General features: G+C 37.0%; 3 protein-coding genes across 4 annotated transcripts; 1 reads left to right on the top strand and 2 right to left on the bottom strand.

Annotated features, from left to right (window-relative positions):
• Positions 1-25,749: 25,749 nt before the first annotated feature.
• On the top strand, positions 25,750-43,069 carry nkpd1 (NTPase, KAP family P-loop domain containing 1). The gene is made up of 6 exons (XM_030161288.1): positions 25,750-26,285; positions 27,895-27,967; positions 29,031-29,147; positions 35,494-35,822; positions 39,382-40,836; positions 41,019-43,069. Exons 2-6 carry the CDS (start codon positions 27,949-27,951, stop codon positions 41,298-41,300), a joined length of 2,202 nt encoding a protein of 733 aa, XP_030017148.1. The 5' UTR covers positions 25,750-26,285; positions 27,895-27,948; the 3' UTR covers positions 41,301-43,069.
• LOC115437918 (LIM and senescent cell antigen-like-containing domain protein 1) lies at positions 42,410-49,772 on the bottom strand. Of its 2 annotated transcripts, none has more exons than XM_030161311.1 (10): positions 49,598-49,772; positions 48,432-48,588; positions 48,224-48,290; positions 46,500-46,620; positions 46,137-46,286; positions 45,849-45,999; positions 44,604-44,696; positions 44,370-44,418; positions 44,195-44,270; positions 42,410-43,984 (listed from the first exon to the last, which is right to left on the bottom strand). In XM_030161311.1, the coding sequence occupies exons 1-10, from the start codon at positions 49,624-49,626 to the stop codon at positions 43,849-43,851; spliced, it is 1,029 nt and encodes a 342-aa protein (XP_030017171.1). In that variant the 5' UTR covers positions 49,627-49,772; the 3' UTR covers positions 42,410-43,848. The 2 variants fall into 2 exon arrangements, with proteins under 2 accessions (XP_030017171.1, XP_030017181.1); XM_030161321.1 differs by having other exon boundaries at positions 42,410-43,396; positions 49,598-49,771.
• Positions 49,773-53,508: 3,736 nt separating this feature from the next.
• LOC115437908 (F-box/LRR-repeat protein 3-like) lies at positions 53,509-66,220 on the bottom strand. Its single transcript, XM_030161300.1, has 6 exons — positions 65,924-66,220; positions 62,353-62,557; positions 61,340-61,504; positions 59,678-59,800; positions 59,085-59,256; positions 53,509-56,715 (listed from the first exon to the last, which is right to left on the bottom strand). Exons 2-6 carry the CDS (start codon positions 62,554-62,556, stop codon positions 56,075-56,077), a joined length of 1,305 nt encoding a protein of 434 aa, XP_030017160.1. The 5' UTR covers position 62,557; positions 65,924-66,220; the 3' UTR covers positions 53,509-56,074.
• Positions 66,221-72,089: the final 5,869 nt, after the last annotated feature.

Below are 72,089 nucleotides of genomic sequence, written 5' to 3'. Positions count from 1 at the left end.
CTTGATTTTATACACCTGTGGCCATGGAAGTGATTGGAACACCTGATTCTGATTATTTGGATGGGTGAGCCAATACTTTTGGCAATATAGTGTATCTGCAGGGAGTGATGACTCCAAATGTGTGTTGCAATAAATAGTCTGAAGCAAACTGACTAACTGAATTGTGATTTTGTTTATTATCACATGATGTTTTTTTTTTTTTTTTTTTTTTTTTTAATGTTCTTTTTATTGGAATTAAGGTAAAAAATAAAAAGTGACAGTCATACGGGGGGAAAAAAAAGAATACTTTTGGATTTTCCACATAACATACTGTATATACAATTCCCACCCCATCCCACCCCCCACCCTACAAAGTCCTGGGTAGCGTATCCCAATCTGAGATTAAATGAATAAATAAAGAAATAAAAGCAATAATATTAGTCAGTATGACACTCATCAGGCATAAATAATTAAACAAAAGAAAAGGAGTGTGGAGTTGGACTACGAGACAGATCTGAGAGCAAACACATGATGTTTTAATAAATAGAATTTCGTTTATTAATTCTAATTATAAATTGATGAACAGGAGACAAAGCTGGTTCATATTTTTACTGTTAGTGTGATGGACTTTGTGGGTCGATGTCTCTCAGCTGCTACTGTTGAAGTCCAGACTTGTAAGTAAAAGAAAAATTCCTTTTTGAAGTCAGTACAAAAAAATTGTTTTAGGTCTTTAAGAGTTAAAAGCATCTTTTTCCTCTGAGTCGAACTTATTCAGATGTGATCAATGAATCAGTCTGTTCATTTTACTGGTTTGATCCATAAAATCCAGATCTGAAAATAAAAAAAAAACAAAAAAAACAAAAAACGGCTAAAACAAAACTTCCTTAAAAACTTTGAGATGAACCAGCGACAGAAAGTGGATGAAGAATATCCAGATGCTGATGGAGGAGATTCTGGATCAGATCCTGAGAGGTCACATTTCATTTGGTCAAAACGTGATCTGGATCTTCACAAATCTAGTGTTAAAGTGTTTCCTCATATTCACATCTTGTTCAATATATAAAAAGTTCAATGTTCAGTCCTGAAGGAACAGCTTTAGGAAAACCTCCAGAACATCAGAGGAGGAAGAATGAAGATGAAGCAGCTCCTCTGAACCATCATGAAAGTATTTAGTCATAAGTTAAATCATTTGCCTGATTAAGATGTGAATAGTTGGAAGAGCTGGAAGTTTGTTATGCAGATGAAACAGAAGACAAACAGAACCTTGTCTTCTCTTGTGTCTTACAGGTTCATCATCTAAAGCAGTGATTCCCAACTGGTGGGTCGCAACCCAAAAGTGGGTCACAAACCAATTTTCAGTGGGTCGCGGACCTTTTTCTCGGCAAAAAATAATGGTGAGAAACAAATTGTGTGCTTTATTTCATGTGGTGCCGAGAAACATCCATTCATACTCCTCAACAGTAGGCGGTGGTAGTGCGCTATAATGTGAATTAACACCACATATTTCACAGCATAAAAGAAGAAGACCCAAAAGACTATCTAAATCATGTCAAAACTCAGATATAAAACAACTACATCAGATATGGTTTTGTTTAATTCTTGCATTTTTAATTGAGTGCACTGTTTATTTTATTTTTTTGGTTAAAATGTAACTAATTTAGTGTTAAAAGGAATATTTCCATATTTAGCATCACCACCTCTTAGTCAGTATGGTTTATCATTAAACTTGTCTTCTGCGTTTTCATACTGTGATATTCTGTATTATCTCAGGTTCAAAACACATCATCTTTTCATCCAATACATTTGAGATGTTTAACTTTAATCAATTTGCGTCGCAGCTTGTCATTGACGGGTGGTAATGGGTCCCAAAGCCAGACCAGTTGAGAACCACTGATCTAAAGATTCCTGAGATGATGAGTCTGGGGGTGAAAGGTGGTATTTGGTAGATGATGGTAATATATGTTTTTTTTTTTTCTGATGTAAAGATGATTTGGAGGTAAGGAACATTTGAGTGCTTGTCTACTGTATATTGAGTCTTATATTAAATGTGTTTTATTGTTGTATTTATTATGGATGATTAGACTCATAATATGGTGAAAGGTAGATTCTGCTGTGAATACTGCAATACAGCACATATGTATGTTGTGTATATTTTGTTTTGTTTTGTTTTTTTGCTCTTTTTTTTACAACTTTATTTATTTATTTATTTATTTATTTATTTATCAGTTTATGTGTACTTTTAGAACTGACTTTTATTGTGTTTTCTGTATATTTTTAGTTTGGATGTATGGCTGTGATTTCTGTGATTTGTACTTCTATAGGGGTGGCTGTGGCTCAGTTTGTAGAGTGGGCCATCTAATGAACAAAGGGTCGGTGGTTTGACTTCGACTGTCCATATGTTGAAGTGTCCTTAGTGTGTGTGTGTGTGTGTGTGTGTGTATGTGTGAATGGATGAATATGAGGCCTTCTAAAGCGCTTTGGGCACTGTGAAGGTGTAGAAAATGCACTAGTCATCATTCTATAAGCATGTTTTACAATGAACTGAAATGCATTAATTACACAGGTTATTATCCCCCAATCCCACCCCCCTCCCTCTTCCAGTTGGTACCCACATAAATACAAAGAACATCCAATAACTAAAAGTAATAATGATAATAATACTAATAACAGTTATTGTTTTTGTTATGTATGTTTTTTGCTGGTGTTAATAAATACCTGTTTGTTCTGTCCTTAATTCTCTGTCTTAGGTCTCCTCTGTGAATCCAACCACTAAGGGTCATTCTTCCAAGGATAACCCCCCCATTCATTGCCCTTGATCTGTGCACAGCTTTTCAAGCACCAATTATCTGTGTCAGCGTGTTAATACAACCAGACAAATGACAGAAAAATCAAAAAGATCCAGAGCAGCACGTCGTCATATTTAACTGAGCCCTCAAAAAAGTCTTCGACATATTACAGCTGAGAACGGGACCGCAGGAGATAATATTTTTAGGGTGGAAGGGGACTCCCAGTCTGACTCAAACAATGTGATGAACAACCCAGGATTACAAGTAACGTCTCGCCTTCTGAGGCCACAGTTGGAGGCTGCAATGAGTCAGGACGTTTGGCTAAAGGGAGAGAAGCTTATGAGTGGGTTGCTGTCACCACAGATGGGTCAGTTCAGTGTGTTCAGCGCAGCCGGTTTATTTTTATGATATTTATGCGCAGTGTTTGGTAAGGTCCGGACAAGTGGTACTATCAAATGAGAGGGGATTTTATTGGGGATATGTGTTTTTCTACTGCTAGGCATGTTTCAATCAAATCAGTGGTGGACCGTGTCTATTGCTGTGCATTACAGGCATTACCAACTATGTTACACATTATTACGTTTCACAATAAAAGCTTTCACAGTAAAGGAACCTTAAAAGAAAGTGACGTAACTCAGCGGTATAAACATGTGATTTCATTTGAGTGAAATAGCTGCAAGTAACTTTGAATATAATTGACAGTTTGAGAAAGGGAATGTTGAAAACAAAATGAAAATACTGTTAATTTATGACAGATTTCAGTGAATTTAAATAGATTATATATGTTTGATATATTAGGTAACATTTTGTAGGTGGTTATAGTTACAAATGGGTTGTGGAGCTGTTGTTACTGGCTCACCAGCTGTCATGTGTTTTAACACATAGAGATATGATGTGCGAATTCATTTTCTATAACAAGATAGTAGAAGAGTGTTTGGAAGAGTTCATAAATGTTAACCGCTGTACAATGCAGAGGAGAGGTAAGATGAAAATAACAAAAGATGCAGAAAGGTTTGAAAAACAAAACAAGAGGAAAGTAAAAGGTAAAAGATTCAAGATCATCTAAATTATGTAAAATAAAGAGGACACGAACAACAAAACATGATCAAAATAACATAAGATGTTAAATATGAAACAAAGTGCAAAAGTATAAGATGAAAATGATACAAAAGAAGTGATGACAGAAACAAATTATATAAATAAAAGACTTTCAACTACATTGTCCATTGTAGGTGGAGGAGTATGAAAAGTGGAGTTATGACAGCAGTTCAAGGTGTGTTTTTCTAAATTTTAGATCCTGTGGAAATAATAGATTTCTACATTTAATTTCCATCAAGTAGAAAATGTTTGTGAGCCACAGTTCTATAACAACATTCCAAAATCCTTTTCAGAATAAATCACCCCTTAATGAAAAATAAATGAAATAAAAAATAAATAAAGTTGAAAACAATTTGCAACATAAACACGACAAAACAAGTGGTGCCAGGCACAACAAACCCCGCCCTTTGCACATATTGTAGTTTATTTTGGCATCGATCCAGCTGATGTCATCATGTCTATGAGTGTGACGATGTCAGCATATCAATTGTCTCTATATATGTGCCAAGTCTGAAGTAAATTGAAACAAAATTGATGTTTTTATAGACATATTAAAAAAAATTGCCCATTGTAAGTAAATGTGAAAAAAAAAAGATTTAAAAAATTCACAAAAAATTTGAACTTTGACCTCCTTTCCCAAAATGTAACCACATCTATTCTGGGTCACTGGCAATCTATAAGCCCAATTTGGTATGAATTCAACCAATAGTTTTGCTGCTACAGAGATGTGAAATTGTCGCCCAACATAAATAAACAGGGGGAATTTTTTTTTGTTTGTTTTTTCAAAAAAATTTGAACTTTGACCTTTTCCCAAAATGCAATCAAATCTATTCTGGGTCAATGGCAATCTATAAACTCTTTTTGGTATGAATTCAACCAATTGTTTTGCTGTTACAGACATTTGAAATTTCACCCTTTAGGTAAATGGGGGGAAAAAAAAAAGATTTTCAAAAAATTAATAAAAAATTTGAACTTTGACCTTTTCCCAAAATGTAATCAGATCTATTCTGGGTCACTGGCAATCTATAAAATCAATTTTGTATGAATTCAACCAATAGTTTTGCTTCTAGAATGTTAACAAACAAACCGAACAGAAAACAGTACCCCTTACCTTCCCCTTGGGGGGCAGGGAAAATATAATAGAAAAACAAAAGTCAGGAACATATATAACACAGACTGACTCAAATGTATTTTAATCCAGAAACGCTTTATAGTGTGTTTTTGTATAAGCAATTAACCTTTTGTGGATGGATCTAGATATTCCTCCATTATGTGACTAAAATCAAGTTATTTTGTGTGATTTCTTATTATTCTATATATGTTATTTGTGTCCCTCTTATATCTGTGGGATATAGCTGTGGAATTATGGGGCTGGAGGGGTGGAACACGTCGAGCCAAGATCACACTGAGATCACAACATGCCATCCATACCAAAAGCCTTATGAGCAGACACTACTACACAATCATTTTATGCAGTAAACGTATGTACACAAGATTCAATTTGCACACAAGACACAAATCGAAAAAAGCAAGAGGAGTGTTGCTTTTCGTGTTTACCTTGGTCTGTATATGAAGAACTGATACAAGCATACACAGCACAACCACCTGGCTGATCATTGGACAGAAGAGCCCAGTGTGTCCCCCATTATCACCTGTGAACTGCGACTCACGCTGGCATTCCCTGAACGGTCAGCTATGATGGGATGACATGCTGCGACAAGCTCCAGGTGATTCAGAAAGAGAATGGTCGGGGATGGCAGTTTACAGGAAAAAAAAAACACAAAAAAAGAAGAAATGGACATATGAAACAGGATGAAAAATTATAGGATCTATTTGGGGGTGAAAAAAACAAGCTCGAGGAAAAATAGATGCAATGTTCAAGTAGCAGAAAAGCAGGAAGAGGAAGGATTTGAATCTGTGATGAACTAGTGAGAAAAAAAAAAAAAAGGACAAACCATGGCAGAGGAACAGAGACAGAAAATGAGAGACAGAGGAAAAAGGTAGAGGAACCTATTTTTTATTTGAATAAAAAGCCTGGCATCAGGATGAGCTCAATAGTGAGCCACAGTCTTGTCATCATGTCCTTTTTTCTTCTCAGAACAACCTGTTTGATGTGTACAGAGTAATATGGTGAGCAGCAGGGGGGATCCACTGCATCAAAGAAAATTTAAGCCACGCACTGGCCCATTACAGCGTGCATGTGTGTGTCTGTGTGTGTGCGTGTGTGTGTGTTTGTGTAACAGTGTCTGAATGTGTGTCTGTCAGTATACGCCTGCACCACATCCCGCTGCTTGATTGTATCCCTTCCTCCTATTGTGACAATTATCAACAGGTGTTCGAAGCATTATGGGTATTAACTACCAATCACAACTAACCCCCTATGTGTTGGATCGCTATTAAATGTAACACTGCAAGTAACAACAATGAACTGCTCGTGATGATCCATGACAGACCAGGAACACATTTGTTTACCACGGAGCTCCATCACCGTCGGTAATTACAGCGGCAGAGGGAGGAGCTATTAAACACCACCAGTCAGTCAACTGATGGACGATCTGCTCGCTTTAGCTCAGAGCTAACATGAATAAACATATACTGTTTGCAACTGAAGTTCACAATGCAAACCTTGGATTGTTTGATGAGATTTTAATAGTAATTGAAAAACTGTAATCTGATTATAGCTACAGCCTTAAGGGATTTAGTTACAGCTGAATTATTAATGTGAGTTTTTGAAGGGCACAGTTTGGAAGCAGTTCTTTGCATAATCATCTCCATAGTGAACAAAAAAGGAAACCCTGAATACCAGTGACCACACCCTCGTCTCTTTTCTTAAAGCCTACATTTTATTGTGAGCTTTACGTCCGTGAGTTGACACAACAGGGAGCGTATATGAGGAGTCTGTGATCACCGAATCGATACTTTGAATCGACTAATTCCTCTCTGACCTTTTCCAGTGTCTTACAGCTCAGTGAATTATAGATGGAAATTTTCATTCATAATTATGAAAATTGATTGTTCTGGCACAGCTTCTCTCAGTCTTCCTAAGAGAAGGCAATCTCACCCCAATTTAGATCTGTGGAAGATTTATTCAGGATTGTTTGTGATTATACAAATGTGAAGCAGCTCTGGAAATCAATGAAACAAAATCGGGGAAAAAAAATATTCCAGGATCCTCCCTTTTTGTGGATCTGTTCCATATTTTAATGGGTTCGTCTTTGAGCCATGGCCTACTTCTTCACCAAGTTTCATGAAAATCACAACACAGTCATTTTTAATACAAATATAATACTCAGTTATTTTCAAATCCTTAATTTCCAGAGGGCTTTGTCTAAATTTAATCTAATCTAATCTAATCTAATCTAATCTAATCTAATCTAATCTAATCTAATCTAATCTAATCTAATCTAATCTACAGTTGCGGAAAAAATTATTAGATCATCAAAACTCATCAAAAACAATGGTTATGCAATCAAGTACTAACTCCTGTGTGTATCATGTGACTAAAACAGACAGAAAAGAAAACATGGAATGCCTAAAACACTGTTTTTGTCAGTACAATGCCATAGATATAGATGTAAGAACTGAAGTGATTTTGGTTATTATCAAGAAAACATGGAAAATGGATAGATATCAACTCTGAAATTAAACTCTTATGAACTATTTTTGTTGTTATCATTATATTTGTCCAAACAAATGTACCTTTAGTTGTACCAGGCATTAAAATGAACAAGAAACTGAAGAAAACCGGGGTGGTCTAATAATTTTTTCCACAACTCTAATCTAATCTAATCTAATCTAATCTAATCTAATCTAATCTAATCTAATCTAATCTAATCTAATCTAATCGTACAAACAGACGATCCTTAATGGAAGTACCCTGGACATTATTTAAATACTATCACACTATGCAATAAATTTATTTGAGGGTAACTGGGAAATTATGTGTAGCATTAACATGATTCCTTCAAGCATTCTGATTTGAACTAAATACACTGACTTTACATGCACTAGTTCATAGAAACAAAGTGAAAAAGCATGTCAAATCTCCTCACTCTGATCATGTGGGACCGATGTCCACAATAAAATCAAGTAAACTCAAAGAATCTTTTTTTTTTTTTTTCCAGTGTAACAGCACAGTATTGAGAATACTTGTTAAACCCATTCACTTCTACTCTGAATCACTTCAATATAACACAAGCCAATGGATTTGGCAATAGTACGAGTTTTATTCATATAAAACCAAGTTATGATCAGAAAGCAGCAAAGATGAGACAAAAACCTTAACACTTGATTCATAATGCAAAGCTTAATTTTTGCTCCTCTTTGGCTCATTCAGTGAGTTTTAGAGCAGATAAAATAATATTTGCACTGTTGGATCTACTTAGTGTTATCTTAGCGGTGCAAAGTTTGTTGCATTGGTCTTTTATTTTATGAAATTATTCATGACATAACATTGGTGTCGGGCTGTAAGTTTGTTTTAGATATTTGTCCATTTATGTGCCTGTTGTTTGGATAGTGTTCTGTTTTCCTGCTTATGTGCATGTAGCATGTGTGGCATAGCATGTTGGTGCAAGTGTTGTGTAGCATTACCATGACAACACAGACATAATTGTGGCTAGTGGCTACATTTCTACAATAATTAAAATGCAATTGAAAACATTAATCTAATGTTCTAAAAAAAAAAATGTTACATTCAAATCAATTTGCCTTGTTTGTCTTAATCTCTGTGAGCAGTTTAGTCACATTCATGTCAATTATTTATGATGATTTTATTTGCTAATCCAAAAATTAAAAGACTATTTAAGAGCCACCTTATACTGATCAGCACAGTAAGAACTGTGTGCCAAAAATGCTTAACTGAAATCAATTGCTGTAAAAAAGATTAAAATAACAGTATTTTCGTACCTCCCCATTTTCCACATTATTGTTATATTTTTCAACTGGAAATGGTTCAAATGTACCTTCAAATGACTTAAACACCATTAGTTCAGCTTGGTGATTTCTAAAACCTTCTTTAAGCTTCTTCATCTGCTTTTTCGGCTCCTTTTCAGATTTTAAAGTGGCCAAGGTCATATTCCTGGATCAATAAGCATTTCATGAATGTTCTGAAACAAAAAGTTGCTCTTTTTCACAAAATAAATGCACTACTTTTATGCACTTTTTCAGAATTTATCTTGAGAATTTTTTTTTCTTTTTCAACTGATTACAGCCACAGTCAGATCAACTAAAGACTCAGATAGACCCAGTATCAGAGTTGTTCAGCACTAAAGAGCAGAGGCAAACACAAAACATAATGAAGTATCTGGTTTAAGAGCCAAATCTTTCTCTCATGAGGTGGTAGAGACCAAAATGAAGCTATGAGGAGACTGCTTTTAAACTTTTAAAGATACACAACTAAAATCATGAGCTAATCAATAGCTTTTTATCTAACACATAACATATCAACATAAAGTTTATATATATATATATATATACATATATATATATATATATATATATATATATATATATATATATATATATATATATATATATATATATATAACATGCATATTCATGTGTATATTCATCATAGGTTGCCAAATGTTGGTCGGACTCTTTAGAAGTATGTGTTGACAGAGAAATATTTGCTAATTAACACATGAATTATTGTAATTATGACCTCATTAGCACACCTGATGATGTTTAATATATCATGGTGATTATAGCGGAACATGCTGTTTTGCTTGTTAAGATGGTGAGAGCTCAGGGAGACAGAGGACGTGGCTCTGCAGGGTTTTCATCCTATGCCAGCGGGGTTAACACTATGGGGTGTTAAATGGAGGACAGGAGATAGTTATCACTGGTTAATCAAAGCAAACCCATTTATAAAGGTATGCATTAATGAATAACATGAACATTTTCACTTGCTTCGAGTGGTATCCAGCCACAGGGTTAGTTTGGTTCTGTTTTCACATCCTAAAACATCTGTCTCTGCAAATTCCACCTCTATCCTAATGCATTGGAGGTAAAATGATTTCCTTAGTGGTGTTCACAGCTCTGGAACATGAGATTAAGAAAGTCAGTACCAACTGTGCCTCAGTAATACCCCTGCACACTTTCATGAAGATAGTATTATCAAGGTATAGTCGGTGAAATAATCAGAGGAACAAAATTTTATGTTCTTTTTTTCTTTGAGTATATATATATATATATATATATATATATATATTTTTTAACCTACCTCAACAACCACAAAGCCATAATAGAGATCTGAGAGTCAACCGAACCAGAGGAGCAAACAGGTCCTTAGAGGTGTATTGAGTTATTTTGTTATTACTATGTAGAATTACTATTTTGTTGAGTTTTTTCCCTTTAACTACCCCTACTGCTCAGGTCAAAACCAGTGGTGGCTGTTGAAATTATTTTTTTGTGGGTCGCAGTATGCAAGTCAGTTTTCCGGTGCACTATAACCACATATCACCGCTACGATACACCAAAGCACATGCATGACAATTTTAAAATATTAATGTAAATTAAAATTAAAATGTATCATATATGTATCTTTATCTCCTTCAAACATTCACATTTTTTCATGACTATTGCTAAAGTCAGGCATGTCCCTGATAAGTTTCTTTTTTTCTGATATATGGACAATGCATTTAGACCAGGGGTGAAGGTACTGCAGGTAGACGCATGGCATTAAAAAACATAAAATTTAGCCTATGGGCTAAATGACATTATTGTTGTGATTTGAACCCTGGTCTCCCACATCATAGACTGTAGTGTTACCCACTGAACAATTAGCCACTAGTGGAAGTGCCAGTAGTATTACCTACTGAGCTGTCTGCTGATATATATTAACTAATGCATTGACTCATGGGGATCCATGTTTTTATGCTGTTGTGTATTCATGCATGCTGTACCGCATTTGTCCAGCAGTCACCGCCAAAGCATTGTGGCTATAACAATGTAATTTTAAGGCTATTGTACTCCAAAATTACAAATATAACCCAAAATATTGGTCCTATTAACTTTCCGTTTTTGCTAGTCTGCTCCGTGACCACAAATACATAAGTATAACAAACTGCAGCTTTCAGCTCTGTACGGATTTTGTGTGAGTCCCCAGACACACATACAAGAACACATGCACACAGAGGTCACTTGACCTGTATAATATAGATGTATAGATGTTTATAATATGGATGTACATCATTCTGTTTTTGTCATTTTAAAAGTAGCTCATGAGCTGAAAAAGTGTGCCCCCCGATTTAAATGATTTTGTGTGACATTGCATTTCAGAGTAGGGTCTTGATTCTTTTCAGGATGTGAAGTTTACTCCTGTGGGTGGGGCTTGGGCACAAATTTTTGCACCCCAGTGCTCCCCTGTCTTGTATTGGAGGGGTCTACTGCACATGTGCCATTTGTAACTAGAGTTTATATGGTAAACTGAGACCATCGGGTGCAGATTTTTGCACCCCAAACAGGAAACACGTGACTTGACTGCTCACTAAATGACTGAAAACATTTTGAAACTACACTTGAAAGCAGATTATACAGGGTACTCACAGGCTGTATCATGTACAGCTCATTTTTTTCCAAATATTCATTAGCACGTTAACCTGTGGGGAACCACAGGTTCTAGATCCTCCAACACAGTTCATTCCTTTACTTTCTTTAGTTTCACTGTAAATTCCACAGGCATTTCAGTTGAATAACCTCTAAGCAGTTATGTCTGTTTCTGCACATGAAATTTGACACCATGGCAATGTGGCCCTATTGTTTATCTGTTGCTAGGTAACCTACTTCAATGATGATATGACACTGGACATAGCAACATGATTGTAAGGTTATTGTATTCCAAAATTATTAATATCTCCCAAAATATTGGTGCTATCAACTTGTTGCTTTCACTAGTCTCTTCCTTGACCAAAAATACATAAGTATGCTAAACTGCAGCAGTCAGCTCTTTCTGTATTTTGTGTGATGCCCAAGACACACACAAACAGAGTCCCCTTCCCTTTTATAGTATAGATGTTTTTGTAAAACTATTTTATGTAATTCCTATTCTTTTCATCATGTGAGACAGGTGGGGTGGCGACCCAGCACCTCTATTGACAGGTCACCAGTGGAAACACATCTCATATATAGGTGTCTGGGGCATGTCCCAGAATGCTTCACAATAAACAAGTATGAACATCAGCCAACTAACACTTTAAAATCTTGAAGGTAAACACATATAACTACATATGCACATCAAACATAAAGTCTGTACAATGAGCTAAATATGAAGGTACAAGCAGCAGCAGGTTAGCTTCGCATAAAGCCTGGAGACAGTGACCTATGTTCAGCTGATGTGAGCAGATCACAGCTTCAGGGTCTGTGAAGGGAGACCAGAGGCTGCTGTGAGAGGAATAGCACATTCTGTTGACTGAATTAGACCGCCTCGTAGTAATGTTTCATATATTAACCCTTTCATGCATGAATTATGAGAACCTTAATCAAGATTTTTTTCCTGAGTGTTTTTATTCTTCTTTAGACATGAAAAAAAGAATGCAATTGAACTTTTTTTTTAACCTATTTTTCATGCAGTTCCAAAAAATGTCCACTCAGCTGGACACCATGCGTTTAATTTTGGAAGCAAAGAAACATGTATTTACTGATATATTGTGTGAAAACTATGAAATGAAAACATTTTTAATGCTGCTAATCTGTTGTTTTCTCACATTTTAACATACTCAAATACGACTCATTACTCACTTCATGGAGATATTATGCAAAATAATAACAGTAAACTTTTAATTGCAGTTTAATAACAATAACAAGCAAATAATTTACACTCAAACATGTTAGTGCAGATCAGGTTTATCTAGAACAGCAAATTTACAGTAATGGTATGAATTACAGTGTTTAGGATGATGCATAAGTGTCCACTGTTTTGGCTGATATGGAACTAAAACAACAAAATACATGAATGTAAAAGAGAACAGCTGTAGAATAACTGTCCACTGTAGCAACCACTATGCATGAAAGGGTTAATATCTCTTTTAAGATCGTATTGTCGATCTCAACATGTTGAAACAGGCAGTCAATGTACATGGGGTAGAGGCAGCAGTTATATATGTGGGGGTGCAGTCTGTAACTAATGTAAATAACGCTAGTGTGAAGCAAAAGTGAAACTTAACATACTTTCAACACCTGACCCCCAGCTTCTATTCCTCTATTATACAGCAGACCTGGGACGCCGCGCCGATAAGGGGTGGTAAACATGACAAATTCATGGGGCCCAGCATTTGTGGGGGGCCCATAGAGCAGTGAAGGGGGTCCAATGGATACAGGTTAGAATCTGTGACAGAATTTGTGGCACAGAAGTCAGGAGTTGGATATTGAAAGCATGTAAAGTTTCATTTTCATTTTCACACTAGCATAAGTGACGTTATACCCCCCCACCCACCCCCCACTCCGCTCTGACAGATCGATAAGATACTGAATTTTATGAAAGGGTCCAGAATGTTTACCTTTCATGGGCCCCACAATTGGTAGCAGCGCCCCTACAGCAGACCTTACACGAAATTTTCCAAACTTCTAACCTGTATCCATCGGACCCCCTCCACTGCTCTATGGACCCCCCACAAATGCTGGGCCCCATGAATTTGCCACATTTACCCCCCCTCTCTCTCTTTATGGTGCCCCAGGGTTCAAACCTCACAAAATCACACACAAACTGTCACTTTTACATTGAGTTTGTGATGCAGATTAATCAAAGACACAGTATAACATGTAAATTATTTCATCTCCAAAGGTCCTAATAGACAGATTTTGTGCTTTGTTTTTTACAAGTGGCACTGATTTCTCCATGAAATGTGATTTTATTTTTTTCCCCTCAAAATGCCACAATATTTCTCTAAATACTAGCACCTTATGAAGTGTAAAATGGCTTTCATGGAAGAGCTGGAAAAAAAAAAAAAAAAACGGCAAATATAATCAGTGAGATCTAAGCTGTTGTCCTAAAATTGTATTCTTCGCAAGGTACGCTCTGCGCATGACATTTTTAAGAATAATCCATTTAACACTGTGTAGGAATAATGCGATATTACACAATGTTCGTTGTGAAAGGCACAGCCCCACCCTTTAACTACATATTGATCTTATCTGTGCAATTTAGCACTGCCTCTCTTCCCTCCAGCTCCCATCCCTGGAGGATAAGCAATACAGCCTCATCATATACACACACAACAACACACATGCAACCAGTGGCTCACATGTACGCACACATAGTCTGTGGGTGTGATGGAGGGAAGTGTGTGTGTGTGTGTGTAAAGGGGGGATACACTCGACTACATGACTAATAGACTGTCGACATAGATAAATGACTTTTTAAGTAACAGAAAATTGCTCTGTATTCCATTCACTGAACAGTAGTTTCCTCTCTTCTCTCTATCTGTCTTCCCATTTTCTTTCCGTTGCCCTCCTGCTCTTCTTTCCTACCTCTGTCTCCGTTCCCTGCTCATCATATCTCCATCCTCACACTTTCTTCGTATCCACACCCTTGCTCCACTGCATCCTTTCACTTCCCTCATTCTTGTCCTACTACTGTACATCTCCTCGCTTGTTTCACCCCGGTTTCCAAAGCAACAAGTAGTAGAGGTTTGAGACTTTTTTTTTTTTTTTTTCCTTTTCGTATGTGAAGGAGGAGACAGAAAAAGATCTGGGACTGCACAATAGTGGAATTATGCAAATTAATCCACCCAGTGACAATGGATTATAGCAGGCTCTCTCACAGCTGACAGAAGGGGTTTAGAATGAGCTCTGAGAGTCACTTTAAATGATTCTTGCCTCACAAATCAGATTCACATTCACGGCAGATTTCTGTGTCCACCTTTTGCCTTTCTTCAGCCTGACTGTTTGAATAACTGCTGTAGCTGTGTGCCATGTAAACAGACCTGACACTGGCATACTTCATAACAGATGTTACAGTTAGAAAAAAAAAAATGTAACTGGAAAATACGACATTATCATTACATATTCTCACCCCTGTAACAAAGATGTTACCATATATATGATTGCATAAGTGTCTGTTTGAGGTGTTCATATAAGACCATGTGACAAACTGTGTTTTGATGAAGCCGTCTGTTTTTCGCCATTCGTAAGAAGATATATTTACCACTGCATATCTTATTTACACCTTATTAGAATATGTGCATGGAATATGGATAGTTTATATTATTGACCCTTTCATGGATGGAGGTCACTACAGTGGACAGCTATTTTACAGCTGTTCTCTTGTATATTCATGGGATTTGTTGTTTTAGTTCCATATCAGCCAACACAGCGATTACGTATGCATCATCCCATACGCTCCAATTCACACCATTACTGTAACTTTGCTGTTCTTGATAAACCTGATCTGCAGTAACATGTTTGAGTGTAAATCAATTGCTTGTTATTATTATTAAACAGTGTTTCTTTTTTTTCTTTTTTTTACTAAACTTTTTTTTTTTTTTTTTGCATATTATCTCCATGAATTGAGTAATGAGTAGTATTGGAGTATGTTAAAATGTGAGAAAACAGATTAGAAGCAGTACTTTTTTTTTTTTTTTTAATTTCATAGTTTTCAAGTGATGTATCAGTAAATACGTGTTTTTTTGCTTCAAAAATCAAATGCATGGTGTCAAACTGCATGGACATTTTTGGAACTCCATGAAAAATAGATTCATAACAAAATTTTCAATCGCATTGTTTTTTTCATGTCTAAAGAGGAATAAAAACACTCAAGAAAATAAATCTTGTTTAAGGTTCTCACAATTCATGCATGAAAGGGTTAAAATAATGCTTATTTCAAACATGTGGACATCATTTCCTTTATCCAAATTGTATTATATATTCTATTAGAAAATTAAAATGAGAGTAATTCTGGTCTGATGGCGTTCTTGGTGCGATGATGTTCAAAATATTGCAGGTTTTACTGAAGTCATTACAGTAGTGACACTTTTTTGATGTCTGATAATAACATGGTAAATTTCCATTCAGTTCTGTCACCCACAGACAATTTTTTTCCCCATGTTTTATTCAATTTTAAACAAAGGAAATCAGAAAATAAATCAAAGTCAACAACAGCACAGCAAGAGAATGGAAATTATGTGACGATTTCCAGCTAGTTTGTAATCTTTAGTGGCATCTACTGTTGAGGCTGCTCATAGCCTTATTTTGGTTTGTCTGTTTTGGGTTTGTTTTTTGTTTTTGTTTGTTTGTTTGTCTGTTTTGTTAATTGTTTTTTTGGTTAATGTGGTAAATCCCCTAGTCTGGGACTGCAGATGAAATACAGTCAATAGGCTAACTCTGGTGCATTTACAATAATGTGAATTAATGTACAATATCCCTGTTAATTAAGCCAATAAAAAAATAAACCCTTTAAATATCTAGAGCCATTTTGTGAGAACTTCAAATTTTTTCTTGACATTTAATCTTTGCTAAGTTATTTATCAGCATTTATTCTAATATTATTCTCTGCATTTTGTATTTTTCCAGTCAAATCAGGTATTTCCCTATATTTTCAACAATATACAGGGTGGGGAAGCAAAATTTACAATGAACATTTAGTTGTTTTTTCTCAGCAGGCACTACGTCAATTGTTTTGAAACCAAACATATATTGATGTCATAATCATACCTAACACTATTATCCATACCTTTTCAGAAACTTTTGCCCATATGAGTAATCAGGAAAGCAAACGTCAAAGAGTGTGTGATTTGCTAAATGCACTCGTCACACCAAAGGAGATTTCAAAAATAGTTGGAGTGTCCATAAAGACTGTTTATAATGGAAAGAAGAGAATGACTATGAGCAAAACTATTAGGAGAAAGTCTGGAAGATACTATTAAAGAAGAATGGGAGAAGTTGTCACCTGAATATTTGAGGAACACTTGCGCAAGTTTCAGGAAGCGTGTGAAGGCAGTTATTGAGAAAGAAGGAGGACACATAGAATAAAAACATTTTCTATTATGTCCATTTTCTTGTGGCAAATAAATGCTCATGACTTTCAATAAACTATTTGGTCATACACTGTCTTTAAATCCCTGCCTCAAAATATGTAAATTTTGCTTCCCCACCCTGTATATCTGTAACTAAACATAAAAGTAAGCACCTACAACCACTGTCACTTGTCAAACTGTATGGGTTTTATTGGTGAATCAGTGTTCCAGTTCTTATTTTCCTGTTCACTATGGAGTCTTTGAATATCCAAATGTATCATACCTGATGAAGCTGAAAAGCTGATATATAGCTTTTTTCCTGAATTATTTCAATATATTGAGAGGATTCACAATTCAGAAGTTATCAAATATTATAGATCAGTAAATGCTTTTGGTCGTCAGTTGCTGTTTAAATCTGTTAGGATTAACTCTGGTCCTCAAGCAGCTGTAGTATGGAGTAGCTACTTTTACACAAGATGCTTCTCATCGTTTAAAAAAAAAAAAAAAAAGAAGAAGAAGAAGAAGCACAAAAGGAATCCATTCTCAGCTACTTCAGAATCATGATGGCTTAACATGGTGGACACACTTCAACTCACGGAAACCCATTCCAATATAGATGTAAACAACTCATTCTAAGGTAACAAAAACAGAACAGACGTCATATTCAGGTGATCATACACTAATGACAACATCATTCTAAATATTGCATTCCATTTTCTGCACTTACATCCTTCTAAATCCCTATAAATTGCATACACTGAACCTTTAAAAGTCTATTAAACAGAAGACAAGAGTTAAGTAGTCTGAATATTACTATTTTCTTCCTCTGTGCTATGAATGCATTCAGAGTTTTTACATTATTGTTGACTCCCTGACAAAAACTGGATGCCGAAATATGGTGGAGTTTATTTAATTGGTTTAACCCTTTTGTGCATAGTGGTCACTACAGTGGACAGCTATTCAAATCTGTTTCACTTGTTCCATTGGCAGATTTTTTTACTTTTTTTATTTTTTTAACTTAATTCAAGATTTTTTTTGCTTAATTCAAAAAAAAAAAAAAAAAAATCTGCCAATGGAACAAGTGAAAATGATCTTGGTAAGAGTTCTTGAAATAACATTTTCAAGATCTGTTGTCTAAAAATAAGTTCTTATACACTGTAAGCCCGGATAAGTAGAATTTACTCAAAAAATTTGAGGCAAGTGATTGCTCTTAAATGATTTGAGTAATGATCGACTAATCAATTGGTTTAAGTAGGTTCAACTTTAATGCTAAAAGTATTGGACTTAAACTATTAAGTAGAAAACACTAAAGGAAAAGTTATTTGTACTTTAAATCTGTTGTAAAATCAACCCCACTTTCCAACCATTCAACTCAGCATTTTAGGTTATACTAATTTTCTCAACTGCAGCCAGATTAATTTATCATTGATTAAACAACTTTATTTCAGACAATCAAACTCAAAATCCCATTCCTGACTCTACTAACTATGAAATTACTCAACTCAATATATTGTGGCATTAATGGAAATTCGCTCAATGATATTTGCCATTACAGGAAGTGCTTCTAATCTTGTACAACATTAAAATATCCATTGCATGTTAACAGTTGTAGATGAATAGGAAAGCGATTTTTCTTCCTATGGCTCTGACTCATGGTGCAGCTCTACAAAAATACAAAAACAAACACAAAAAGGCCAATAAACACTGCCATACACACATTAAATCCAAATTAACACTAACACCACAACCCCGTTGAACCCCTGCACAGAAAAATAACACATTTTCAACAACATGCCCAATACCCACAATGCAATGCGAAGATAAAAAGGTGTGGTCATGACTAAAACTTAGTGATTTAATTCCATTCAGCTTAAACTTTTTCGTACTTTCAACTATGTCTACAAATTAGTAGAATATACTTAACATTTTATAGTAACATCATAAACCTTAAATCATTTAAGTGAATTGTAATTAAAGCATTTTAGTAAATACAAATACAGTGTATCTCCCTGAAAAGTTACTCTTTAGGTGATTATGTCTTATTTTAAGTGTGATGAGAGATTTTGACTAGAAATGAGAAAAATACACTTGGTAAGATTTTGATTTTTGCAGTGAGGTGCATCATTCATACACTGACATTCATACCATGACTGTAACTTTGCTGATCTTGATAAATCTGATCTGCACTAACATATTTGAGTGTAAATCAAAAGCTAATTGTTATTAGACTATAATTAACAGTTTTTTTTTGTTTTTTTTAACAAGAACTTTTTTTTTTTCATACTATCTGACTAATAACTAGTATTATAGTATGTTAAAATGTGAGAAAACACATTAAAAATGTTTTTATGTCATAGTTTTCACACCGTATGCAGTAATTGCATGGTTTTTTTTTTGCTTCAAAAAGTAAATGCGTGATATCCAGCTGAGTGGATATTTTTGTAACTCCATGAAAAATAAGTTCATAAAAAAACTGCCAATCACATTGTTTTTTTCGTGCCTAAAGAGGAATAAAAATACTCAGGTAAAAAAATCTTGATTAAGGTTCCTATAATTCGTGCATGAAAGGGTTAATATGACCATGTTATGACAAAATCTTTATCATTTTTAGTGTCTTGTTGGATATGTAAACAGGCATACTCAAGTGTCAGACATATAATATTAATACCCTCATGTTGTGTTCAGTGTAAATGTCCATCATGTTGTTTTAATGCCTTCACATGTGCAATAGCTGCAGTTTTTCAGGATGTCTATTCGTAGATATATCAATTAGACTTAAAACTGTCATGTTCGACAAAGCAGGGGCTGGCTCTGGTGGTTCTGAACCATCTCTTAGTTTCAGTCGCTCAGTCCTAGGCTGCTGGGAAACAGTGATGCATCAGCCCCCCCACCCCCCCACTTCTCATTTTCTGGGTATCTCTGGTTCTGGACGTGTTCATTCCTGATGTTTGGTTGTGGACTCCTGCCTGCCCAGTGTTTGCCTGTGTCGTCCAGTGTTGGTGTTGTTTGTTGTTCTTTCACATGCTTTTCTTTCTCCTCTATTTCCTGAACTCAGCCGACTGAGGCCGATGACCTCTGACCCAGAAGTTTTTCCTTCTGTAAAAGAAGTACCCTGAGATAATCATGCATTATTGTTGGCACTATATTGAATTGAATTATATTGAATTGAACTGAATTGAACTGAATTGAACTGAACTGAATGTCAGCCACAGGGAGATGGATATTCTTAAGATTTAGACTCAAAGATGAAGATTTTGGTGATTCAGTGCAAAGGATTAACAACAAATGTGAAACACCGGGGGACAAAAACGCTGGTAGAATTCATCGGATGGGACTATATAGGGTTCATTTGTTACTTAAAAAAATAAAAAGACAAATAATTTGTGTAAATAATCAAGTTAAGTGTCCCTCCAACATACAGTACATTGCTTAACCCATAAAGACCCAGTGTTACTTTTATGTCAGTTCCTCTATATCCAGCCTGTCTTAAGTGATTTATCACCATTTCTTTAGAATATTATCCTCTGTATTTTGTATTTTGTTAGTATAAATGAACCATTTTCCTGTATTTAATTTGCTGGTCATGAAGATGTTCATAAAAGCTCAGATTAAAGTTGAAGGTTATTGTATCAAAAGCAGAGAAAACTGCAGAAAAAGTGACATTTTCAGTCAAATCTATCATTAATTGAACATAAACCAAGCATTTATCAAACACCATGGGTTTTACTGATGAATCAATGTTGTAGAAGATGACGGTGTTTCCATGGTAACTATGGAGCCTCTGAAGGTCCAGATGGGTCATATCTGATGACCATGAAAAGATGACAAACTGTATTTTACACAAATTATTTGCATGTATTGATAGAATTAGTGGATCAACAGATATTAAACAGTTTAGATCAGCAGATAATTTGGGCCAGTGATGGATGTTTGGGTCTTTATGTGTTAACAAATTCATTAGACTACCTTTCCCTGTTTCTCAGAGACCATCTTGAATCATGATGTGCTTAACTGCGAACTGTTTCATTTTCAGTGAGCTCTCGATATTTTACCATTTTCAACAGGAATGAGGAATTTCAAACTTAATTCGCTTTTTTATTCCCAAATGTTAGCGGCTCGCTGGGCTTCTCTAAGAAGTCACAAATTAACCAAGCATAAAATTCAACCTCTAAAACTAATTTTTATGTTCAGGAATGCAAGTAAAAGACTTTAAATTAAAATCTTAATCAAGAAATAAATGGATTTAATTATTTTTCCAGTTTTTTTTTTTTTGTTTTGTTTTGTTTTTTTTATAAAACTGTAAATTTGAAAATTCATGGATACCAATAATTTCATTTTAGCATTAAAAATATAATTTTGGTTAAAGAGATATTATGTTCAAGTGTATTTACCAATACAGAAATATAAAAACTGATTTTGGTAATTTCAAAAGCTGCTAATGTAGGGTGGCTGTGCATAAACCTTACATTGGCTGGTGGTCTAATAAATTTTATTAAGCATTGTAGATACATATTTTTCAATTTGACTGTGTTCACTTCTGCCAAGAAAAAATAGCACCAAAGGATGTCAGCACTTGGGAAAACCATGATACTCCTTAGAGGCTGAATGGAACAAAATAAATCCCCCAGCGCAGCGGTGCACACGCTGATGTTTTGTGCCTCTTACATTCAGTAACACATACATCAGTAAAAATGACAAAGTGTGTTTTGAGTCATCGGGGATCACTTTCACAGTTGGCGTTTGGTCATTTTGTAGTGAAGTGTCAAATAACAGGTGTTTAGCCCTATCACTGTTATGCTAGGCTAATGATCGTGTTGTTAGTCAGTATGTGACGTGTGAAGTGAGAAAAAACAGCATGTACTTTTTGGAAACCTAATTTGAGAGATAGTCAACAGGTTCAGGTTCATGTTTATGGATTTTCTCAGCATATAAAGTTCATAAAAGTCCAATGCTGGTGCAAACAATCTTTTGATCTGTTAACAGCATGAAGCCAATTTCACCCAGTCTAAAAACCCATTTAAGGGGCTAATGCATATGTTTTCATTTTGGGTGATTCATTTTCTATATTTCTGCAAGTAAGTTTGAGGTGACACAAATGTACTGAAAGTGGCAGTATAGGATACTTTGATCAGTCAGCTGCTACTCACTTATCCATGACCTTGTATTTGTTTAGCTTGTACTTTGAGTTGAGAATATTGTTCGTAATATATGTATTTTTTGATTTTTCTGAAGTTGTCAGATGAATGTTTTATATGTAATGCAGAATAAATCCTGCAGCCAAGTGGCACACACATTGTTTTCTTCCTCTTTGCTTGATACCAGCAGGGTTTTTGAACATACCCCTCCCTAATACCCACCAGGCAATGTAGGAAACAGCAAAATGTCAAAGGTCAAGGTTGTAGTGACTTAATAAAACACATTTTTGGTCTTTTAGTCAAGTATTCCAATACTAATGTTTCACATATACATGTAATAGAATGATGTGAAGTGATGGACTTTATTATCCAACTTCACTGTGACACAATAATATTCTGTAAAAACACTTTTTTTACTTCACAGAGGGATACATTCAACCAGGGATGGTCATTGTAGTTGTCATTTTGCACTAATGGCGCGTTCATTATAATGATTTTACAGCAGCGTATTTGTTGATCTCCCCACGTCTGTTCAAGTGCTGAATCGGGAGCTCCTGAGGATCCTGACAGCAGTTTCTGGTGTCATGGCGTGGTGTATGCTGCACACCTTCAGGTGTGTATCTTCATGAAATATAAAACAAACAAGATTAGTTTCCTAAAGCAATTCCTCTGTGCAACTACATAGACAGACTGCAGGCTGTGTTGACTGAAAAACATAGGTACAAGTGCAGGAATGCTGAGGAGAAATCTGTGTGGATGGAGGAAGTAGGGGGTAGATAAGAGGAAGCTATAGGAGGAAGAGAGAGAATCAACACTTGTACTTTGCACTGCATCTGGCTGCATCCTCTACTTTGCTTCAGTGAAGGTCTGATCGAGAGCAGATTTCATAACAGCCTAATAACACCCTCCAAGGGGTCTCAAGATACAGCTATTCTACCTCTGCCAGAGCTGCCATCATGTTTACCTCAACAATCCAGCCCCTGTCAACAGCCGTCAACCCCTACAACCTCTGAGCCGACTGATATTGACAATAAAACAGGAGGCAGGATCAGCGGGTTGGGTGAATGTGTGCGCACATGCGTGTACATTTGGGTGTTGGTGAAAAGGTCTTGGAGTGGACACTCATTTCAACACCACCACCCAGGGAAGAGCTCAGTGTGCACCTGTGAGCTATACTCTCTCACGGTGGGATAAAGGCAGATTTCATGGAAGCGTGGAGAGGAATACAGAGAGGCAGCCGCACAGAAAGAAAAATGTATAATGATCCCCGTTGTCACAGTCATGACTTTTGGACAGCTCTGGTTACTTGCAGTATGCTGCAGAGGAGATGGAGAATTGTAAGTCTTGTCATGCATCATAAATGTAATACCATATGGGAATGTAACTCTCACACACACTAGTGAATAGGAAATTTGTGCACCCCATAAAGAAGAATGTATTGCCTTTTACAAGGTAGCGAAGGACATATTGTGTGGCAGGCCTCATAAACATACGCATGTTTCTCTTATGAGTTTTTTTCTGGGATATGAAGGAAAGCTGAAGAGAATGAGGGAGGAGGATTAAGAAGACGATAAGCATAGACACTATTTACATTGAAATGGTTGTGTGGTTTGAGAAAGGAGAGGGTGAGAAGAAGAGGCTGAAATGGAAATAGATGAGAGAGAGAGATGATGTGATCTGGAATCGGAATGCAAATCGAAAGGAAGTTGAAGGTGCAGGCAAAAATAATCATGTATAGAATGTTTGTGCTGATAGATACAAGATCAGCATGCATACCGTTTCACTCACCCCTGCCCCACAAGGGCTCTTTGGTGGCAATCTCATCGCTGTTTTTTTTTTCCTCCTAATATTTGCTGCGGAGGTATCAAACAGAAAAAAATGGATCTTGCGAATGTGGTGGAGTTTTCATCTCACCATTTCTGGTGGGATTGTTAAAGCGGACAGTGTCTATAGATCTTTGGGGGTCATAGCATTCAGAAACCTCCATTTGTTCGTGCCATCATCCCTTCAGTAACAATAAAGGACAATCAGGGTGTGTGAATCAGCTTGTGGCAAAGATCTGAACCCCTGCATCTCGGGGTGAAGACCCTATCATCATCTTTGCTTGCTGCACAGCTGTGCTGAGAAAGCAGCAAAGCTTAAGACATCATGCCCAGATTTGGCAGTGTTTACTTGCAGTATATCTGGCTATTTCTCTGCCCTCTCCCTGTGACTTAGCAGCATCTGCAGTGAGACTGATCAATAGATCACACCAACAAGAGGTCTCGAGGCCAATTAGGCCAGGCAAGCTGGGTCATGGCCAAGCTGGTGTCAGGCTACGTGTCAATACTGAAGCTTGTCTGCCCTTAGGAACAATGGATAAGGAATAAAGACAGATAGATATTTCTGTGTGTGTGTGCCTCTGAGTGTGTGCCCTTTGGGCTGCAGTCACTGATTTACATTAAATGATCATCAGCCCATCCAAGAGAAGTTCTAGCACATCTTAAACACTCGACCGCACCCTATTTTCTGTAAATGCCTCCTCCACTGTCTGGTTTGTTCCTACATACCAAGTAGAGCAGAGCAGTGCAATGAAGGGCAGCTGATCAAATGTCATGTCTGCTCCCATGCACAATACTTTAGCACCCTCTGTTGGTGAATTGAATTACAACACAGAACTAAAAAAAAAACAAAAATCCTTCAAATCATCCACCCTGTTTATGCATCAGAGTCAGTGCAGTTGATCTTAAGTGTGCCAGATAGCTTACACATTTTCAGCTCTCTCCTTACAGAAAACAACTGTCATTCCCTGGACCTATCACATTATAATATTAGTTTAATTTCCCCTTGCCTGCAGCAAAAATCACTCCATGTCTGCCAGGTCCTGAAATATAATTTATCTGTGTCTGATACCTATCTTGGATTAATCATGACGGTGAATTCATCAACCTTAATTGCAAGGTTTATATGGTAAAGGGGCAAGGTGTGCTAAAGGTTCACGGAAAGGGAGATACGATCCAATTCATTCAGTATTGATTTGTAAAAGACTCCTGGCCAAGCAATAACTGAGAACCTCTTTCCTACACACACACACACACACACACACACACACACACACACACACACACACACACACACACACCTCTCTATGACAATCAAGTTAATTAAAGCAGTTGAACAATCAGGTACTCCAAGTAGAGGCAGAATTAGTCACCCTCGAGCCAAGCACTTTAAATCTTAATCAGACATACACTAATTAAACTTCATTTCAGCTACTGCCCTGGAAATGCTATATATTCCTCTCAGAAGTCTTGGTTTCAATAACATAATGACAAGGTCTGACATCTTCTGAATAGCGATTTGTACATGCATACGGACATTTCTGTTTATACCTGTAAATGCATCCTCATATCTGTGGGGACACATGTAAAATGTGGGACAAAAATGAAAAATGTCTCTCAAATTACCAAATCTTAAATCAGCATGTCTGTCTCTACCAAATGTAGGCTAAATACAAGGTGAGCTATTTACAACACCGGGTGAAGATGTTATTAAAAGAAGAAAGTTTAAGTGCCAAGATGTTGTTTAGTTTTGATTTAATTTATTAGGGACTTGTGTTGTGAGGTGTACTGCGACACCAGATGGAAAAAGTAGGCTAATGCAAAAAAAAAAAAAAAAAGTAAATATGCCAAGGGAAATTAGGCTTCTAGCTTGTTTTTCAAAGCTTGACTAACCAGTTATGTCATAACAAATCCTGCTCTGGGCAAAAAAGGCTTTGGTGCTGCTGCTTTGGCAACCTAACTGTTATGCTTGTCAGTTCAGGCCAGGCAGAGCAATCCAGCCATTCTCAACCTGAGGGACTCCAAACTAGGAATTCAGTTCATGAATCATGCAGACCCTAGGCTCTAGCATGAAATCACTCATTTGTTCCATTTTTCCATGGACAGAAAAAGTTGGACAGTTAACGCCAGAAGCTGCTACAAGAATGAGGATCTTTCTACCTTGTAATGCTTTAAGGAACTTCCCACTTCACTCAGATTCCATGAATAGAGAGAAGATTGGGAGCTGGAGTAAGGGGTAATGGATTGAAAAAGGAGAATAGAAGCAATGTACAGTTCCTTCTTTATCCTGTATGCAACCTCACTTCCTGGAACTCTGCAGCTGCAAGCATATGGTTATCAGGGATGTCTGCGTCCGATTTATCTCTTATCAGTGCAACAACTTTTATGGCACTTTTACAGTCTTGGTATAAAGTTCACCACAAGCGGCTGCATGGTCTTCTTTGTTTTCAGATGAAAGGAAACAAGTAAAAGCTAAATGACTATAAGCATCAGGACTGGCACTGTGAACTAGACCAGGTAAGCTTCTGCATGAGAATAGCATTCATGATTTTATTGGAGTGAACAGCGTAATTAAAAAAGACAACAGTTGCACCCACTAAGGATGTACATTAATTTTATCAAAAATGAAAGCGTATATTTGCCATGTTGTGTGTTTTTCATCTGTCAGACTGACTGTCTATCATGCAAGTGCAGGCAAATACTGAGAGAAAATATGTTGCCAACAGGAACAGAGGCTGGGTAATTCTAGGTAATGGAGTTTCATTGACACAGCAAAGCTGTTGACATTTCTATGCACATAAAAAGAACAGCTTGAACTCTTAGAGGGTACAAGCCCACGCATGAATGTCAGTATGCCGTTTTAAAACAAGTCTCTTCAATGTCTGTCAATCAAACCTCAGAAAAAAAACAAAAAAAACAATCACTCTCGAGTTGTGAATTTTTGTTTTTGCTGTGTAAGCAATCTCAAGGACATTCAGCCGACACACAGGTTACTTTCCACTGAGATGATTAGAAACTGTTATATTTAATACATAATCCTTAAGCAGAACTCCATTTATAGTGTGAGGCACAGTGAGTTTCTACACTGTACACAGTGTGTGTCGGTACTGGTTAATTGTTCAACTTCAAGACGTGGCTTTGAACAGTGGTTAAGATCCTTAGCTTCATAAAAAGGGAGCAAATCACAAATATTTAATCCAAACAAAATTCTTTTTAACTTCTCAAGAGACATGACAGAAGATATAGAGGCAAAACCATGAAGACATTAATCATAAATGCAACAGTATCTGAAAGCCTGACAACTGAAGTACTGCATTATATTCTATTATATTTTGACTTGTCATGTAATGCATTTTCACCATACATCAGTCCCTCCAGGATTTTGCATGCTTTGTCAGGCAGATTTCTGTGGTCTAAAATGTCTGATTTCATGGCAGCATTTCTAAAAAACTGCAATACATGTTCCAATATTTCAGCTGGTTTTGCAGTGAATTTGTAGGATTATGTGAAAAGATTATTTTTTTGCAAAGAAAGACTGGTTGTTCCAGTGAGAAAAATATAACGCTTTGTGTGTTATAAGTCAGCATATCAAACATTATAACAAAATATATTATATTTGTAGTCGAAAAGAGGGGTTTTATTCCACAAAATCCATTTAAAAGCTCACACTCACAGCGAAAACAGCCAGCACAGCCTTAATAAATAGCAAAATTCATTGGACGTAGTTGGTCATAACGACAATCTGTGCTCCTTAAAATACTCATGACCAAATATAAGTACATTAATATCAGTGGCTCAGTGAGGTCTACCATAATAAGTGAAACAAACAGGAAACTACAATGATCCCTGGTGAGTGAATAAAACTGCACAATTCAGAGATTTGGTTCATTTTCAACATGACATACAGTATTCCTGAAGAGACTGACAAAAGGTACACATTTATGCATAAAAATTCCAAGGGTGCGAGGTATTAAGTGTCTTCCAGCGTTCCTTAGAATGTGTCTCCCACCCCCATTGTTCAGATGAAAGCTACACCCACGCCTGCAGCTAAAGACAAAGGCCTCTTATAATCACACACTCCTCTGTTACCTGTGTGAGATCTCTTCTGTTTTGTTTTTATGCACAGATTAGGTCAAGGTGAATTCTCTGTGGAAGCTGGAAGTTCCACCAAAACATCATCATGTATAATCCTCCAAAAGGTAAGTTCTCTGAAACTAGCTGTGACAGTCTATACTTTCAGTTTCACTCTGTAAAATGCAATAAATACAATTGACTGAGTTGTATAAAATTACTTTCATGTATACTTCAGACACATGACTGTGAGTGAATCCTTGATTTTTCTAGATAAGACAATACTCAGTTATTTAATACTCACTCATTAATGTAATTATATATGATGAAGACACTGCAAGCTGTTTTATTGTTGTCAGCCTGACATTCTTTGGAGGGAATAGGGTGTTTGATGAAATAAGATCCCGACAGGTTTATTATTACATTGTTATGTTACTTTGATAAATTAGAAAAAAGGGGAAAAAAAAAAAAAATGTATATATATATACACACACACACACACACACACACACACATATATATATATATATATATTTTTTTTTTTAAAGTTACAAAATCAGCATTAGTAAATACAAAGAAAAGGCAAAAATTATAGTTTTGTTCAAGATAAAGGATAATTTTCCACACTTATAGATAATAAAGACATTCATTCTACAGCAAGTCTACTTTAAACTCATCTTCACCTTTGTAGATTGATAGTTAATCTCTAGAGGATAGAGAATACTGTGCACTATTTATCAAAATTTAATTTCTGATGTGCATTGACAATTGAGTTTCACTTTTTGTGCTAGATAGAGAAAATGAGATCAAAACGGTTCAAAAACAATCTTTATGAAACTATGAAAATGTAACCTTTACTGTATTATCTATGTTTTCAATATAAAGTGCAGCGTGTGTCTATAAATACTCAAGTATGTAAGAGATGATCCAATACTTGTACACATATATTTAGAAAGTTTCTGATATTCACAACATTTTCAGTGATTAATAGCTTAAGGAAAACTGCCACACACCTGCACTGTCACATTAATTTAGTTCAGACAAGCAAGAAAACTGTTGGCATGAGTACCTGTTTTCTGTTTGTTTGTCAGTTAATGGGTGTGTCAGATATTTTTCACCTCACTCATACAAATGTCAAATTTAAACGTGAAGTGAAGTTCATATTGTTTAACCATTTGGATGTCGTTACAGATGAGATATACTCGTATGCTCTGTCCAAGACGCTCACGAAAGTTTCATCACCTGCAACTGTAGGACTCTACTCGTCATGTCAGGACAGAATTAACATGATCCTCAGACAAATTGAGGGTATGTATACGTTTCACACAGCATATGAGTTTATTTTTAATATCCTTTAACCCATAAAGACCCAAACAGCCACCAACGACCAAACCCATCTACTGAGCTAAAATGTTTAACCATTTCATAACATGTGAATAATTAGTGTAAAATGCAGTTCTTCATTTTTTCACGGTCATCAGATATGACCCATTTGGACATTCAGAGACTCCATAGTTACCGTGGAAACATCATCATCTTCTGCGACATTCCTTCACCAGTGAAACCCATAGAGTTGGATCAATAACAGTGGATGGAGACACTTGGTTTATGTTCAGTTAATGATAGATTTTGCTGAAAAAGTCACTTTTTCTGCTGTTTTCTCTGTTTTTGTTATAATAACCCTCAACTTTAATCTGAGTTTTTACAAACATCTACATGACCAGAAAATTAAATATAGGAAATTACCTGGTTTTCACTTCAAACCACAAAATACAGAGGATAAAGTTTTAATAAATGATAATAAATCTCTTAAGAAAGGTTAAATATAGAGAAAAGTTCATTCGGGAATTGACACAAAAGTAGCGCTGGGTCTTCATGGGTTAAAGGGGTGTTATACAGTATTGATATTCCAAACTATTTAGAGTGGGGGAAGTCACATATCAGAACACACCCACAATGAAGAAAACCACCAACGAATCAACACTACGTCTCCACAGTGTGCTGCTTACTGATAAAGTAATTACAATTATTTAAGATTATTCACATATGTGTATTACAGTATCATCAAGTTTTCTCAGTTAATCTCAGTCTATTTTAACTGCACTAAGGATGTGTTTGGAATCGAACAAGGTCAGAACTGTCACATATTAGTCTGAACTGTGGATCAACACAACACAATTTTCTGCTCCCACTGCCTGAAACAACTTACAGAAGATAAAACTGAAGGAACTGGACTCTTGAAATACATTCAAAGTCATCCTAAATTAATGGGAAAAAGATAAATCCGGATGTAATGTTTTTCTAATTGATTGAATTGGGTTCTGCTTTGCAATGCTTTTAAGAAACATTGTTGCTATATTTTTAGTTTTTAAAATAATGGTGGTGTTTTGTTCAAAGTTTTGTGTTTTATGTATAGTTTTAAAACTGACTTTTATTGTGTTTTACATATATTTTTAGTGTGGATGTATGGCTGTGATGTCTGTGATTGCTATTTCTATAGGGGTGGCCGTGGCTGTGGCTCAGTTAGCAGAAGGGTCATCCAATGACCAAAGGGTGCTCCCAGTAGGGTCTGGCAGCGCCCTTCTGGGCCTCACATTCATGCCTACCTTGGACACCATGAAGGTGTATAAAATGCGCTATATAAATGCAGTCCACTTACCATTTCATGTAACTTCTGCTGCTGTCTTGGCCCTCTTGAAAAAGAGATTTTTAATCTCAATTAGCTTTTTTCCTGGTTTAATAAAGGTTAAATAAAAAGATTAAAAAACACACTCAGAGAACTTAGCAAAGATAACAACATCACATAATAACTTAATATCTTCATAAACCTCATAATCTAACTCACCCGTGTAGAAGAAATCCTGCTATTTTAGCCTCAAACTCCGTTCTTTTCATTCAGAGTTGTGTCCATTGGTGAAAACAACAGAAATGCTTTTATTTATATGTCTTTGATTCCGAAAGTTGTTTCTTGTTGGTTCTCATGCTTAGTGTTTTCGTCACCATGGCAGACCAGCAGAGTGATTCACTACTCCCTCTAGTGGTCACACACTTTTGCAGTGACATGTCAGCCTGAGGCTCAATCCAGGTCATATCTCAGCCCTATGTTACATTAACACTTTTGACATAATATCAGAATGTTTTTTTTTCTTCTACTAATTATAATCTAATGATACTTTTAGGTCTTTATGGTATTTTATAATGAATAAATGCTACATGGGAAGATGTGAAGTCCCACCCCTTTTGGTTGTGCCCCTCAGGGCTTCATTTCAGAGAAAAAATTGTATTAAATTACCAAGAGACAACTAATTCTTTTATCCTGTTTTAACTCTGCTGTGACGGACAAATATGGTGTTTATCGCTTTAAAACAGTGGCGCTCAACTGGGGGGGCGTGAGCACATGGGGTGGGGGTGGGGGGTTGCAAGTGACATCGTCGTGCATGCTCGCAGGTGTGTTAGCTACTACAATTGTACATCACGATAGTGGTGGACAGATCGATCCAAATATCGATAGTATCGATACCAAGTCAGTATCGGTATAGACTGATACTAGTATGCTGAGATTGATACTTTATTTTCACTTTTTCTCTTGTACATGTAGCAGCGGTTTTGTCAAAGAGGCCACAACCAAGTCGCCGGACTCGCTGCTTGTGTCTCAGTGCAGAGCAGGCACACTTTGCTTCTCCTCCCCTTCTTGTGTTTGGATGTTGTGCCGTTACGTGACTCAGCAGCGCAAAGTAAACAAGCAAGCTGCCAGCTCAGGTGTGCCCACGCACAACGCATGTTCAGACTGAGACATAGAGCAGAAAAAATGGCATGGAAGAGGAGTGCCATGTGGTTATATTTTCAGGCCAAAAATGAGACAACAGCAAGCTGAATAATTAATAAAAAGGCTATACAGTACAGATAATTCATTTTTTAAATTTTTTTTTTAATTTTTGTATTGCAGCTTCTGAACACTACCCGAAAAAATTATCTGTTTCAGTTTGTTTTCCAGTGATCATTTTGTGCACTTTGTTAATTTAAGAAAAAAATTCCAGAAATGACAATGTATGGGAAAAAATTGTTTTGTTACTGTTCTATTGTTTCTGAAAGAAACTTCTTTTGATAATAAAGTATTTTATATTTACTTTGCCCTAATTCTGTCCTGGGTTTTAACTATTTAATGATAAAAAAGGAAACATCACAGAACACTTAAGGTCATGAAAATTAATTGAGATTTAGCAATTTGACAATGCATCCACCTTAATTATCGAAACGTATTGGTATTGGTATCTGTATCGATATCTGCGATATTGGCCCTGTGTTTACTTTGTACTGGATCGATACCAAAATATGCAGTATCAAACACCAGTACATCTCAACATTGTAAATCACTTGCCCCCCCCCATGATGCCATTACTGGGGCATGGTTCAAAAAAGAACCCTGCTTTAAAAGATAATTAGAAAAGCACTCGGAGAGCATAGACCATCGCCAAGGTAGATCAGTGCCCCCCCCCCCCCCCCCCCCCCCCCCCCCCCCAAATCACCACCAAAATTGAATCATTTGTTCCTTGTGCCAGTATCAACATTTCCTGAAATTTTCATCCAAATCCATCCATAACTTTTTGAGTTATCTTGCACACAGACAGAGAAACAGACAAACAAACCAACGCTGGCAAAAACAGAACCTCCTTGGTGGAGGTAATTATACAAGCCAAGAAAGTCACACTGTTGTATAATTCTTAAAGTATACTGTGAAATATGTAAATAGAATGACTACAGACCTGAAAGTCATACAGGAAATGTCTTTGTAACTTTATCTGTCTTCGATCTGTTCAGAGTCACTGGATTTGTGTCTGCAGCTTCAACATGACCAGACTTATAGTGATTTTTACTGTGACCTCACTCTTGAGGAATGAGGTGAAATATGCCAAGGCATAATGAGCCTTTTCTTCACAAATCTAAATGTTACTTTGCTCATTTTAACACAAACTGTGACTTTTTTTTATCTTGTAAAAATATCTTTTAAATCAACAATCATCATATGTGTAAATGGTGACACAATTCAAACAGGATCAAAAAAGTTCTTGTCTCAGCTCTGACCTTCATTCATACGTTTTTCCAGAGTTAGACCCAATGGGACAAACAAAGGATTTCAGCTCTCTATAGTTCCTTTTAGTGATCATAGTTACCATCTCATTAAAGTATGCACAATAATATACCATATATTTTAATGTGCAGCTGAAACAACAGTATTGGACAAAAAGTACAAATTCAATCGTCTCACCTCCACTATACTAAGGTTATTTTACAGAATGAGGCATTGAAAGGACTAAATGGAATGTGTGGAGCTCCAGTGGAAGGTAGCAAAGAAAAAGAAGAGTCTAAGGTTGTTCTTTTGTGTTATGGTGAAGGTCTCGCTGTATACATGTTCTGATGGGGTTTTTTTTTTAACCATGGCAAGTAGTTTTGAACATGAAGAGCCATGTTAGGTTCTATAAAACAAATATATTCTGTAATTTCAGAGTGAAATACTTTTAATGTAAATACAGCTTTCACATGTGAACTTCACATGATTGTTTATAATTCTGGGAACTTTTCATTTTTACTCCTTACATGTTCAGGTTGACTATAGTTTTAATCAGTTTGAAAATCTTTCTTGAGATTTGGTTAGCTTTTGACAAAAACAGCAAGTACAAATGTCCTTCAGAGGGCTACTTTTTAGTTTGAGTGCTTTTCAGAGCCCATGTGTTTCAACTTTCACCTTAGTTAAGAAGTTGAATCAGTACATTTTTGCACATCTGCACTTCTACTTGAGTAAAGAGTGCGTGTGCTTTTGCCCCAAGCGTGTAATCTGTTTTTGTTTGTTTTATTGCACATTTTGTCCGATAATGATTTGGCAAGTACAGCCATGCATGTGATTCTGCGCCTCTGATTGTTCTAAGAATTAAATTAAATGGTTGTGGGCGGCTGTGGTTCAGCTGGTGGAGCGGGTTGTCCAATGCCCAAAGAGTCGACGTGTTCGAATCATGTCTCTGACTGTTCACATGTGAAAGTGTTCTTGGGCAAGACACTGAACCCTAAATTGCTTAAGTGCCTTGCATGGCAGCAGCCACCCACTGGTGTACGAGTGTGTGCGTGAATGGGTGTGTGTGAGGCTTTGTAAAGCGCTTTGGGGACCATGAGGGTGTGGAAAATATGCTATATAAGTTTGTTTTAAAGGAGTGATATTTTGCTTTTTTTTAATGGAATTCTGGGCGATATGGCGGTGCAGTGGATAGCACTCGTGCCTCACAACAAGAAGGTCCTGGGTTCGATTCCAACACCAGTCGACAGGGGTGGGACCTTTCTGTGTGGAGTTTGCATGTTCTCCCTGTGTCTGTGTTCTCTCTGGGTACTCCGGCTTCCTCCCACCATCCAAAGACGTGCACCGATAGGTTAATCGGTTAATCTAGATTGCCCATAGGTGTATAGGTCAGCCCTGTGATGAACTGGCAAAATGTCCAGTTTGTACCCCACCTTCACCCTTAAGTAGCTGGAATAGCCTCCAAGTGACCCCCGTGACCCTAGTGAGGAAAAACCGGGTTCATAAAATGAATGAATGAATGAATGAATAAATGGAATTATGTATTTTTTTATTATTATTATTATTATTTTTTTTAATTCTTTGTTTATTTGGAAAAGCACAATTTACAAAACTTCTGTTACATGTACAGTTCAATTTCTGTGCATCACATAAAAAAATGCTTCTCCAAGATTTTTTGTCATATAAAGAACAAATGAAACAAGAACATACATCAATCAGGAACAGTTTATAACAAGTTAAACTTCCTAGGCAGGGGTCTGTTAACAAGACCCTTTACAGCTTCTAAGTTGCAGCCAAAAGGGAAAATCCTCCTAAACCTAGTATGGAGGGTCCTTATTGTTGACAGCCACCCGGATGTAGAAAAAAACCCAACAAACCTTATGATTCCATCGTCCTTAACTCAGCCCTTTATAGACCTGTCTCTGAGAAGTATAGCCAGGGGTGAAAAAAAAACAGAAAATCTTTCTGTTCTCAAGTAACTGGTGGTGATGTTCTCCTAAATGCCTGGAGCTTCTCTCTGTAGTTTTCTCCTCTTGCTGCACTGGAGGCACCCTTCTGTGACCTCATCTCTTTGGTGTTCCGACCGGAATTCTCCTGGAATTATGCATTTTAAAACATTTCCCTGTGGTCTACATAAACTGTAAATGCTCTGCTTGGGTCTGAATTCTTCATTCATTCAACTCCACAGGTCCATCTTCAACCCTATATCTGAGTAACGACACCAGAAACAATTATGTCGTACTCTGAGAAATGTTCATCAGAAGTCTTGACCTTATATGTGCAAATGTCGTGACGTAACTAGTTACAGACGTAACAAATTAAGCAGGAATTAAAACAAGTTGTAGAAATCCACTCGATTTTTGCCAAAATGAATATAAAGATAGCTTTGCAGCAGCTGGAGGGTTCAAATTCAAACTTTTTGAACTAGTTGGGTCCAAATACACAAATAAATGAACCAAAGACTAATAAAAGTTGGTTTAGCAGAATATGACCCCTTTAACACCTCTGCCTCATGTTGTCAATAATAATATGATGAATCCCAACAGGTCATCTATTTTACACCTTAATATTTTTTTCTTTTATCTCCAGTGTACACGAAGGAGGAAACTTCACAGATTGAGGAAGAATGCAAAAGAGAAACCAGGCCTCGCTCAGTGAAGACGTCAGTTACTGGCTTTCTGGCTCTCATTGGCCGGCTGCTCTTCTATAAACCCATTTGGACTGAGGAGAACCGGCACCACCGTAACATAAGGTTTATTTATGTGCATTTTAGTGCCTGGCATTTTGCAGGCAGTGACCTGTTGTGGGCAGGGTTGGCCATACGCTTGTTTCAGGCCATGCAGATGAACTTTGGGAAATTACACTTGGTACTGTACCGTGTGGCTCAACATGAAGAAAAAGATGAAGTCAAGAAAAAGGTTAGTGGATTGTTTTCTATTCACTTAGTTACTAAAAAAGGTTATAAGTCTAGGCTGTGGGAACATGTGGAAAAAAAATATCTGATCTATATTTTTTATCTACATACACTACTTGTCAACAGTGGTGGGAAAAAAGTTGCATTTGTCAGATATTAGATATTAGAATCACTCTTAAGTTGTTGAACTGCCAAGTTTTGTTCTATTCTCCAAACCCACATGCCCCCTTCTGCCCCTGCACAGTTCTATCAGGGTCAAAACTGGATGTTTCAGCAAAATAATGAAACACATCCAGAGCATGATGTTGACACTGTTAAGATTTGTTTTTTTTGTTTTTTTTTAAATCTTTTTTAGTAACAGTAAACAATAAATAAATACATTTCCATTTGTTTGTGTCTATCTGATGCAGCCACATTTCTTCAAACACAAAAAACCCACTTTTTTTTCTGCAAATATTTCATGATAATATTTGAGGTTGTGTAAAATTTTACGGCATCCAAAAGCTTTTTTCCACTACTCTTAATACTTAATTACCAAGTAACACCCTATCTCACAATAGTAGACACAAACAAACAAAAACAGGATCTCCTAGCGTCTTGTAGGTCTACTCTAAATCTCGCTGGGTTGCTTATACTTGTTTATGTGTAATCCTGCTGACAAAATGTATAAAATATAACCTCAGTGAGGCAAAAAAAAATCCCCAGTGCAAGTTCAAACAAGTATAATGAAGGTGCTCTTTGAACAGGAACATAAAACGTTCTAATAGAAATAAGACCTAAGGCATGCTCATGGCAAAAAGTTAAAAGGCATTAACTCAGATGGCGATTTCATGATGAAATTCTGAAAACATGGATTAAATACACAGGGGTTAAAACCTACATGTAGCCACATAAACTGCCTTCTTTGCGGTCTTGACCCTCGTTACCTTTTATCAGAGGGGTGCCATGGATCTTATTCCTTTCTGAAAACAGGTATGGAAGCTTCATAACTACAAATAATAATACTATTTTAATTATTTGATAGCTGTATAATTGAGGTTTACCTGAGGCTTTTTTTTTTTTTTTTTTTTTTTTTACCAACGTCCACATTCTTTTTTCTTTCAGCTCTCAGCTCCTCCTTTTGCTTCAGGCTATAAATTGGCTCAATAGAAAAACAGACTCAAAGGAACATTGTTTTTTAGAATGCATGCTGCTTATTTTTACAGCATTTAAATACAGTATGTACTTTCAGCGTCCACTCATTATCATACATGCTCAACACCTACTAAAATAGAATTTTCATTATGGATTTAGAGGCAATGCACACTTAAAATGACTAAAAACACAGTGATTTTAGGTCTGCCTCAATCAGTTTCTTAGTGTGGATACTAAGTAGTAAGTTAAAACATGCAGCTATTTGGGGTTAAATTAATGTTTCTGTCAAGCAAATTTGGTGAGTTTGAAGGGCTTGACAGTCTCACTTCCCCATCAGAAAGACTTGCCTGCCAGCAAGATAAAGAAGTGAAAATATTCTAACTATAGAATGTACTTAAATGATTCGATGTGGTTTGGTTTTAGACTCTTGTATGGCTCAGCGTAGGTGTCCTCTGATTCTGTGTCACTCTCGTCTCAACTCTGGCCTGGGGAATTCACTGAACAACTGCTGTTTCACACTTCCATGCCTCCCCCTCGCAGTCCTCTCTCTTTAGCACTTCTTAAGATCATGCAGGCGGTAAAGAGCAAGGGGCGAAGTTCCACTTAAAGTAGTACAACTTAGGAAAGGTATCAGTACATTGTGGGCTCATTAGAATATTATCAGGGGAGTCTGGTCATAGACAGTATTGTGAAGCTCTGAGTGAAGATGCCGTGACTGAAAAGGGAGCGTGGATGTCTGTAGGACATTCTGTGCCACATCATCCAGTTCATCAAGTTACTTGACAATATTGCTCACAAATGTCTGGCACACTGGAAGTTCATTAGAGTTCTTCAGTAGTGTTCAGGCAATAAGCAAAAGAAGATGTTCCATCCAGTCCTGGTATTGGAATATTAAGAGCTGCTTTTTAGCTTACCGGCCGACATGCTGTAAACTATTGTCGTCATGCAGCATCCGGCGTCGGCGTCTGTTGTCCGTTACAAAAATTTCAACCGTCTTCTTCTCCGAAACTATAATTCTGATTGACTTCAAACTTGGTATTCAGCTTCTTTATGATGATTGTGATGTCTGAGATATGGTTATATACATATAGAGTTATAGTTTATAGTTTATGGTACATGAAGTTCAACTGCATTAAGTAATGTTCCTGTGCCTTTAAGAGACATAGCCGGATGCACGGCGAGTGATGTAAAGCGCGGATGCAGATGTGTTGAGTAAAGCTAACCCACGAAGCTACCACGGTGTGATTATTGAGTCCACACAGACATAATAATGATGTCAACAAAAGTTAGTGAAATTATTTGGATCCGGATCTGATTCTGGATTTGGTGCGACTTTGAAAAATTTCCCCATTATAAGAGATAGGAAGTGGATCAATGCAATAACTCAGTAAATATAAATGATTCATTCATTCATTCATTTTCTGAACCCGCTTTATCCTCACTAGAGTCACAGGGGTCGCTTGGAGCCTATCCCAGCTACACAGGGGCGAAGGTGGGGTACACCCTAGACAAGTCGCCAGTTCATCGCAGGGCTGAACATATAGAGACAAACAATCACTCTCACATTCACACCTATGGGCAATTTAGATTAACCAATTAACCTATCAGTGCATGTCTTTGGATGGTGGGAGGAAGCCGGAATACCGAAGCCGGAGTAGTAATTTTATTTTGAAACATACAAATAATCTAAAGAGTGACACATGAAATCCTCCTAAGACTGACAATGAAAAACCATCTCTCTGTTGTTTACATCTCCATATTTCCTTATTTACATGTACATCAGTGCGCTAAGTCTGGTTCGAAACCTCTTTATCCCAGGGTTCAAAACATCCAGGCCAGGTGCGAACCGTCTCATGCTCCAAACGTCCATGGTACGAAAAGACCTGCTCCCATAAACGGCACAGGTGTTAACCACTGTCCTTCTGTGCAGGTCACAGTTTGAACAAAGCACACGTACATACAAAGGCAAGCGCAGTCAACTATGCATTTGTTTTCCCCTCAACATGGCAGAGACTGACCTAGTGCACCGGACATGTGACATCAGTGAATACCATCTATACTTCTGACATTCAGTGAACATCGCAGTCTCCTTATTGGTCCACACATGAAGTCAAACACAATGTTTTGCTATATTTGTTTCCATTGATGTTATTTGCTATTCATCAAACTTTTACAGCACTTTTTTCACAGTTTTGGCTTTTCCACTCAGTTTTATATATTTTGGTACAAAGGTACAGGTACAAAAAAATAAATCACAGTAATGTTTTTTTTTATTGTTTCAGGTCCTTTTTAATCTGTAAACTGAAAATGAGAATAAAAACAGATGGATGGAACTACATCTCTCCCATCCCTGAAACCCCATCACCAATGTGGCTATTATGTAATAGGGATTTTTCTGTTGTCTAAGTTTCATCTTTTTAATATTTCAGGAAGTGGCAGATTCTACCCATGACTGGAGGTCTAAGAAGCTGTGTTGCTGCCCCTTGTGGTTTCTCTTCCTCTGCATTCTTGTGCTACCATTAATATTATTAGTGCTCCCATTGACACTCAGCCTCCCTAAACCTGAACTAGAATCAGAACAGGCAGAAAATGGGACAGAAAGCCAGGTCAATGTGCTAGAAGGTCTAGTCATTGCCTCCCTCGGAGTCCCTGCAGCAAGCATTTTGAGATTTATATTTCTGATGGGTAAGAACCTCATCTACAGCCAGGAACAGAACATCAAAAAGGGAATGGACAATGAGAACGTCAGCATCAAACTAGGCTTCATGAATGAGGTGAGGAAGGAAATGTGGTTTCTGTCTCAGTTCATACAGTTCATGGAGGTGTTTGAGAGGAGAAGGATCCGAGTGGTGCTGCAGATCACAAATCTGGACCGGTGCTCACCCAGAAAAATCGTTGCAGTTCTGGACGCAATGAATATTTTGCTGTCAGACAAGGAAAGTCCATTTATTTCCATTCTAGCTGTCAATCCAGATGTCCTTGTACAAAAAGTGAATTTTGCAGATGGCTGCTTCAGCAAAGAGGACAGAGCTCATGCTTTGTTGAACCGCATTGTTACTCTGGCCTTCACTGTCCCACCACTGGATGATAACTCAAAACGCAGTTTATTCGACAGCCTGATCAGCACTTCACAAACCACCAAGGACACAAGCAAGACAGACAGTGAACACAGAACTGGGGAACCCAGAAAGTCTTCTTTTTTAGATATACCATCTGTTGAGATTACCTTTGAAGAAGATGAAACCATTCCATTAGATGATAAAAGAACACCGAATGTGAAAGAGGAGGAAGTCGAGGAATTGGTCAAAAGCATCCTGACCAGTGATGAGAGGAAGCTGAACAAGTACATATTAGAAAATGTCATGTTTATGAGAAGAATAATCAACTCTATGCGAGTGACTGTGATAATCATGAAGGCTTTGGGGAAAGAGCTCCCTCCATCAGAGGACATTGCAGCGTGGGTGGTCATGGCCAACCAGTGGCCTTGCCGCCTCAGTTGGATCATCCAGTGTGTGGAGGATGCTCAGCAGAGAGCCGACATCGATAATGACCACAAGGCCATAGATGGGTCAAAGACCTTATGGAAAGTCTTCAGCGAGTCCAAAGCTGAGCTGTATGTGATGAGGGCACAGATTGAAGACCTCCTGGAGGAGGATGGAGATCCTGAGATGTTTGAAAAATTGCTCAGAGTAGATTTCCAGTTTACAGTGAAGGACTTGAAGATGTTTGAGGTGGCGACGGTGAACTTGGACCGTACCATTAGAAAAGAGTTGGCTCAAATCAGAGGGACTTCCCGGCTGAAGGATTCTGGTTGGATGAGGAACCTGGCTCCATTGCCAATCGCAACCATTATTAATATGGAAACAGAAGATGTGTGTAAAGAGGTGAGGAGTGCATTGCATTTACTTTCGTCACAAAATTTTATTCAGTCATTTTTTTACTCAGCTCACATTAATGTTTGATTCTTGATGCAAATACATAAAAAAAAAATCAGTGCAGCCATTACATCAAAGATTTCCAACAAATCTATATTACTTATTAAAAATGTATTGTTGTCTTTTCATAGTTGGAGCGGATGAAGTTCCCTAGTAAGTACATTGATATTGTGAAAAGCAATGACCTCAGTGGCTCTGCGCTGGTTTTCGGTGATGCAAATGACCTCAAAGACCTCCTCGGCATGACGTTTGGAGAGTGGGCGACTTTCAGACTCCACTTCTTAGGTTTACCTCCACATCTCCTACCACAACCCAAGAACATTTTGCCACCACAGAACCATGTGTCCAGAATGCCCCTCTGTGCTGCCTTTCAATACTCCTCCAACCCCAACCTTCTTAACATCTGCAAATAGGAACATGATCCAAATTCCACTGAATAACCATCTGCATTAACTGGGAAAGTTTTGCAATTACAATACATGGACTGTGAACAGGAGTACATAGAATGAAACTGTATATGTACATGTAAACATCCCTTTAAGCTCATGTGATGTATATGAGCTGTGCTTGGCATTTGACATCAAATAAGCTCAGTAGGGAAATGACTCGACACCTGTTGTTTTCTTTAAAAAAGGTTTTCTATTCATCTTTTTTTTAATGGTTTTTCTGCTTGTTTGAGCATATCTTGTTTCTCGGCTTTGACTTTCTCTCTTTAAGGATGTAATGACTGTTCAGCAGCGACATTTTCAGACGAACAGCTTCCTCTTTTGATTGTCCATAGTTGGTGATGTTTACATTTCCTAATAGGTGGCTCATGCTGTATAAACACTGTCACTATGCTTCTGACCATCTGTATCTGCTAATGTAAACTCTAGCTGCAAAAACTACAGCTTAGATATATGCATAGTTCTTAGGATTACAATTAATTAGTCCCTTGGCTCACATCTGAGTGTAGATGCTTAAATGCCATGTTAGGAAATACATTTAGTGGTCACAGGTTTTCCCAGAGGGAGTTGTGTCTGTCAGTCCTGTCGAGATGACTAGTGTCACCTACATGTCACTGCGTCAGAGAAGGAAATGCAGCAGACAGAAATGATCACTGAGATAAAAATGCCAAACACAGCTATCAATTCAGCCTTTTTATATCCTTGCTACTGCTATAAAAATGTAGAATTTCAGTCTCACAGAAGCTATCAATATGAAGATCACTACATGTCTGCAATGCTCTGATGAGTCCATTACTTTCTAAAAGATAATAGCGGTGTGCTATTAACCATTTGTGGTAAATATAGAGGGTTAAGAAGACAAACAGTTCCCTTTTGCCAGTTTTAAGTGTTTGACATTTATGTGTTGGCTTGCTGCATTCCATGTGTGCATGATGTTGTTTTGTGAAGTCAGTGAATGTTTTTCGGGCCTGTGTTGTACATCTCAGATGCAGAGATGTGTGCCTCCATCTGATGCAGAACTTGAACAGGTGTTTCAAGGTTTATTTGGGTTTTTAGAAATTGACATCCGCCATGACTTGTTTATGAACACTTTATTGAATTTTTAGCAGAAAACAAATATAAATTGATGATTTATGCATATTGTACACCCTGCATCATGCAGAGAATTCAAATATTAATTCTGACAAATGCTGCAGAAATTAATACAGAAAAACAGCCCCATTATAAAAAAAAATGCTTCTCCATACTAATGCACTTTTGTTGTGTGGTATTTCTCATTTTAAATCATTTTTGCCGTTATAAGCATCCAAAAGTAGGCAACAGAGGCATTATGCTGACTCACAGTAATAGTTTAACATCAAAGTGTTCTTTATGTTAAATAATCAGCTGAACGTTCATTTCATCTTGAATTCCTTTGAACCATTTCCCTCAGGAAGATGCAAGCATAGCTGAAAATATCTGATACACACACCCAAGCAATTACAGTACAAGCAATACCATAACATTATCACACATACTGGACATATACAGTACGGTTAATATCTCCACACCAATAAGACAGAGGTTCCACTCAATACAATTTGAAAACTCTGGTTAAATTCTGCTCTCAGTAGGTACTTTGCTTCTCTAATAACATATTAAGGCATAACAGTATTTACCAGTTGCATTTTAACCATTGTTTGAAAGTTTAGACACATAAAATCAAGGCACAAGTGGAACTAAAAATATGCTAAAAAAGAGATTTCCAAAGAAAAAGAGGAGAGTTTAGTAAAACAGGAGAAATTTAGGAATGTACTAAAAAAAATTACCATATTAGGGGGAAAAAAACAAAACAATGATGTACTGTATAATACTGGGCCCTTGAGTAATGAAGCAGTTCTTATAGCAGGTTGGTTTTACAACAGTAGAGACAGTAGAAATACTTTCATGTTGTTCAGCCTGAAACTGTTTACTTGCGTCCTAAGGACTCAGCCAGCTTCTTGAGTCGTTTCTTCAGCTCCAGAGGAAACTTCTCATAGCATTTTTTACAAACAGGCTTCATGTCAAACTCGACAAATTTGTTCCTGCAAAGAAGCACATAAACTTAAGATCATGTGACAAGACTTCTTGTAATATAACATCTCTTTTACTACACATTCATACAGACTGACCATAAACCTGCATAAATAAAACTACCACTTAGGGCTGAAATCTTCTATTATAACAGTATAGTCACTACATTAAGTTGCCACAACTGTGGGATATGGATTTATCACAAAAATTGCCAAAATCTTCCTGCAGTAGATGGTTACTTTTCTTATTAAAACCCAAAAATTACATTTCAACCAAGGTTCCTATAAACTGTAATCTTATGATTTATATAAGTGACCTCATGATTTGCAGTACAAATCCAATACTTCACAACATTAATCCACATTGCCACAGGCTCTGAATTAAAGCTTAGGAAAGAAATGAAAAAGTGACACCAGGTCATGATGTCAAAGGCATACACAGTGTTGAGTTAAATAAAATAATTCTATAGACAGATAGGTTTTTTCTTGCGGTCTTTGGCATCACGTTCACGGCGGGCAAGGCGCCGTTTGAGTTCCTCAGGCATGCGCTCATAGCAGTGCTTGCATACTGGCCTCAGGTCAATTTCAACAAACTTATCTCTGAGTTACCAAAGGAGCAGCAGTTGAAGCACACAGACAGGGAAAGAGGAAGAAGAACGGGAAAAAAGAGAAAAGTTGGAGGAAAAGTAACAGAGAAACAAGTGTTAGGACTAGACAAGTCAGGCACATGGGTTAGAGAAAAAGACGACAATAACAGTTATTTTAGTGAAGTGTAAGTTAGTAAAAGTATTAATAAGCAACAGGACTTACTTGAGAGTGAGTTTTGTGTTGCAGGTGGAGCAGGAGAAACAACTGACACACCAGGCCTTGTTGAGAGCAGAGACCACTGAAACAGATACACAAGAAAATAAAGGATCAAAAATATAAGCCTGCCAAAAAACCCATCAGTTATATTAGATATGTGTTTTGTCAGAGTGATTCTCACCATCGCCTTCAATCACACGGTTGCAGTGATAGCACACGTCACCAAACAGCTAGACAACAGAGAGGGGGAAATATTTGCTATTTTTGAAACGATAAATAGTTTAACATACACATCAACCGACTTCTTTGGAAAATGTATGGGTAGATTGTAACATGTCATTCGTTTCAATTTTAGTAAACATGATAATTTGCATGTAGTTATTGCATGTAAAGAAAAAACAAAACTTGTTGTTACCTGGTTGTAGTGAGTCTCACAGTAAGCCAGACCTTTCCGTTCATAATGGCGATGACCAAGAAAGGGCTTCTCACACTTGGCGCACACAAAATGCTGTCAACACAAATGTTACAAAATGAATGCGTCAGATGATTTCCCATTAAACAGAACATGAGACCGAGTGCTGTGTGCAACCAGATTAACACACCAGCTGAGCATTTCTTTATGGTAGTCTGAGAGCATATAATGTTTCTCAAGTGAGCACATACAGAATTTTAGTTAATAACCATCTTTAGAATTTAATTGACTGCTATACATCGTTGACAGTCTTAAGTAGCTCAATGAGTAGAAATTTCAGTGGCCTCAGGACAGATGAACATATAACTTGAAGTGCTGCACTTTGCCTCAAGAGAAATCATATTTTTACTCGCATGTCTCCCACTCACTTAAATGAGCTCATTTACAGTGTTTTGATTCTAAAGTGGGTTCTTTAATGAAGCTAATTTTCCTATGCATAAGTAATGGTAAGTAAATGTGAAATTCAATAAAGATTTTATATCCCTTTTGTGGGAGGATGGTGTGTGACATGTACAACTAACTATAAGAAGGAGCCCGCTTGACATTTGTCCAGTGTTATTAACTTGACAGTAGCTTTTCTGAAAGCCTACTCACTGTAATCCATTCAGCAGTGGAAAGAGGGATTTTTCAATATTCAGTTTAGGATTAAATTAATGTGGTATGGTTGTGTCAGTTCATTTTTACCTCACCCCCTGAGGGTAAGGCAAGGGGTATTGTTTTTGGTTTGTTTTTTTTGTTTGTTTGTTACCACTCTTTATAGACTTTACAGACTGCCAGTGACCCAGAATAGATGTGGTTTCATTTTGGGAACAGTAAGTCAAAGTTGAAATTTTTTTTTTAATTTTTAAAACCTTTTGACTTCTCCCATTTACTCATAATGGGCAAAATTTAAAATGTTTATAAATATATCAATTTTGTTTCAATTTACATCAAACTTGGTACATATACAGAGGCAACTGATATGCTGACATCAGCACACACATAGACGTGATGACATCAGCTGGATCGATGCCAAAATAAGCTACAATATGTACGAGGGGCGGGGTTTGTTGTGCCTGGCACCACTTGTTGTCTTTCGTCTCAATATCTGTGATTAGTGACACAGGAAATAGCCCTTAAATTTGGGTAGCATCAAACAGAACAATGTGCCAAATATGCATCAACAAACTGCCATTGTTGTTCACTAACCTCCACGTGCCACTGCTTGCCCATGGCATTGACAACACGTCCCTCGATGGGTCTTCTACAGGCCCCACAGATAGGAACCCCCATCTTGTCATGGCAGGGTAAACAGTAGAGCTCTCCCTTCAGCTCCCTAGCTTCAGCAGTTAGCTCTTTACTGTGGGTAGACGAACAGTGATATTCATCAGACCAGAAGAAAAATTGGCTCTGAACTGGCCTTATAAAACAGGAATAACTCAATCTGCTTTTATTTTTCATTTCTGCAAAACAGTGGGTCGGATAAGTAATACTGACCCACAGTTGCTGCAGTTGAAATGGTCGGGGTGATATGGGTCGTTCTTAAAGATCAGCGGCTGCTCTTCAATGATGGCATGGCACTTCTGGCAGATGTACTTGCCAAGACCTCGTGCTTTCTCGCGGTTATGGCATGGGCGACACAGGTGCCTGAGGTAAGTAGAGGAGAACAAAATTCAAGGGTGTCAAGAAAGGAAAGTACAGTCTTAAATAATGCTTTGACGTATTCTGTCACAGATGCTCATGATTCCAATATTTGTTAGTTTGCAGAAGTGAGTGAGTCACCAGCCTGACGTGTTTAACCACCTGTTTTAAAGGCTGTCATACTGTTATATTAAGACCTTAATAGGATGGGATACTAACCTGCCAGCATTTTTGACAAACCCCACGTCTGCAAGCACAGCCTGGCAAATGTCACAGCAGAAGCAGTCGGGATGCCAACTATTGTTCATGGCCTTTATGACACGACCAATGATGAACTCCCCTGAGGAGAAAGATAAGTGAGCGATCACCCTGAGGCAAGCTGAAGTTAGAAGTTTCCTGTATTTGCTGAGGAAGGAGTATTTTCTAGGTAATGTATAGTAGTTACTAATGAGCACTCTATTATGCAGACTTCAGTGTTACTACAATGCCCTACAGTGATACTATAATGTTCTCAAAGAGGTGCTTAGATAAAGAATCCATTTTAATTATACAAGAACACACAGTATAACTTAAACGTTTTTTGCCCTTTCCTGGATGAAATCACGCTGTATTAAAGAAAAGGTTACAAAGCACTTACATGAATCATGGGTGAAGAGAATTTAAAGGTTAGTTCAGATTAATTCAAGTGGGGTTGTATGAGGTACTTATCCATAGTCAGTGTATTACATGGAGTAAATGGTGATTAGCAGGGCCCCAGTTTGGAGAACCAGACAAGAGAACCAACATGGGAGCTAAGGAATGTCCTGATGACGTGGGTGCCAGCAGTATATTGTATTTTAGTCACCTAAAAAACTCTGTATCGGTTTAAATCTATGCTATATTTCACTGCTTCCCCTTTCCATCAGACAGCTTGTTCCACAGGGGAACTAAAGTCATTATATTGTACTCTTCAGAGCCACCAGATTTCACTGACAAAAAAGCAATGTGACATTGGACATGAATTTTGCTGGTCTACCACTGTCTCAATCAGTTAGTTCATGTTAATGTGTGACTTTGGTGTTAGTTCGGATCCAAACTAGCATACTAACCAATTAAGGCAGTGATATGATAGCAACTCCTATGTAAAATGTTTTCCAAGCGAATCCCTGTGGCAGTGGAAAAGTACTTCAGGGCATCAGTTCCCTTTCAAAAATGTCTGTGTTGGTTGGGACTAGGCCAGTGCCATCTAACATCGGCCTTACTAAGACTGTGGATAACAATATGACCACACATTAAAATCCACAGACTCTTTATAGGGTTCAATGACTGCAAAACAATTGTAGAAAAGGGATGTTAATTCCACATGCACAGTAGATTATAATCACAGATATGGGTGACAACTTAAAGGAAAAACCTGACTGTAGTTGTTGCCCCCATCCATTGGCCACAAGGAGCACTGAATGGTTTGTTGAAGTTTATGTGAATTACATGGTATGAACTTCATAGTCACTAGATCTCAACCCAAATGGACACTGGTGGACAATTTTAGACCGATGTGTTGGACAGCGTTCGACTGCAACCATGGAGAAGCAATGCCACTATGGTCGCTTGGTGGCCCAGCACTCTAGTTTAGTACATTAGTTTTTCCTTTAATTTGTCACCGGCCTGTATGTCTATGGAAGCTTTGAACAACTGCTTAGTCAGTTTTTCCTGTATGGATATACTACATGGATATAGAAAGCCATAAGTTTATTTGACAGTGCTGAAAAACAAGCCAAGAAATTTCAAGTCCATAGCCTTTTCTAGCCCTACAGCTAAATGTAATGAAAAGCCAAGGTACATTTGAAATGTGTTTTGTACCAGATGCAAATTAATACAACTCTGTGTCAAATCACCATAGTCCAAATGTATCAGAATACAAGTAACTGGATAAATGGGATTTGGTGAGACCCTGTAACACTCACCACACTGGTGACAGCAAGGAGCAAAGAGCATCTGGAAGTCATGCTCACAGTATTTCCTGCCTTCAAACTGTAAAAGAAAATTCAACACATAGTTTATATAAAGAATACCACGGCAATTACAAATACAGAGGAATATCTATCGCTCATCACAGTATTAATTGATGAGACATGTCCAAAAAAGCCAAAGAAGGAAATGTGAATAAGTTACCTCATAGAAGAGCCCTTCTGGGAACTGCTGGAAACACTGGGCACACACGAAGCACTGCTCATGGTACAGCTCTCCATTACTATTGACAATCTTTTCAGTTGGGCCAAAGCCACTTTTGCATCGCTCACAAGCCGCACTGGCAAGGGCATTAGCAATGCTATTGGATGTGAAAAGAAAATACATTAGAGCTTTCTTCAGCAGAGAGAGCATGTAAAATATTGGGCTGACAAACAACTGGGATGCAAGGCCAGAGCAATGTTTATCATTTCACACATATCTCATCTATTAACTACTGTGCCTGTTAGAGCAGCTGTTGCAGTGGAGAATGGAAATAATGAGTGAATCAGTGGGGGAACTCACTAACTCTCTTACTCACTGCACAGCCACCACCTAATTTGGTAAGTGAAGACAGGACTGAGACTAACAGAAGCCTGGTGTGCAGACTCCCCAATGATCAGACACACACAGATTTACAGTAGAAAACTAGAGAATGAAGCATGTAACTGTTTTAAACACTACCTGAATACTGTTTTTCAGCTTTTATGAAATGTTCACAACATAACATCAAACTGGACGTGACTATAACAGCTATAAAAACCAATAATAGCTCTCCCACAGTTCATTTAATAGTAGTTTCTTTTTTATAGTAACTTCAACTTATAGGCTTCTCCTGGTGTAGTCAATCTATTACAATCACACGTTACTGTATATCTAGTCTGGTCAGTCAGATCTGAAGGCTTGAATAAGAATAAGTTATTGTAATAGAGGTAATAGTGGTAGTAATAATATCAAAAACACACGAGTACAACTTCGTGTCTAAACGAGACCACACAGCTAACAGCTAAGTAGCATGCTAATCTTGTCTGACAGAACATTATAAGGCTAACGCTAATTTCTAAGCTCCAATAATGAATTAAAGCTTAACTGTCACTAACAAACTATCATTCTGCAAACCGTCGAATGTACTTTTACAGACAATTAACCTTTTATTGTCGTCTACAAAGTGGTATTTATGCTCGCAGTGTGGCTAGCTAACTTCAACTGACTGCTTACGTTGATTAGCAGATGTAGCTTTAGCGTGCTAGCTTCCAAAGCTAACACAGCCTATAACTACGTTACGCTGGCGATTGTCACAGATTATTACGTCCCTAAATCAACAGTCTTACCTGCCCGTCATTCCAGCCACACCCAGCATCACCTCTCAGCGAGACAATGTTAGAGACGTGGCGAAGTTGATAAATGAACGGCTGTGTTTGTTTCCGCCGAGCCTCCAAAGTTAAGTTATGGGAGGACAGACCCGGGTTGTGTTGACGTCCACTCCCAGCTGAGCCGAGCTGGCGCGAGCTGCAGTCTGTCCACCCACACCATGTGTGTCCACGGGTGACTCACAAACACTGGGTGATAAAGTTTAGTTTTTTTTATTTCAAATATATTACAAGTATTATTATTATTATTATTATTGTTATTATTACTATTATTATCATCATCATCATCATCATCATCATCATTATTATTATTATTATTATTATTATTATTATTATTATTATTATTATTATTATTATTATTGTTTTATTATTATTATTATTATTATTATTGTTGTTGTTGTTGTTGTTGTTACTATTATTATTGTTATTATTACTATTATTATTATCATCATCATCATTATCATTATTATTATTATTATTATCATCATCATCATTATTATTATTATTACCTTGAAATAAAATTTTTCATACCCTTTAATACCATAGAAAATATATAATTTTCCTCCTTCTTAAGCTAAATAAAAAAAAAAAAAAAAAAAAAAGCATTGATCCAAAGCTAAAAAACATTGATTAACCCTTTCATGCATGAATTATGAGAACCTTAATCAAGATTTTTTTTTTCCCCGAGTGTTTTTATTCCTCTTTAGGCATGAGAAAAATAATGTGATTGAAATTTTTGTTTTTTATGAATCTATTTTTCATGGAGTCACAAAAATCTCCACTCAGCTGGACACCATGTGTTTAATTTTTGAAGCAAAAAAACATGCATTTACTGTCACACTGTGTGAAAACGATGAAATAAATGTTTTTTTAATGTTGCTAATCTGATGTTTTCTCACATTTTAACTTACTATAATAGTAGTTATTACTCACTCAAATAATATGCAAAAAACAACAAAACACAACACTTAAAAAAAACCCTGTTCATTACAGTCTAATAATTAGCAATTAATTTACACTCAAATATATTGCTGGAGATTAGGTTTATCAAGAACAGGAATGTTACAATTACGGTATGAATTGCAGTGTATTATGGGATGGTGCATAAGTATCCACTGTGTTGGTTGATATGCAAGTAAAACAACAAAATCCATGAATATACAAGAGAACAGCTGTAGAATAACTGTCCACTGGAGTGACAACTGTGCATGAAAGGGTTAAGCAAAAACACACACACACACACACACACACACACCCTGAAACAATTCATTGTTATGTCATGACCTGTATCAACACACAACAGGAGCAAGTCCAGTGTTCAAACTTAACAAAACTGTGAACATCTTCAAAGCTAAAAGTATTTACAGGAAAATGAAACTATTCCATTACATGTAAAGGTTCTGCAGATGTAGAAGATGCAGTGGGGCTGAAGAATAAAAGTATTCTTACATAAATCACGTTGGGTCAATTTATTATTTGTTTCTACATATTAAGAAGCTTGAGGACATAGTTGCTGTTTGCAGCTCTTTCACCACTAGACTCTTACTTCCAGTGCAAGAAGAAGAAGCAATACCGCAGGTCATTCCTTCCCACAGCCGTCAGAATATATAAAAGTTCACAGTAAATCCCCTCATATCACATCAATACCAACACCACATGCATCTATATTGTGAATATGAAAATAATATGAATATATGTACAGAGCATGAACTATAAATAGCAGATTCTTATCTTATTTTTGTGAAAACAAAAGTTTGGGAGGCATCTGGGGGAGGTGAGGCAGTACATCCCCTTCCTCTGCTGTAGATCTGCCCCCAAGTCAACTACTCAACATAAAATAAAGTTAATTTTTTCATATTTTTATACTTACTTATTACTGACTACAGTTATTTCATATTTTAATAATTAAAGTGTGCGTTGCTGTTAATTTATCTTAAAGTTTTGAAAGCATAATTCCTTGTGGTGCAGTATTTCACAGTATGGTATTGTTACTGTCTGTACTAGTGTAAAGGATCTGAATAGCTCTTCTGCTACTGTAAACATGGACTGTATATGCCCTGACAGGCCAAAGCAATCACCACAAACATCAATAGAAACCCTCCACAGAGCCACTGCTTCACTTGTGTCAGCCCTATATGTTCAGAAAATCACCTTGGAGAGAATCTTGATAGATCTCAGCTGTAGTATGTGACCTTTATTTGTTGAGCGTTGTGAGGTTTTTCAGTCAAGCCATTTTAGGAAATACCTCTGCAGTGATGGAGCTGTAGCGTTACACACTACTGCCATCCTGAGTCAGCTGCACCGCATCTATGTGTTAAAGCCTCCAAATCCATGTGACTACCTCTGTGACCTTAGAACTGTCCAAATAAACACTCATGCGTACAAGAGTGGGCAAAACACTCTGTACGGAAAACAATAAATCATACCTTATTATGAGTGAATGAAGGGATAATGTGTGTTGCAGCCCACCAAAGGGTCCAGTCAGGCCCGTGGGATGAATTTGTGAAATGCAAAAATTACACTGAAGATATTAACAATCAAAGATGTTAATTATATTTAAGTTCAGGTTCTACATACAGACCAATTCCATCTCAAGTGGGTTTAGACTACTTAAATACTATTATAATAGCCTAGAAATAATTACCTCAATGTTTTTCCTTTGTGTTAGCGCAAAAAATGTAAAATTATATGAAAATGTCTACATTGCAAACTATACATTTGCAAAAAAAAAGGAATAACGTGAATAACCATGAACAACCTGAAATCTCTTAAGAAAATTAACAAATATTTTGCCTGTTATTAAATGTTTTGTATATTTGCAGATGCAGTGTCTGTAAGTTATAATGAACATGTATAAATCATAAACCAAGGCATCATATTGTTGAAATTGCACAGATTTTTTACTATTCATTATAATTTCACTTTTTTTTTTTTTTTTTTTAATAGAATTGTTTGTTGATGTAAAGGTTGTAATAATTCAATTTTACTTTTTCGCTCCACAAGTTTGGAGTTGACATTTATAGGTTATTATGCTATTATGCGCTCGCTTGAATTTCCCCCTGGAATCTATCTATCTCTCTATCTCTCTATCTCTCTATCTCTCTATCTATCTATCTATCTATCTATCTATCTATCTATCTATCAATCATTTTACTGGTCCAGCCTACTTGAGGTCAAATTGGGCTGAATGTGGCCCCAGAACTAAAATGAGCTTCATTCTCACTTTTAGCTTTATAAAACATTTATTGTGCCCTTAAATGCTAAACCTATAATTTAATGAAAGAGACAACACTGAGTTATTTCTTTTATCTGATTTGACTTAATAGTTCAGTTATTTGGAAGTGTTCTTTCTTGTGTGTTCAGGTGTTTTTTTTTTCATATCCTTGTATTAGCTGTCGTTTATGTACAGTATTAGAAAAGGTTAGGATCAGAATCAATAATGTTTAATTGTATTCCTAATAACCGTATTTTCTCACAGAGATCAGTTAACTTTCAGCATACATGTTGAATTAAAATAGGCTGAAAGTGTATCCTGTGAAGATGCCTTTGAATGTTTCAGGGTGTTTCAAGTGTTGTCTAATGACATTTAATTCTACTCAAGTCAACTGACAACATGAGTTTACACTTCATGTTAAAACAACTGCGATATTTAGAGAAAGAAAGGCGACTTGACCAAAATACAGAGCGCTGAGTTCTTCAGAAGTTTTCCCTCAGCCAAAAATATTCTGTGTAATTATATGTATTACTATGTTTACGGAGCAGCTTAAGACAGACAGGTCAAACAAATCAGCGCTCTTTAAACTCATGTTGAATCCAGACAAGGTAACAACTCTACAAAATTTGACAGCAGTTAAAAACACAGACCAGATTCATTATAGCAACAGTGTTTACTTTATAGTAGAGACACAGAATAAGTAATCACACAGGCAGTTTTAATGTGACTATAAACTTCAATTAATGTATCTTTGGAAAAGTATAGGATGTTTCCGTCTGATAAGTCCACTCACTACAATGTAGCAAGGTAAATGTAAAATAAAAACACATTATAGCACATTATTTTAAAAACTGCAGCCCTTACTTGGCCTATTCTTGAATGTCAAAATTAGCATCTATAAGCACTGAGTACAAATGCAGTTAAATGAACCAGCAGATGGCAGGGTTTTATAAATATATAGTAAAACGTACTGTTAGATAACAAAGTCCAATGTCAGGCTTTTTTTGAGAAAAGAAAACATAATTAAGACATGACAGGTCTCCCACAGGAGGTGAAATCCAACAAAATATTCACAAGTGGTGATTCTATTATTTAACATAAAATACACCAAAAGAATGAATATCAACCCTGTAAAACAAATAACCTTCTTTTAACAGAACACAGCGAATTACAGGTCTTCCATTACACACTCAAGGGGGGGACATCTATTAGCAATTCCACAGGCAACATCCTTGAAAATCCACCACTGGATGTAATCCAACCATCCTCAGGTCTATTGCAACAACACATTAATGAGAAATAAATATTTCATGCTTACACATTCAGTTTCATCAACATTCAGCTGCCACACCATCTTGTCTTTAGGGCTGCACAGTTACCTGGGTGAGATTATGATTTTCACATTTTTATCGATTTTCTTCCATTACCAACGCATTCAAATGAGCGCTGAAGTTTTTTAATCACATGCCACTCCAAAGTTTACTCCGTCTGTATGCAACACGCAAACAGGGATCAGAGATGAAGGACAAACATCAGCTTAAATTAATATACTCTATCACTGTTAAAGGCCAGTGGACTGTTTCTGCATGAAAATGACTTCTCAGAATATGGCGCTGGCCCTAACTGTGCAGAGACGTACCAGCATGTCAATTCCAAATCCTCTATATTACTCATATAAATGTGTTTTTCATTCAATTCTTCATTCATGAGGTTCTGGTGGTTCATTATCAGCTCAGTTTAAAGACATTGCTGGTGTAATCCATCTTTATATTCCCAAAAATCTATATTTGGCAGTGAAATTACTGTTTTCTTTTCACCTTCTCATTTGACTTATGTTTTAATTATTGTTCCCCAGCATCTGCTTTTACAGTTAATTCTGGACTGATGTTGAAGGGGGAAAAAAATGCCATTGTGGCACTCAACTTACCATACTTCAATAGAGTAAAAGTGCATCAGTAGGATAAATGTACAGATACTGTATATACATACATGACAACCACAATAAATGTCCCCCTCCCATTAGCTTTGAAACACTTTACAATTTACAGATACAACAGGAACGTGGGTCAGGCAATGCAGGCATATATGTAGTTACTGTACATTACACGCAAAAATATATTATATATACATTATATATACTGCAATGATTGTGGCCAAAGTCACTTGAGAGAACCACCTTTCAATAAGGTGTCTTTAGTCCTGTCCTAATCAGACAGGAAAAGAGACAGCTGTTTTGTAAATGGGATGCAGTGACTCTGCGCTACCCTCTAAACACATTCAAAGACATAAAAAAGTGACATAATAACAATTAAAGAAGATCAAGCATGGAAACAGTAACCAAACACATCCTTATACACTGTTACTATTCCTCATCTACCTCTCCAACCTCTCCATCCAAAACTGTCCCTTTATGTTGAAGTCTTTCATACATTATTACTCTAAATTCATTATGCAACATAGAAACCTTAGATTTGGAGATTTCACTGATTAATATCAACAGATGCTAGCTTATAATGGTGATCACGCCCCTATAATGGGACTTTAGACATGCTCTAACCCTCTACACGTTACTGTACATTTTCCAGTGACAAGTGAAGATTATTACACCGCACACCCCTGACTGCCTGAACTTGAGAACTGCTTAGCGATGACATTGCTATGGGGTGAGAGATTTGTTTTAATTCATAACTGTTAGGTCAAGTCAAGACTTGAACCCCACTCACGATATGGTAAAATGTTTATGATTCTGTCAGCATATTACACAGTAAATATAGCTTATTTACATGCATTAACCTCCAAAACTTCACCTTCAATAATTCCCAGACATTTCCATCAATTCTCATGCAATGATGACACCTCTAAATTCAAGTCTAGAGGCACTACACATAATGATTCTGCAGGATGTTATTACCCTTCACACAGGGCTCACAACAAACTGCTTCATTCTATGAGGGCAATAAAACAAATAAATTTAAATATAAACATAAATATACATACACATATAAATATAAAACCATATACATGGAACAGCCTGGCAGAGTAGAAATCAATGTTTTTAAAAAAAACATGTTTTATCAGGTGAACTTGATGTACACTTCTTCATGCATTCATAGAGGGAAATCAACACTGTGATTGGGAATCTGGTTTTCTTTAAAACAAAAGGCTGTAAAGGGGCGGAGACTTCCAGACAGTATACACACACATCTGTACCTTCTTCCAGAGCTCTACCAGGTAGGCATCATGTCTGGAAACCAGACACGGCCCAAATGCTTCGACACCTCCCAGTGGATGTCGTCCAACCCGTAGCGGTGATCTGGAACCAGTACTTCTTCCATGATGGATAGCTGTGACAGTCTGTCTCCACACATCTTGACGAACTCCACGAAGGCGCTGCAGGACACTTCACACTCTCCCAAGCCGATGGCCGACAGCTGCTTGCAGCGTTGAGCAATGCGGATCAGCTCTTCATCCAGCGGCCGCAGACCATTGGCGCACACCACCAACTCTACCAGACGAGGACAGTTGAGCCCAACACGGCCGAGCACGTCTTTACTAACGGAGCGGCCGAAGTACAGATGTGTGATAGGGATCTCATCTCGGAAGAAAGGCCCAAATTCATCCTCATAGAGGAAGAAGTACATGACCAGATTAAATTTGGGAGAGTGGCGTACCATGGCGTCCCAGCTGCTCTTCTTGATGGTGTGGAATTGCTGGCCGGGATTCTCACTGACCACATCGATGCGAAGATGCTCCAGATGAACATGCTTCTCTGAGGACAGGGCAATAAGCAGTTCATCGCTCAATAAATGGTAGTTGAGAGCAAGTTCTCTGAGGCCGTGACACTGATCAGCCACACATAGGATGCCTGTGGTTGGAAGAAAAGAGAATTAGTGAAACAGAATAGAAAGAATAGAACTGCACAGCATATTTAACCCATAAAGACCCACAAAGCCGCCGGTGGCCAAAAGTATTTATTCATCTCTAATGTTAAATAACTGTTGATTCACTAATCTTATCAATACGTGTAAACAATTGGAGTAAAATACAGTTTGTGATCTTTTCACGGTCATCAGGTATGACCCACTTGGACATTCAGAGGCTCCATAGTGAACGTGGAAACACCGTCATCTTCTACAACATTGAATCATCAGTAAAACCCATTGAGTTTGACAAATGACAGTGGTTTTTGAGGCTTGTTTTTATATTCAGTTAATGATATATTTTGCTGAAAAAGTCACTTTCTCTTAATTTTTCTGTTTTAATATAATAACCTTTGAATCTACTCTGAGTTTTCATGAACATCTACATGATCAGTTAATTAAATATAGAGGAAAATACAATATTTAGACTGAATAACGCAAAATACATGGGATAATATAATAAATGGTGATAAATCACTTAAGAAAGGTAAAAAGAGAGAAAAATCCATTTGTCATAAATGGCAGCCATAAAAGTTGCACTTTATGGGTCAAAGCTACACACTCTGGAATGAATATGCCATTAAACAGCTTGTAAGACATTCTGAAAGGCTGAAAAATAACAGTCTCCATTCTTCACAAATGCAGCACTCTTTTTATAATGTTTCTCCACTGTTTCTTATTTTCTTTTCCAGGTTTGTAGACTGGTGCACTTATGTTGGGATAAGGGTCTTGCTGGAACCCACATTGGTGCTTTTTGTTTACCTTTCTGAAAGTCTGGTTTTAGTTATTTTCATGCTGCGCCACAAGGGGTCAGCAATCAGGTCAGTGATGGGTCATATCAATGGTCATGTTTCACAGTCGGTTAACCCAGGGGTGTCCAATCCTGGTTCTTGAGGGCCAGTATCCTGCATGTTTTAGATGTTTCCCTCTTCCAGCACACCTGACGATCATTATCAGGCTTATGCAGAGCTTGATGATAGGCTTATCATTTGAATCAGGCACGCTGGAAGAGAGGAAACATCTAAAACATGCAGCATACCGGCGCTCGAGGACCAGGATTGGACACCCCTGGGTTAACCCTTTAAAGACCTAAACTTCTTTTCACACTGGCTTAAAAATATATTTAACCAATTGTTAATAATTTATCACCATTTATTGTAATATTATTCTCTGCCTTTTTTGTGAAAATTGGGGATTTTCTTATTTAATTTATTGATCATGTAGATGTTCATAAAAGTTCAGAGTAAATTCAAAGGTTATTACATCAAACACAGAAAACTAAAGAAAAAGTGACTCACTAACTGAATGTAGAAACAAGCTCAAGCTACAACCTCAGTCATTAGTTAATCTACGTGGGTTTTACAGGTGTATCAGAGGATGACAGTGTTGCCATGGTCACTACAGAGCCTATGAACATCTAAATATCTGACGATGATGAAAAGCTGAGGATCTGCATTTGACCCGAGTTATTTAATAAATGCATTGATAGGATGGTTAATGGTACAAAAGTTCTATTTAGTAATATATAAACATTTTTATCAGTAGATGCATTTGGTTGCTGGTGGCTGTTAAGATCTAAACAAGGTGTGCAGTCTGAGTCTCAGTGCCTTTTAGATGACAGGGATTCCACAGTTATTAGTGCAAATTGCAGACTCACACAATTGACAAAAACAAAAAGGTAAATATTGTAGTAAGTAGTAACATAGCAGAGAAAAGATATGTAGGCATCCACAAAAGTAAGAGGGGAGGAGGCAAAAGGTGAATGAACACTTACAGCCATTTTGTATGAGGTCAATTAGTCACAATGTTGAAACTCAAGATGTGACTTCAAACTGTTTGTAGAGATCAGATTTTTTTCCTCCCATCAAGCATCCTAAACTTAGATTCTATTTTGCAAACCCTTTTTTAAAATTAGATTTCAATCTTTCACACACTGATGCATATTCAAGCTAAAATAAATATCTGGGAAGGACAGGAAGTGAGTTTATTTGAGGTGCTTTTTAGAGGGGATAAGTGTAGACATGACAGTCCTCTGCAGTCCGTTGCAGGATCAAGCCTTCACCAGGGAGTCAAAAAGATCTTTAAAAAACTGCAATTAAACCTTTTAAAGCCTTTTTTCAGTTTCAAAATATGAGAAAACATTCATCCAACTCATTTGAAATCATTATCATTGAGCCACCATTTCAGAAAAAATAGAAATTGTTGATCCAACTTCAACACAGCTTAAGTTGTTTCTTCAGTCTTGACAATGACTCGTCAAGCAGAGGAAATCTCAGCATCTCACTTTCTGTCACCTCTTTCAAAGTGTCAGTACCTGCAGGTGAAACATGAGGACAACTGCTCATTTTCAGCAGTCTCAATGTGTCGCTGTTATTTGCCACCAGGACCTTGAGGGAGGGGTCATCCACGGGTGTGTCATCAATCTTCAGTGAGGACAAGGACTTGGAATTGACAAAAACCACCGTCAGCGCCGAGATGAAATGAGACTGTTGAACAGAGGAAATGAAAGGAGCTGAAGAACTGAAAAGTATTGGCATTCGTGTACATGTACAGATAAAATGCCAGACATACACACAAAAAACATGCACCTGCTTCAATCAACATCAACATGACTCCGATTGTTACTAATTCTCCAAAACTCTGATGTCCAAATTTAATCAAACAAGGTAAAACTTCTTTGAGAAGTCTCTTGTCATAGTATATACTATTTTTTTGTTATACACAGAGACAAAATGACAACAAGTAGGGTGTGCAGCAAGCTTGCAAATAAGCAATGAGTGTTGACAGTCCACCTACTCCTAAGGCTATAACAGAATAACTAAGGTCAACTTGCAACATTACAATAATGGCAGTCACCCTGACATGCCTGTGAAGGTGCACAGAAGTAGTGATCTTCCTGTTGTGTACCTTGGGTAGCTCCATGAAGCTCGGTCGAGCAGTGGAGATGAGCCCCAGGGTTTTCAAGGAGCAGTTGACAAGTTGAGAGAGGATGTCACACGCTGCCTCTGCAGACTCTCTGCTGCTGTCCACCTGTGCAAAATAAAAAGAAAATTCAAACCTGTCCACTTTAATGCCTCATCAGATAGCAAGAATTCACTAGTTAGCAATTCTACTGAATTGAAAGGAGGTTATTTACTCTTACAGCCGTTTCAGAAATTAACCTGTTGAACTCTGGGCTGTTTTTTTCTGTTTGGAATCATTTCAATGCAACACAAAACGACAGATTAGCTGACAGCAGAAGTTTCATTCGTGTAAAACCAAATTATGATCGGAATTCGTAAGGATTGCATCATAATATTACCCTTATTTTTGCTCTTTTTTGTCTTGCTCAGTGAATTTTATCAGTAGAGAAATAATACTTGTACTGTTGGATCTGCTTAGTGTTAGTTTAATGGTGCAAAGTTTGTCTCATTGGTCTTTTGTTTTATTAAATTACTCATGACATACGCTGGTCTCATTGTTAGCTTGTTTTAGATATTTGCCCGTTAAAGTGCCTACTTTTTGGATTGCGCTCAGTTTTCTGACAGTTGGTTTTACTAAACTTTTAGCTGATGTTCTTCTGGTTATGTGGAGGTAAAGCATGTGTATATTGCTATGAGCCCTGTATAGCATTACCATGGCAACACAGACAGAACTGCGGCCGACATGGGTTTAAGAGGCCATGTCTTGGCTACGCCCAGAGGACAATCAATGCATTTCTATAAGGGTACTTTATGTGGACTTTGAGGTTTTGTATATGAAAATTCATTCATTCATTCATTTTCTGAACCCGCTTTATCCTCACTAGGGTCACGGGGTCTCGCTTGGAGCCTATCCCAGCTACATAGGGGCGAAGGCGGGGTACACCCTGGACAAGTCGCCAGTTCATCGCAGGGCTGAACATATAGAGACAAACAATCACTCTCACATTCACACCTATGGGCAATTTAGATTAACCAATTAACCTATTAGTGCATGTTTTTTTGGATTGTGGGAGGAAGCTGGAGTACCCGGAGAGAACCCACGCAGACACGGGGAGAACATGCAAACTCCACACAGAAAGGTCCCACCCCCCGTCGACCGGTGTTGGAATCGAACCCAGGACCTTCTTGCTGTGAGGCACGAGTGCTAACCACTGCACCACCGTGTCGCCCCTGTGTCGTATATGAAAATGTTCATAGAAAAAAAAGTGTTTAAGTCCTTGATGTCGCAAAAATGCTTGTACACTGACATGAGGTGGCTGTTCCTTTTCTTAAAATTGTAGTCAGGATATGGAAACACTTCTCTGAATAGATTCTGTCATAGCAAAGATTTAATGCACATGAATAATCAGCTGCCTGATCCCCTGTGTCTGACCATCAAATCCATTAACAGAACGCTGTTGTCCTACTCAGACATGTCTAATGTGGCTTGTAAGCCACCTTTTGACTCACACTTTTCTTGTTGTGACTTTTTAAAAGCTTGACATTTTCTACAAAGGCAGGCCACTGACACTGCCCTCTTTAGGTCTGAAAAGTCCAGACGTTTCCCTGCACCTCAGAGTGTTCAACGGTGAAAAAGCTTGCACTGGTTCCCGCCCTCCGTTCATACCTTGAAGCTGACATACTGCAGGTGGTTGGAGTGCCTCTTAATGATCTGTTTGATGAGGTCTGGGTGTGTGGCCTTCAGGTAGGAGCTGGCAGGTTGGTTCAGCTCAAACTCAAAGCAGCGCCAAAGCTCCGGCATGTGAAAAGCCTGGTTCCAACTACGACATACCTGTGGAATAGGATAGGATACTTTTTACGTACCTGCCCCACTCAGAATATTAACACACTAATAATAATAACTTATTATTAATGTATTGTTGTGCTCACACTCATTGAATCTTCTGTTGCAGGTGGTCATATTCACCAGACTAATCCTGCCTTCACATGCTATGGCAATTATGGTATATACTAGTTACGAACTCGAAAATTGCACATGAATGCCCCCTCACGTTATATTTTCCACTGAAGGACTGGAAAGAAATTTTGATACAGGAGCTGCTGCAATGATATAACCTTTGAACTTTTCAACATGAGGGAGAGCAACAAGGGATTCACTGCGAATGATAAACATTGCTTTTTTTAATGTTCTGCTGCTGTTAACTGATACTCTTGCACATTTATAGCACACACAATTTGTAAAAAAACATGCTGTAGCAGATGAATTAACACATCCAAAACTATTTTACCCATGTAGTAGTTCATGACAAATTGTGTCAGCCATTTTTCATTTCACTATGACAACAAAAGTGCTTGAACACAACGCACTTGTAATTTTGAAATCACAAGTGTAAAGGATCATCTTCCCTAAAGCACATGAAAGCAGTAATAGGCTTGTTTTATCTCCTCACATCAACTGGAATACCTCATCTAAAACATTGTGCTCACTGATGCCCCTGGTGGACAATAGTATTATAACAACAATAATGAAAATACATTTTATTTTGTGCTGTGTTAGCGGGGGTCTACACCCACAACAGTCCTAGTATTGAGTTGTTACAGGGCCGTATCTGAAGATTTATATTACACTGCAAACATTTAAATTGCTTCCTATTACATCTCCATATAACACAAGGGTACCTGAGAAGCATATGCTCTATCCAGTAGAGGCAGGTACTGGAAGATGTGAAGCAAAATCTCCTGTGGCAGACATTCCCAGCAAACTCCCTCGTTCTCTAAATCTTTCTCCCTCCTCTGCTTACGGGACCTTTTAAGAGTCATCTGAGACCCGCCGCTGGTACCACCTCCGTCCTCCTGTTCATTTCCTGGGAGACTGCGTTTCATCCTGGATAAACAGAAGAGCAGTTGACAAAATCCAGATGCTCAGGCCAAGGTAACATATTGAAAACTGACTAAAGTTGTCTTTTCCAAGCCTCTGTTTTCCCCAGACCTGATATTCTAGACAAAAGAAATTGTTTCATATTCAACAAAGTTAGAAATAAGGTAGAACATCTCATATTTCCAAGTCAAATTACATTACACACATTTATTTGGTTTACATCTCAAAAAGCCAAATAATATAGGTAATGTGGCTTTTCTGCATATTTGATATTGGGTAAAGCACTCTGCTGAAGAGACACTGTTGAGGTGCAAACTATTCTTTGAAAAATGTTGCATACATCAGATATATGACAACTACATTGTTCAGTTTCCAGATATGAAATGTCAAAAATAAAAGCAAATCTGCACAAATCTGATCCCTTTAGGCTGGTTATGATTTGACATTCTGTAAAAGTATCTGTAATAATAATAATAATAATAATCATCATCATCATCATCATCATAATCATAATCATGTGGATTTCCCCAGTTATAATGGCAGAAAATATTATTAATATGCATTACTAATAAAATAAAGTCTGCCTTCTAATTCTGTGGAGGATTAGTCAAACCCATCATGGGAAGCAACTGTACTCCTTACAAATGGATGACGAAAATAACCACCAGCAGAAGACACACTGGACATTGAAATGAAATACTAAGTAGCAACAGCAGGGATTATGATTCACTGATTAGTATTCATGCATTGGCAGAAAACTTCAAGATGAACTGGCTGCTGCAACTGAAAATGAATGCGTTGGACACAACTTTGAGATGCATCACTGCCAATCTTTTTTGTATCAGTAAATATTTACTTATTTATATGCATGTATACTAAAGACTTTCTGCTGTATTATTTAGAAATGTGACTGAGGATTTGTGACCATTACTTTGTTATTCATAGGCCAACTGACCCCTCCTCTGTAACCTGTCCATCCAGTGCTTTTGTCATCTCTGCTGCTGTCAGTGAACGACTCTCACCAAGCCTCAAGGGAATGTCTCACAAGAGTATAAGCAAAGCTTTGGGCTGCCACTGAGACTTAGGTGTGTTATAAATATGTAACTAGACAAAACAGGAAATGAGAAGGGGTTTAAGGTGAGGTCCAGCCAGACTGTTTTCATTTACTAGCAGATGTTTGTTGTTCTTTTTTTTTTTGAGCTGCAGTCCAACAGAGACAAATATGTAAGTAAAAATAAAGTTTTATTAATTATTTAATTATTTTCTGCTTAAGAAGAACCAGAGAAATTAAGTTAATGTATCTATGTAAATGCACCGCATCATATCACATGCAAACGCATTAAATCGCATTGTGGTGAATTATACTGCAACACAAGAGAGGAGAATCATACCATTTCCATAGCTAGTCACTCTACTTGCATCTTTAATGTGTTGGATTGTTTGCAATGCATCAAGATGCTGTTGTATCAGTCTCACCGACAGATGCACACCCCAAATCTGCAGTCTATTTCAATGTCCTGCCATTGTTATCATAGCAGAACAATAATATAATGGGTTGGCTAAAATTTACTTAGAGGGTCAAACGAGTGGTCATTTTTGTCAAAAAAAAAAAAAAAAGTTGTAAGAAACGCATAGAACTGTGCTGAAATAATGCTAATACATTTGTGCACAGACTACTGATATTATTTGACAGTGGAAGCTATATTTTCAGAAATATTGGATTTTGAATAGCACATGTACGAGAAAACTTTTGCTGATGGACAACCGTGACAGTGGATGGACGTGACATTACCCATGATGATCTGGTCAGTACCAGTACTTTATTAGTAATAAACTTATATACTTACTATTGCTAATTATCCTCTTATTCATAAATGTTAGTATTGTGGATCTAAAACAATAACAGCTGACACAAAAACACAAAATGTGGCAGTGGATGGATGTGACATGGTTGTTACGGGTCCCATCATACTGATGCTCAGCAGCCATTTCACCGTTTCCAGAAATGATCCCTGTGCAAAAACTAGTATCATACTTATTTATTGTATAGTTTATCATAATACTAAAGAATAAATAACAATATAGAATTGTTATTTCTTTATAAAAAGGAAGACTGGAGCCACAGTCAAAACCTGTCAAGTAGGTAACATCTAAAAACTATACCTTGTCTGAACAAAAGAAAATATTCCATTTATTTATTCATAAAAATGCTTACAATTAGAAAACTGTTGATTTAAAAAGTGACGTGTGACATTCTTAATGTATGTATTCGTGTAACATAAGCAGGATGGATCAGCATGATACTCCATATTGCAACGTGTAAAAACAAAACGTGATATGTAGTATATAATCTTGTAAGAAAAATTGGGGCATCTAAAAGAATAGCATATTTGTTTTTCAGGTAAATTCAGTTCAAATATAACTTGGCCATTTGTGACATGAAAATATAGCATTAACTGTGATGAAATTGGACATTTTTGACCTAAAAACATAGTTCATATGACCATCAACATGTTGCAACAGAACTGAAATCCTGTAAATTTGTATTGCATTTACCAACACAAAGTTCCTTTGGGGATTCACTTACATTGATTTCTTATGCACAAAGACATAAATAAGACCTCTAAGCAAATTTTAGCCGGGGTACATTCTATTTATGTCACTGGTTTTATACAGTCATTGTGTTCAGATCTGCAAATCTGTTGAGATTCTTGATAGCAGTATCAGATGTGCATATATTGTTTATCTTAATTCCTTGCTTGGTTAGATTTCCTGTCAGTTTGAGAGTGCCATCTGAACATAAGGCCTCCTCATCCTCCTTGAAACACTGATCACATGACAGTGTTTTCTGGTGATTGCTGCTTTAACATGCGGTTTATTACAAAGATTTGCCCAACACATTAATGATTAACCTGCTAAGCTGTTCAGAGACAATCTTCCCAGTCAGAAGTGTTACTAGCCGAAGCCAGCTGTTTTCAGTCTCTGTGACTCTTATCCAGAGTGAAATGAAAACACTCAACTAGGTGGACACACCTCCCTCCACAACAACCTACACATTCTCATCACTCTCATGTTCAAATACAAAGGCTTAAAGTTAACCTACACTCGCTACCACTGGCTTTTATTACAGATTTTTAACAGATACGTGGCTAGTTGTTGGTAACGTTCAGAAAACTTACAACATGGAGGGTTAATATACAATAAAAACAACCGAACATACGAAGTTAGCTTAGCAGAACATCACATCTGTCGAGCTAACTACTTCACCAGTTCACAAGTTTAGGCCGGATAAAGTTAAATAAGAGGAATATATATGTAAACTAAATAGCTGGGATAGTTTCTTCGCAGTTTTCTATCTCGTTCACCTCTCACCTGGTTTTAACCTCCGTCAGCTGTTTGTCGGAAAAGGGCGATAACTCAACGTCAACCGGGACCGAAACACGAAAACTGCGTCGGAGCGGGTCGACCGGTCAAAAACATTGGACCATACGACGGCACGGTGTGTCGAAGGCTGGCAAATGCACACCAGAAGCCTTAGAATCGAGATTTCCTGAAGTGTTTTCGAGTCTAAGCGCTTGACCTAGTTTCCTGTCACAACTCTGCTACAGTAGTTTGCTTGTCAGCTAAAGATGGCGTTCGCGTTGTTGTGTCGAGAGCGCAGTCGGCCAGCTGCAGTTACAGCCAAGCGCCGACAGGGGGTGCTGTTAAAGCGACTACAGCTGTTCCCTATGAGTGGACCCCCCCCCCCCCCCCCCCCCCCCATCCTTACTGTAGTTACAAGTGGTTTGGTACATTACTGCCTCCCTCTGCCCTGAAGAAAGGACCACACCACACAACAGACTTCGAATCTAAATCACTTTAACCCTTTGATGCATGAATTATGAGAACCTTAGTCAAGATTTTTTTTCCTGAGTGTTTTTATTCCTCTTTAGGCATGAAAAAACCAATGAGATTGAATTTTATTTTTAAATTAACCTTTTTTTTTCCACTTTTCTTTTTCTTTTTTTTTTTTTTTTTTTTTTTTTTTACTAAAATGTCCACTCATTTGGACACCATGTATTTTTGAAGCAAAGAAACATATTTAAAACACAATATCAGAAAGTGATATACTGTGTGAAAACTATGTAACAAAAGCATTTTTAATGCAGTTAATTTGATGTTTTCTCACCTTTTATCATACTCTAACAGAAGTTCTTACTCACTTCATGCAGATAATATAAAAACACCCTTTTGTTTAAGAAAACTGTTAATTACAGCCTAATAACAGCTCTGGAACTCCCTCCCACCATCCATCCATATCTGTGATTCTCTCCCCACATTCAAATCCAGACTCAAAACTCACCTTTTCAGAATAGCCTACCCCCCATAAGTTCTACTCTCTATTTTACATCTTCATTTCTATATTCATTCATTCATTCATTACCTGAACCCGCTTTATCCTCACTAGGGTCACGGGGGTCACTTGGAGCCTATCCCAGCTACTTATGGGCAAAGGCGGGGTACACCCTGGACATTTTGCCAGTTCATCGCAGGGCTGAACATATAGAGACAAACAATCACTGTCACATTCACACCTATGGGCAGTTTAGATTTACCAGTTAACCTATCGGTGCATGTCTTTGGATTGTGGGAGGAAGCCGGAGTACCCGGAGAGAACCCACGCAGACACGGGGAAAACATGCAAACTCCACACAGAAAGGTTCCTCCCCCCGTCGACTGGTGTTGGAATCGAACCCTCATTTCTATATATAGTAATTATTTTTTTTTCATCTGTTTATTTCTTTGTATTTTATGGATTGTTTGTTTTATCTTGTTGTACAGTGTCCTTGGGTGTCTTGAAAGGCATTTATAAATAAAATGTATTCTTCTTCTTCTTCTTCTTCTTCTTCTTCTTCTTCTTCTTCTTCTTCTTATTATTATTATTATTATTATTATTATTATTATTATTATTATTACACTCAATCATGTAACTGCAGATCAGGTTTATCTAGAACATAAAGTTACAGTAATGGTATGAATGTCAGTGTATGAGATGATGCATAAGTGTCCACTGTGTCGGCTGATATGGAACTAAAACAACAAAACCCATGAATATACAAGAGAACAGCTGTAGAGTAGCTGTCCACTGTAGTGATCAGTATGCATGAAAGGGTTAAAATATACAAATACGTAGATAAATAGATAAATACTCCACTTTATCCTCCTTGTGCTACAACCCCACTTTACAACAAAATTCCTCTCTGTAAGTCAGACATGCTGCCATATTTGAGGCCCTGTGAAAAAAATATCATGTTCAGCCCCACGACTTCAATGCCACAAACCCTAAAACTATAAAACTCATGCAAACCTTATAAATATAAGACTGTGGAGCCGTGGATCCATTTTCTGCTTACAATAGATTTTATGATTTTGTGCAAGATTTTTTTTTTATGATAACAGTATTCGATTTTTTTCCATTCACACACACATTCAAATAAAATATAGTTTTGCACTTTGGATAGCATTAGCTAGGAGCTCCGGCAGCTGAAACCGTATTATGAAAAAAGGAGGGGGAGGCAGGGGTCAGAGGCAGACTGGATTTTTTTTCTTTTTTGCCAAAAACTAAACTAAACTAAACTAAACTAAACTAAACTAAACTAATGCAACAAAAATATAATGATGATGATGATGGTGATTAGTGCCTTGTGAAGCGTTTTCTGGAGTCCCTGTCAGTCACGGGCCCTTTGAAGCATCATCACTTTTCCCTGCCTGATGACCTCCCTGCTGTCAACCATGATATTCTTACTTGTTCATCAAAACCTGTGTAAATGTTTTGTTAGGTCCCATAGTAAGATACATGTCTCAGAGGAGTAATTTCCTCTGACACATACAGTATGTATCTCGCTATGGGACAGGTTTTCTCGCTGTCCCTGGGTTCAAAGTTCAATTTACTGTTTTATCAAACTTGTTAAAAGCACACTGGATTACACAATGACTAAAGGATGTCTTACATTTTTTTAAAGACTTTAAGACAATCAGGAAAGATTTGGAACCCATTTCTTGTCCTAATTAACACACAAATTACATTGACACCAGACTGAGCTGCTGATTGGATAAATAACATAACATTATATACTAAGGTCACTTTAGGGGGTATTTTATTTTAACATTTTTTGTTTTTTTGTTTTTTATTTTAACATTTTTTGTTTAAACACTATCTATGTATGCCTTGTTTGTCTCAATGTTCTTTTTGTTATGTGCCAGGGAAGTGTACCAGAAAGGGGAGGGTGGGATGGGATTATTTTGTTTTCATTTTAGGAATTGTCATATTGCACATTGATATTTTGTATTCTGAATAAAATTAATTAAAAAAAAGATGTTTTTTTTTTTTTTTTTTTTTTTAAAGCACTACCCATGTTCAGCAACTTACATAATCAATAACATAGAGCTAAAAGCAGGTCCTATATAATAAATAAATAAATAAATAAATAAAACAAGCCCATCATTAAATTCAAACAGTCAACACACAGAGGCCCTTATTCATTATTTTGATCCCACGTCTGAATCATCATGTTACAAACACATGGGCACAAATGCTTGACCCTCCCACAGACAATCTGGATTGTTGGCCATGCTTTTTTAATTCTTTTATTAAGTAAGACATAGCATAAAAGCTGCAAACAGAGTTATTGTGATTTTTATGGAGAGCACTGTAGTACCTCATTGGAAAATAAAAATTAAAAAAATCTTAAAGGGGTCTGTGTAATATTAATATTACTTTAAGAGTAGGGGCAAATCGTGCAGCAGAACTTGCTTATGACAACCAAAACTACCTACAAATCCACTGATTGTATCTCTCACTGAATAAAGTATAATTGTATGAGGTGGGACCCAGCTGGCAGCCACACATATCAGAGGAAGTACGTCGGTATATCATGTGTAGAATGAATGGGATTGAACAGGATTTACATACAGTCGCAGAAAAAATTATTAGACCACCCCTTGTTTTCTTTAATTTCTTGTTCATTTTAATGCCTGGTACAACTAAAGGTACATTTGTTTGGACAAATATAATGATAACAACAAAAATAGTTCATAAAAGTTTAATTTCAGAGCTGATATCTCGCCATTTTCCATGGTTTTCTTGATAATAACCAAAATCACTTCAGTTCTTACATCAATAGCTATGGCATTGTACTGACAAAAACAGTGCTTTTAGGCATTCCATGTTTTCTTTTCTGTCTGTTTTAGTCACATGACACACACAGGAGTTAGTACTTGATTGTATAACCATTGTTTTTGATGACTTTTGATGGTCTAATAATTTTTTTCTGTGACTGTAGTTCTGCTATTGAAAGCCATATCACTATCCTTGATCCAGTGAAATAGATGCTGTTTTGTGAGAGATGTGGTGTAATTCATGACACCTCTATCTGATGCACACATGCACCTACAAGAGAAGACTGATGGCTCCACAGGGTTGCTGTGATAATGTCTCATTCAAATCCTTGGGTATAAACATGGAATGTGCTTATATAAAACTGCATGGAATAAAATAGAGGACAAAAATGATCATCTCCGCTAATGTGACTTTCTGACATATTTTTACCACCACTTCAAGAAGGATATTCCAGTCCTTGCAGCAAGGACTCCCTCCGCATACTAACTCTGCCCCACAGCTCAGCATACTTAACATGTGTGTGACCTCACTGACAGTAGAGGAGAGCCACTCCACACTATCAGTCTGTGTGCCAACGTGTGCAGATGATGTGAGTGCAACCCCTCTATCACCTATATGTGACAACACTATGTGTGTGAATGGGTTTGTTCAGACGTGTGGCTAGAAGAAGAACATAACCTAATTAACTCTTGTTTAGACAGATCGTACCTATCTAAACAAGCTTATCCTAGTGATAACATACTTAAAACTCCAATAGAGTAATACATCAATACTGGTCACAAAGAACTCACTATTAACATTAGTGAATCCTATGTTAAAACAATAACTACGTAATACTGAAACAATTCATCATAAAACTTCAATATCTAAAGTAAAATATATTTCAATTCCCCCTTTTGACATGATTTTATCATGTCAACAATCATATGAAATTTCTCTTTTTGTATACCATCATTATAACAATCATAAAATTACCCATATGTAGACTAGACTTCAGACTTCAGACTTGCTTTATTGTCATTCAATAAATGCACCATCAGTACTTTATTCGGTGTTTGCTCACCACAGTTTCAGTTTGCAAATAAAATAAATAAATAAATAAAAATACACCTTGTGAAGTATAAAGTAGCCTAAAATACTGTGATCATTTAAAATGTATACATATATATATGTATAAAAAAATTTAAAAGACTAAAAGACTAAAAACTAAAGTGCATAGTGCAATAAAAGTGCTTCAAATTATTGCACTAATGAGGCAGCAGCAGATTTGGAACAAGTCCTATTTTCCTTGGCATAACCCAGATTACATATGCATAACCCAGATTACTTCATTACATCCAAAAACAAACAATGAAAAGACATAAACACTTACTATAATTCAGATAAATGTTATATGTTAACATACAATTAATCCTTAACTAACTCTAATTGATTTAATACACCAAGAATCTATAATTCATCAAAACTCTAATTCTCTTTACTGGTATGGAACTCAACAACAAAATACATAAATCCTATAAATTCCATGTCTCTATGTGTGTGCATATGCTATATATGAATATGTTTTAGCATTAGCAACATTCATGAATCTACAGGGGAGTGAGACAAAGATCTTGCAGTCCCACGTTGTCAGCTCTCATATCCTTTTCATCTCTGAACTCAGAGATAGCTCTAAGTGGAATTATTTCTGAGGGAATTTGAGCAAACTGATAAGGTGGTGGATTAGGATACACTGGTCTACAATTTTTTTTAGAAATGATTTGCTTCAGAGATTAAATGTGCTAAATGTTACATATTTTAATAAGATTAATTGGAAAATAAATGACAAAAGTGCCGGTTTGCTGATGTTTTCAAGGTATATGATTAAGTGTTATACACATATATATTGATTTATGTACATTTATATAATAGTTTTATAAATCTTCCACTAAATAGAACCTGTAAAGTGAATGTATTCTAATGTGCAGACAGTGTTTTGAAGTAGATCTTGTAGCTCTGAGACAAATATTCCTTTTGAGTCAAACCCATTCTCTCGTTAATTCTTGAATTTCACATTTTGACCCAAGGCTGTATCTTGGAAAGTTCAGCCAACCAGCATTGTTTACTTGATTTTTCTTTATCAGTGACTCTAATGTGGTAAAATTTCCTTACTTTTTTTCTGGAAACATTTTCCTTGTAGACCAGTGATATTTATGTTCTATGGCAATAGTAATACATTTTAAACAGCGGTGTCTGATACATGGAATACAACAACAACCATACAGGGTAAACATCGCTGAGGTTGTTATTAAAGAAATCAGAACAGATCTAATCAATTTTTTCCATTTTCCAAACATTGTAACAAACCAATCACCTAGAGGATTGTCAATTCCAGAATGT

The sequence above is a fragment of the Sphaeramia orbicularis genome, chromosome 3 (genome assembly GCF_902148855.1).
Source record: "Sphaeramia orbicularis chromosome 3, fSphaOr1.1, whole genome shotgun sequence".
Lineage (NCBI taxonomy): Eukaryota > Metazoa > Chordata > Actinopteri > Kurtiformes > Apogonidae > Sphaeramia > Sphaeramia orbicularis.
This window is presented reverse-complemented; position numbering and strand designations above follow the sequence as displayed.

What these genes read in the sequence shown, in the direction of transcription:
- LOC115437908 (XM_030161300.1), bottom strand. Translation starts at nt 62,556, where the DNA reads ATGAAACGCAGTCTCCCAGGAAATGAACAGGAGGACGGAGGTGGTACC. An exon ending in GCTTCATGGAGCTACCCAAG is followed by an intron (nt 59,257 to 59,677) that starts GTACACAACAGG and finishes TCTGTTCAACAG; the next exon opens with TCTCATTTCATCTCGGCGCT. An exon ending in TCCTCATGTTTCACCTGCAG is followed by an intron (nt 56,716 to 59,084) that starts GTACTGACACTT and finishes TTCCAACCACAG; the next exon opens with GCATCCTATGTGTGGCTGAT.
- nkpd1 (XM_030161288.1), top strand. An exon ending in GATCCTCAGACAAATTGAGG is followed by an intron (nt 29,148 to 35,493) that starts GTATGTATACGT and finishes TTTTATCTCCAG; the next exon opens with TGTACACGAAGGAGGAAACT. An exon ending in AAGATGAAGTCAAGAAAAAG is followed by an intron (nt 35,823 to 39,381) that starts GTTAGTGGATTG and finishes TTAATATTTCAG; the next exon opens with GAAGTGGCAGATTCTACCCA.
- LOC115437918 (XM_030161311.1), bottom strand. Translation starts at nt 49,626, where the DNA reads ATGCTGGGTGTGGCTGGAATGACGGGCAG. An exon ending in GTGGCTGGAATGACGGGCAG is followed by an intron (nt 48,589 to 49,597) that starts GTAAGACTGTTG and finishes CACATCCAATAG; the next exon opens with CATTGCTAATGCCCTTGCCA. An exon ending in TCCTTGCTGTCACCAGTGTG is followed by an intron (nt 46,621 to 48,223) that starts GTGAGTGTTACA and finishes CTTTCTCCTCAG; the next exon opens with GGGAGTTCATCATTGGTCGT.